Here is a 60,948-nt window from a genome sequence, read left to right on the forward strand (position 1 = left end):
CTCCAGTCCGACCACAATCCAACGGATTAGTGGAAGCCGTCAACAAAACTATAAAGCATGGCCTAAAGACAAAGTTAGACGAATAGAAGTCGGAGTGGGTGGACATGCTCCAAGAAGTTCTCTGGTCATACAGAACCACCGAGCACTCCGCAACTGGTGAAACGCCTTTCTCTCTCGCATATGGTTCCGACGCGGTTATCCCGACCGATGTTATGATACCAATAGTGAGAAGAAAAAACTACTCTACAAAGGTAAACAACGAAATTTTAAGAATTAATCTAGACTTGCTAGAAGAAAAAAGAGAAAAAGCCAGATTAAGAAATCTCGCTAACCAACAAAAAGTGGCTCGGTATTTCAACAGGAAAGTCCGACCAAGATCGTTCAAAATTGGCGATAAAGTCCTCAGAAGAGTTTTTCTCCACAACAAAATCCACCAAGAAGGAGCCTTCAACGCGAATTGGGAAGGACCCTACATTATCCGAGAAGACTTCGGAAACGTGGCATACCGATTACAACAGTTGAGCAGTGATATGGAGAAGAACCCTTGGAATGCCGAGCACCTTCGCCAATTCTTTGTTTAAACGTTTCTGTTTTAAAAATTCAAAAAGCGGCTTGGTCGCATGTATGTATTTACGTTCAAAAAGCGGCTTGGTCGCATGTGTTGTGTTTACATTCAAAAAGCGGCTTGGTCTCAAATACTTGTGATTTTCAGAAGTAATTATCCCTTGTTTACTCATATTATTCTTCTCGGTGCTTAGTAACATGGTTTTAACACATTCACTGCAAAATAAACTAGGCGGCAGGATAATTGGCAAACAGTTTCTTAAAATGTTTTATTCTTTAGAAAACTTAAAACCGGTGAAACTATTGTTTTAAAGACTTTCTACTTAGTTATTTTGCCAAGTTCAGAAATACTTTCTACTTAGCTATACTTTATTTTGCCAAATTCAGAAACACAGATAAATTAACTCCAACCACAAAAGAATTAACTACATAATAAAAGATCCGACCACGGATCAATTGTTCAAAACCCAAGAGGGAGGAAATCACATACTAAAAAAGGATCCGACCACGGATCAATTGTTCAAGACCCGAACGGGTTAACAAAAATTATAATAAAAAAGGAAATAAAACTCTACTCCTAGTCGCCTCCTCCATCCAAGTCGTCGCTAGCTCTTGACTCCGAATCCTCATCCAGATCCGTAGTATCCAGAGTAGGATTCTTCGGGCCGAGGATCTGAACAGCTTCGTTTATCCCAGCGGTATAAAGATCATCGCGCATGTTGCGATAGTCCTCGGAAGCTTTGTACTCTTCCACCGCTGCTAAACGAGCAGCCTCGAGATCTGCTTGGAATTTCCGCGTAAGCTCTGACCGGATCTTCGCCGCTTCATCCCTGGCCGCATCCCTCTCCTTGAGAAAACGATCTTTCCGCTGCCTCAAAGAGTTGAGCTCGGAGCCCAGTGAGCCAACGAGGCCGACCACACCGACAAAGCTCTGAGGTAATCACACCAACAAATAGTCAGCTCCAAAATATATGTGAAAGCACAAGGAAAGGAAATAGGTGCCGACTAGGTAAATAAAAAATAATAACGTACCAAAACCACAGAGTCGGTAACTTGAGTAAGCCTCTCTAGCGGCTCAGACCCTAGGACGGCCTGGACCTTCTCGGCAGGAAGGCGTTCGTGAAGGAAAGAGACAATCAGAGTCAGGTGGTCGGGAGCGGAGGAAGGCTCAATTAGGCTCTTCCCCGGAGAAGAGATAGGGCGATCGGAAACCTTTGAAGTAGACGGAGCTGCCCGTTTACCTGCAAAAGAGGCCTTGGAGGCCTTAGTACGCTTCGGGTTTGGGGGGACCTGGTCGGGAGCGGCTCTTTTCTTCGCCATCTGTGCGATCTCTGTTAAGAAAACAGAAAGTAAGAATAATAAGAGACTAGAGCGTATATGATTTGGTGAGAAATAAATAAAGTGCTCACTCGAATATGGGTAGTAATAATATTGGTCAAGTAAATACGGGTGCGACAACACGAATGTCGACCGATCGGCCTCCGAAATGTCGAGGATCTCGGAGTGAAGTGGCCTCTCGTCCTCGGGATAATGCGGAAGGGAACCTGGAACCAAACATAGAAAATGTAAGGAAACTAGATAAGAACTCTGATACCACTTATCAAACGAGAATTTTAAACCAGAATCACACCCAGTTCCGAGAACGAAGCTTGTATGGGGCATCTCTCGTAGAAAACGTCTCCCTCAATCCAAAAGAAATAATCCTTCCAATTTTTCTGGCTGGAAGGAAGACGAGTGACAACTCTAGACTGATCGTCATGGGCCCGAGCATAATAATAACCGTGCTGCCCCGGCGCCGACTTGAGCGAATAGTACTGAGAGAAATCCTCTAAAGTGACGGGACGATTATAAACTTTCGCCCATAGCACAGCCATCCCAACAACAATCTTATATACATTAGGGACGAGCTAAGTAGGAGAACACCCCAGGTCGGAGACGAACTGAGATATGAGAGGATGCATCGGCAATCCTCCGATCACATTCAAGATAGCCTTGTTAAAGGCAATCTTCCCGGCAGGGAGCTGATCAGCCCTCTCATCTTCTGAAGGGGCCGAGATGATGATCCCCTCTGCGATCTCAAACTCCTCCCTCAAGTCTTGTATATATTTCTCGGTAACCTGAGAAGTCCAAACTTTGGCCGAAAATTGGCCTTCTTTGCGTTCAAACACCAGGGCCTCATCTTCCTCCTCCGGAAGATCTACCCCAAAAGTTCTCCCGCTCGGACCTGGAGCGCTTTGAGAATACTCTTGCGAAATAGAAGGGATCATCGTCTCACGGGACTCCGACTCGCTTCCCCTCGAAGAAGCAGACGAGGACGATATCTCCAAAACCATGGTCTCCCTACACGACAGAGAAGACGAGTCAAAAACCCTTTCGTCGTTATCAACCCCCTCGGACTCGAGAATGGGATACACGCATGATTCCTCGTAGGCAACTACGGGACGGTCCCATCCGATCTCTGGGATATGATACCAAACGCGACCTTTGAGGAAGGGAAATGTGGTCCCATCCAATAAAATAACATTATCAGGGTCAGGCTCTGATCGCCGAACAACACGGGGGTCGTAACTCAGATCAGGACGTGCAAGTCCTCCCATGTCCCTAAGGAAGTTGAGAAACTATGATCTCCGAAGTCCGAAGGGTCCGAAGGGTCCGAATACGAGAAATAATATGAAGAAAAAGGCATACCGCAGAGTAACAACCATAGGCATGAAAATATCAGATTAATAGCGAAGAAATCTTACCCAATAGGTCGAGAATCAGAAGACTTGATTAGCCAACTTGAGTGTTTAAACACGATCCGAATAGACGAACCAAACCGAGTACGCACCGAGAGCGAAATTTGAGAAGAAATGCGAAATGAAGCGAAAAGTTCGGGAAATGCCTTATATAAAGACCACATGAACTGCTAGGATTAAGCTTGCCCAAGAAGCCAAGCAGATCTAACCGTCAAAGCGAAACGACGCGATGATTCAACATTACCTAAGACAAACGACGTCGTACGATATCCTGTGAAAAAGAAAGGAATGTAGAACTTTACTCGGGTCATTCCGAGACGAACAAGCAAAGATGAACACGGCCATCAATTAAGCCGAAATAGTTCCTTACCATTTTTGCTAAAAATACTAAGAAACTGGAGGGCTGCTGTTACGGGATAAATTAGTCAGGTACCGAGTAGGCTAGTCAAACTCCCGAGCAGTAAGAAGAATCCAGCACCGAGCTCAGGTAGAATAGACCCAAGGGCTGCCCATTGAAAAGGAACGAACCGTTCATAAGACAAGAACGAAACCTACCGATCAGAACTTCGGAGAGAAGAGAAGACCGTAGGTCAAAGACTAGTCAAACCAAAAGAAAACATGTTTCAAATCCCTAAAATGCACACCTCAACAGTTCCAAAACCATACGAATAATAGTAACCGTCCACCTCAATGAGAGGAAAGCAGCAATTACCCAAAAACTGTCTAGAACGTGGGAGTGATCACCCCACGTTCCCCAGAATAACCGTTAGAGCCCGCGACCACGGAGCTACCCCAGACAAGTATAAATAGGAGCTCGCGGAGATTCTCAAGAGACGGAATTCTTGGAAGACTTTACTTATTTTCTTTCAGTTAGAACCTTTCGAAAACACTGCTCTCTTGTATTAGATTCGTCAGTATAAAGAGAAAGTCTTGCCTAAATCGTTTCAGTACTCGGAGTCCTCGTACTCGGAGTCTGTGTATTTTCGTAAGATATTGTTGTACTAATTTTACAGGTCAACATCAAGTTATACACAAGTTGTTTAATTAAGACGACTATCTATTTTTAATTAGATTAATTAATTTGCACATCCCCTCATCCACGTGCCTTGTGAAAATCCATACTATTTGCTCGGTCAGATAAATGGTTATACAATGCCACTCTAGTCAACTAATATATGTATGATTACGAACACATCCACACATTTAAGAAAAAGAAAGAGGGTTCATATATATACACACATATATATATATATATATATATATATATATATATATATATAGCTAATCAGGGAAAATCAATCAAGGCATATCAGCCATCACAAAATCATAACAAAATGTCCCCAGATAATTCCCGTCCATTTACACACCAAATATTTAAAAATTTAAACCAAAATATTCGGCCATAACTACTCCCATTAATTCAAATTGAAAAAAAAAATCGGCCATAACTACTCCCACAAATTGAAGGAGCTTTTAAACTCCATTAATGCAGATATCTATACTCTCTCTTTATCTCTACAAAACCGATAAAAACAAAAATCAACGCTCTGCAACATCGGCCGACGCTCCACCCACTGCAACATCGGCTCCGACACTCGTCCACCCTCTGCAACATCGGTCGACGCTCGTCGATGGTGACGGAAAATGGGTTGTGTCTATCAGATTGGATTGGTGGAGGGATTACAGGATTTCTTGTGTTATGATGATCCTTAATTTTTTTTTCTCTCTTCTTCTTCTTCTTCTTTTTCAACGGAATTGCTGGTGGTTTTGAGTGTATGAGATTCGTTTCATTGATTGTGAATTTGCTGAAATTTTGGTTCTGGTGAATTCTTATCCAGTATTGTAAATACGACGTTGATTTACAGTTAATACCAATTGTTTCATCGAAAAATGCATTGTAAATACAAAGATGATTTTTTCTCTCTTCTTCTTCTTTTTCTTCTTCTTCTTCTACTTCTTCATCGGAATTGCTGGTGGTTTTGAGTGTATGAGATTTGTTTCAGTGATTGTGAATTTGCTGATATTTTGATTCTGGTGAATTCTTATCCAATATTGTAAATACGACATTGATTTACAGTTAATACCAATTGTTTCATCGTAAAATGCATTGTAAATCCAAAGATGATTTACAATATATTCGTGTAAATAAACTGAAAAAAAATTCTGGAAATATTTTGGACGTTCTAAAATTATGAAAACAAATAACAAATTATGGACGTTCTAAAATTCTAGAATTAAAAAATACGTCAAGAAAGAATAAATTTTGAATGTAAAATTGGATCAAGAAAGTTCTAGTCAAAATAAATAACAGATTTCCAATAAATGGAAAATATTCTCAAATTGTAATTTAATGTTATTTACCGAAATTAGAAAACAAATCAACAATAAAAATGCACTGGAAACTTTCAAAATCTGCTGGAAAATTCAAATTTCAAATTTGAAAACATCCCTATTCGGTTTCAATATTTGATTCAAAATTCAAAAAAAAAACTGCCTAATTAAAAATAGCGGCCGAATTAAATAAGGGCAAAGATGTAAAACTAATTCAATTAATAAGCTATCACGTAAGCAAGATGACTATTTACGGGAAATTAACGAAAGATTGGCTAAAAATCAAATTGCTAGTGTTTAAGATGGCTACGCAGCCAATTATTTGTTTTTAAAAATTAGAAGCGACATTACTTGTCACCTCTAGGGTCACTTTTAAAAATTTGGCGCTTAAAAAAATTGGCGGATTGTCGCTTCTAAACTTTTCCCGCCATATCGCTGAAAATATTTGGAACTGATATTAAAAGTAGATTGTTGCTTCTAATGTTGTTGTTTATTAATATTTTTTACTTAAATATATGTTCTGATTCTAATTAAAATTAGTAACTTTTAGTTAATTTAATTTTAAAAAACACGAAATCAAAAGTTGTATTCATAACAAAAATATATAGTAATAAGTCTAATCAAAAGTCTAGACAAAATAAACATAGTTTGAATAACATAATAAAGAGTCTAAATACAAATACTAATATTAACCGCGATCAACGTTGAGAGTTCTTCTGCATGATCATGACATCTCTTCATCCCAAATGGGCATCGCGACTCGATCTGTTGATGAAGATCCAGCCTCGAAGTCATGAGCCTGGGCTTGTAGCAGATCCGAACGCGGGATCAATGGCCCTACCCCTGTAGCCCAGTCTCGTCGCATGCTAAGAATTTGAGCCATCGCAACTTCCTCCATAGCGTCTTCGCTCAGGCCTGAATACAATAGTTACACAATTAATTACATTAATTGAAATGAATCACGTTTGTAAACAAAATTAAACTTATATGGAGATCTTCAACAACATGCATAGTCCAGTGTCCGTCAGAGGTTTGATGGAGTCTCTCCCAAGTAATGAGTGGTCCTAGCATTAAACCACTAGGCAGCTTCTGTGAATGTAGATAACAATTTATTTTATCTGTTCATTAAGTTGAATAAGTTATAGTTGAATAAAACTTAAGTTCATCCATTGATACTCAGCAAATAGAATCGTCCCTTGCTGACTTTGTGTGCTCTTCTTGGATTGGTTGACTTTGTTCTGGTCTTTCGAATTTATTTTTTGCAAAATAATATGGTTACAAGTCAGAAAAATGACCCAATAGAAGTTTGCACTTGTATCTATCGGATCCTATATGCTCAATTTGATACGTATTTGATAAAAGGCTTTACAAGTTCCTAAGCAAGGACAATCGGATACCATTAAGTCATAAATAACCCTTTCCAAACGTACTTACCTAGGAACTTGTAAAACTTTTTTTTATCAAACACACGTCAAATTGAGCATAGGATCCGAGAAATGCAAGAGCAAACCTCCATTTAGTCAATTTTTTTTACTTGTAACAATATTATTTTGCAGAAAATGTACGATAATTGTTACCTTGCTTCAGTGTCTATCCTATCCAACACAACAATCCACTCGAAGCCAGTCAACGCCTTCGGCTTGTTAGCCAAGCCAAAACTCCGTCTTCGCCACAGTCAAGCATGTATCGATGATTGTACTTAGTCTATCCGTCACAGAGATACTTCTTCACATCATGGATGAACGTCTTCTCGATGAGAGTATGATGGCAAGTCGCTGGACAAAGCTTCCTAGTCTCCATGTCCTCATACACGAAGTCGAACTCTGCGTAAATACTAGGCAGAATCGCCGCTTGTTGTGTGGCGTAACATCATTCCACGATGGTATCTCCGGAGGAATGTGTTCTCGTACCATGCCCCCCAAGCTGTTGGCAAACATACCAATCCTCTTGCCTTGCACCCTCTTCACGGGCGGATAAAATTGTTGTAGAAACGAATCAAAGACCATGACCACCTTTTTTCCCTTTCTCGCCCTCTGAGAATCGACACCCGTCGTAACACCCCGTACTGCAGACGGAATTGTCTCTGGCAGATCACCGTCTCCACCACCTAGGCTCGTGGACATACTGCAGTATTTAAAATAAAATTAGAAAGTGAGACTATTAAAAATTTAGTTAAAAATACATCAAAACAAATTAAAACATTACTCTATCGTCATCATCATTTATAAAGTCAACCTGTTCTATCTCAATATGATCATCAACAACATCTCCAAGAAAATGATCAACAGCTTCCTTGTGATCTTCATCGTTGTCTATGAAATCAGCTAGTTCGTTTTCACTGTCATCGTTAACAAGAGTTGCTTCATACTTTTCATGACGATGAGACAGACGATCGAAGTCAGTTTGCAGTACTGACAATGAAACTACAACCGAAGATGAGACATAGATATCAGATAAATCCCGCACAAATTGATGATTACAATCTTCGATGACATTCATTCCTTATCATCAAGATTCTAATGGTCGTTCAAGTAGAAGATTTTTTTGGCTTGAGTCGTTAGTATAAATGGCTCATCCGCGAACCATTTTTTTGCCACATAAGCACTCGTTGTTCCACGTACGGTATCCATGCGTACGCGTCTTCGTGCGTCGTGTTTGTCACCACACCAATGACATCTAAATAATACGACTCAACAATCATGTCGATAATTCAGCACGACAATATCATCCGTCCTTTTGTAGAAAGTGTAGCCATCTATAGGTACGCACAAGTCGCTGTTTTAAGTAGTACACATATGATCGCAACGAGAAGTTATGAACTTCACACCGACGTTCTTATATGGTCCGACTAACAAAGCGTATAGCTCTTCAGACACATCCAATCCCTCGGTTGTCAGATCGTCTATTTGCGATTAAGAAGAATATTGAATTATGAGTATCATGATGATCTAGTGTCGACGAAATCATTCGAGGGCCGGTCGACGAAATCATCATAATCATCGTGATTCATTATATCATGACTAGCGTCGTGTAATCCGCCAACATCTCGCTCCTTCTCAACTAATGCGTCTTCTTCAGCAACGATGGCACGTTGTGGCTCGCCGTGATGATACCATTGAGTGTAGTACAAAGAAAAAGCCTAGGATAAAAGATGCACCAGAACAACTCATATTTGTTAGGTATTTGTATTGTTGCAACTACCCAAGGATACTTGATTTCGCCATAGCTAAATGTTGAAAAATCAAAATATTAGAAAATTTTCAACATTAATAGTAATCTAATCTCTACTTGGATTTGACATAACGCTAAATGTTAAAAAAATCAAAATATTAGAAAATTTTCTCATGAATAAGAACTTTAGAAGATATATATGAGAACGAGACCGAGACCAGACATTACTTTTAAAGTTTAATGTCGAAAAATTGCGATGATTAAGGAAATGAGATATTTTAAACTACTTAATAAGAAATTTTGCCGCCCTATAATATCAACAAATAAAAACCTGCAATTTCATATAAAACATATATATACCAGCCAGAACTGTCTTATTGAACAGCTAAACCATTAATCGAGGCTCAGTGGCTCGATTACGACAATTTAACAATTCAAATAAATAAATTTAAACAAGATAATTTTACAATTATAATCACAATATTAACTTAATTAATTCTAAATTACCTAATTTATTACAATTTTATTATCGGTTTAAGTTATCAAAACTAATTATCTAAAAATTAATCAATTATCTAATTTATTTAACATACCAATTATCATATTAACAAATTAAACCTAAGATATTTAACTACTTAATTAACCAACAATTCAACTATTAAATAAAAATTTAATTAATTAACTAAATTAACCAATTTAATTAAATTAACTAGTAGTTAACCTAACATGTTAACATACTTATTAACAAATTTACTAATCTAATTCATAATTAACAAATTTATAAACATGTGATTTAATTACCTAAATAACTACCTAAAAAATTTATTAACCTAATTATTTAACTTAAATAACTAATTACTAAACTAACTAATCAACTAACGTAAGTAACATAAATAACCACTGATTACCTTCACCGACGAGGCTGCGAGGCACAAGGCACGGGGCTACGATCGACCGGGCTGAGGCGACGATGAGACGAGGCGGAGATCAACTACAAAGAGGACGCAGAGCTCAACGCGGCTGCGAGGGTGGACACGGACCTCGACGCTGACGCGGAGCTCGTCGAGGTTGTAGGGGCTCGGAGATGAAGGGTTGTCGATACTTGTCGAGGGGCTTCGACCGGGCTGTGACGAGGCTGCGACCGGGCTGCGACGGGGCTTCGACCGGGCATTGAACATATAGAAGAGAGAGAGAGAGTTAGAGAGGCTTACCGAGGCTGCAAGACGACGATGAGGCTCCGGTTGAGCGGGACTACGAGAAGATGGGGTTGTCGGGGTGTGGTGGATGGGTTATCGAGGCTGAGAGAGAGGGAAATTTAGAGTCACCAGAGGTTGTGGTCGAGCGGAGGTTGTGGTCAAGCGGCGTGGATGACGGCACGGCGTGGACGAGCGCGGCAGAGCAACTTCTCGGTGGTGGTGGAGGTGTGGTGGTGGTGGTGGAGGATCAGTGGTAGTGTGGTGGAGGCTCAGTGGTGGTGTGGTGGCGGCAGAGCTTCACCGGAGGCGTGGTGGTGGAGGTTCGGTGGTGGCGTGGTAGTGGTGGTGCTGGGCAGAGTGGTGAGAAAATCGGAGCAAGGGAGGGATGGAGCGGCGGCAAAGCTTTAAGAAAGGGAGAGTGAGTCAGAGGTGCGGTGGTGGTGGACGGAGCTTCCAAGGGGAGAAAATCGGATAGAGAGAAAGTAAAATTTGACGAACTTGGGTCTCATTTGCGGATGAAGAAGACGCGAATTTACATCAGTCTTACTTAGATTAGAAGCGACATTAGAATCGACTAGTCACTTCTAATTTTAAGGTCACCAAAAACGACGTTGTTAAAAATTGAAAATTTTGGCGAAGAAAACAAGTAGTCAAAATTTCGATGGCGTAGAAGCGATAAGTCACTTCTAAATTTGACAAAACAACATCGTTTTATTTTAAAAAAAATGAAAATTTGGCGGAAAAAATAAGGAGTCAAAAATTTCGGCAGTCTGGAAGCGACATGTCGCTTCTATTGTCACTTTTAATGACCGAATCTGGTTGTTGGCATGTACGATACGGGTGTCATCTAGGTATTTCGACGATCGATTCACCAGTTCCATCAGGCCTTCGACTTTTTTTTGCCATGGATGACATCGTTTATTCTATTCTAGCAGCACCAAGCCAGAGTCACAAAGGTGTCAAAATCAGCCCTGTCTAGGAGATCTTGCATGGACGATAGAAAATCAATGATATCTCCTCTGAAAAAAGCTTTACTTGTCTGCCACCAACCATTGGCTTTCCATACTGAGGCAATAGACTTGCATCTCTAATTCATGTGAAACAGCGTCTCTTCGTTTAAACCACACCGCTGGCAGATTGCAAAAACATCCATTCTACTCCTGATAAGGTTCTCTAGAGTTGGGATCTAGTTTCCGCAAATCTCCAATGGAATATCCAAATTTTCGGAGGGAGCTTCGACTTCCAAAGACCCTTCCACCAGGACTCAATCTATTGGGAATAAGAGGACTTTCCTATGCGAACATCTCACTAAGCACCTGGTAGCCACTTTTGATTGAGTAGTCGCCGTTCTTCATGTAATGCCAACAAAGGGAGTCTTTCGTCTCTCAGAGCTTGATCGGGGTGGAGAGTATGACTCGCACCTCATCGGGGTCAAGCCACTCACATAGAAGGGCTAGTTTGAACCACGGCTCGGATATTTAAGGTCCTTCACCTTGGTACCTTCTGGAATGCGATGACCGGAACGGAGAATTAAATTTTTGGGTTAAGGGATCCACCTTCCATTACGAGCGTCTATTGTCTCCCTCTGGGTGGCTTTAAAGAATAGAAGGCGATCATCGGCGAAGAAAAGATATGAAATCGAGGCTCCTGGGTTTCCAAATCTTAGGTCTTTGATCGATCTCCGGCGCTCCGCCCTCCGAAAAGACCCGAGAGGCCCTCCGAGCAAAAGAGGAAAAGGAAGATGGAAAGAGGATCCCCTTATCGGAGACCCCTCTCCGGGGTAATATTTCGCTTGACCTTTCCGATAAGAACAAAGGAGAAACGAACGGATCAAACACATCTCATGATCAACTCCATCCATTTCTGATCGTATCCGAGTTTCCACATAATGGCCTCGACCAAGTCTCACTCAACCATATCATAGGCCTTTGACATGTCGATCTTGAGTGCCCCACACTTCCCATTGACAAAACGACCCTGTCGCATAGTGGGAGGACCCTCATATTCGATCACCACATTATCGAAGATTTGGCGCCCTCCTATGAAGGCGCTTTGGTTCTCCAAAGTTTCCCTTCCCATGGTCCATTTATTAGCGAAGCACTTCGAGATCGCCTTGTACACCACGTTGCAAAGGCTTATAGGCCAAAACTCTTGGATCTTCGTTAGGTCATTACACTTGGGGATAAGAACAAGAATAGTATCATTAAAGGCTCCAAGATCCTCGCTTTTGTTAAGGACCCCCAAACCTACCCTCGTCACGGTCTATCCAACCACCTCCCAATATTTTTTAAAAAGCAAACTTGGAAAACCGTCCATCCCGGGGGCCTTCAAGGGTGAAAGCTCAAATCTACTGTTTAAGTTGTCTTGATAAATGTTATTAGGAGAAGAAAGAACAACTATAAAGACAACAAGAAAAAAGAACACACAAGAATAGTAACCCAGTTCGGCCAAACTGCCTACTCAGGGGGGATATGAATCCCGGTGAAAATAGTAACTTCACTAGACAATAGTATGAGTACAATGACGGAACACATATGGATGATAACCTTCCCCTTATTCCCAACCCCAAACTATTCTAGAGAGTTTCTAATCTAGGCTTCCCTTAGATTTGAGCTCCCATCACTTTTCACTCTCACATACTCTCAGTGTTTCAATGAATACCAACCACCAGCAAAACACGATGAGCTAGGTTTGTTCTCGTCGGAAAGACACCAATACTAGATGACAAAATACACAATTTTTTTTTCTTTGTCTTAGATTTTCGGCGTAGTAAAATGTGTAACCCTACACAGGAGAGAAACATTCTCTTATATAAGAAACAAGCAAAGAGAATGTCCTCTGATCCGGAATAGAGACAGCTGGCGCACATCCAATGCAACCAGTAAAAAAGGTGTCAGCGAGACCACGTCGCACCCTGACATTCAAAGATGAAAGCTGTTCATAATTCTTAAAGTTTTATTGCAATGGTTGACCAAATAATAAGATGAAGATACTCAAATTAAAGAGAATAGAAATTAACATCGGAAAATGAGTGGCACCGGAGCTTTGTGAACGAGAAAAGTTGCAAAATAAGAGAAAACCGACGAATAAGCTTTTTTGGAGCGGTGAAGGACAGAAGAAAAATGGTAGACTTAACTCTATAAAATCCTCAAACTTTGAGCAACATAATTATATGCCGCAATAATGTACACTGCTTCAGAAATTTGTCACACAAAGAACAAAAAAATTGGCGTGCAAGTAGAAGATAATGCCCCGGCGAATTTTGTTTGTACCCTATTCTAGATTTGTGCGATGTAAATGTGTGTCGTGAATAGGCTGTTCCCCATCAAAAAATTTGGTCATAAAACCCAAAATTCTCCATCTTGCAAGCAAGCACGCATGCAGGCATACATACACACTATAACTTATTTGGTGTTTTCTACTTTTGACTTAAAATATCATATCAATGATTTATTCTAATATATAATATGAAAATCCGTGGATGATAAAATATGAGATTTGGAATTTGTTAATCAACGCTAAAATTTTATCAACTGATATCATAAAGCATGTGTTTTTTTTTATTATTATTGAATATGTGTATGTATTTCTCTTCTATTTGATTGATTGAGCTCTGATTTGTTAGTCTGACTTAAAACCCCTAGTGAAAGATCTTTCCTTCGTTGTTTGTTATGCTCATGTTTATTTCGAAATTTTTTGCATCAACGCTATATTGGACCGATAAAAGAAAATTGTCCACGGTGTATGTTTGACTTTATTGATATCATTTTATTTGAATCGATCATCATTGATCCTGGATCTGAAAATAATCTTCATCAAGGAAAGTCGAACTGCAACTTAAATAAAAGTTATAGAATCAACCACTAGAAATAGTTAAGAACAAGTCGACTCAAAAGCTAAGTTTTGAACTCAAATTTTAGTTTGGAAAATGAAAATTTGAAAGAAAATAAAAATTTTGATAGCATATCGAAATACTCTGTATTTTTTGGTAGTCAATGAAATGTCGAGGGAATGAGAATGAAGAGAGTGACAATGAGAAACACATATGACAACTGCAAGTTGAAATTTACTTGGATTTTCATCTTCTACTCAGTTTTTAGAGAAAACAAAATCTTAGTTTTAATTATGCAATTTCTCTCAAAATTATTTCCATGTTGTTTTCTTCAAAACAATCAACAAAAACTCTAAGAAATATAAAATAGATTGTGTGTGTGTGTGTGTGTGTGTGTGTGTGTGTGTGTGTGTGTGTGTGTGTGTTTCATCGCATTGAATGTGGGGGTATATTTATCAAGTCTTCGACTATCCCCATAGAACACACAGTTTAATCACTTTCCCTCCCTCAAAACCTAATTTGGTTGGTATTATAGTGAGCTCTCTCACCTTGCGTGTAAGCATGTGATTCAATCCCTGTAATAGTAAAATTAATGTCTTCATTATTGAATTTAAAAAAAAATTAATTTGTACTTGAAAAGTTCAATGTAATCAATCATAAATAAAAATAGTAATAAAAATATTCATTTGCCCCCTTTGCCTATCATACTTATAGGGGAAACGACCAAAATGCTTTTCAGCGACACAGAGTATTAGAGTGTATGTCCTACGTGGCGCGGTTTTATCTTCTCATTGGTTATTAGCTGTGTATGCCCTGCGTGGCAATTTGATATTTCTCTATTGGTTAGCCTTGTGGTATAAAAGGTTGTCGATGTGTATTAGCCAAACAGTTTTCGAAATTGAAAAACTCTGTTTCACTTTTCTCTCCCGCCTTTCTTTTTAGTGTTCCTTTTGAGTTCTTTTGAGTTCTTTCATGGTATCAGAGCACACTAGGTTGCTGAAATGAGTGAGCAAAATTCTTCCGCACAAACTGAGGTTGAATCCTCTGCAATTGGATCCAAGATTGTTCCGATCGCCTTCAACAACGCCATTTCCGTGAAGCTCGATGTGACGAATTTCCTCGTGTGGCGAAAGCAAGTTTTAGCCGCGGTGAGAGGCTACAAACTCCATGGATTTCTTCTCGGCACGAAGGCACCTCCTCAGAAATTTCTCTCAGAGTCCGACGAGAAGATCGGCAATGTTAATCCTCTGTTTGACGACTGGGAACAACAGGATCAACTTCTTGTTTCCTGGCTCTTGTCATCAATGACTGAGAGTGTTCTACGACGAACGATGAAGTGCGATTCCAGTGCTGAAGTCTGGAGTACTCTAGAGATCTACTTTGCAGCTCAGGTTCGAGCGAAAGTATCTCAGTACAAGATGGAGCTTCAACGATTGAAGAAGAATTCGCTTCCTATGAACGAATTTTTGCTCAAGATCAGGAATCTAATCGATCTTTTGAGCCTCGTTGGTCATGATATAGGTGTTGGAGGTCATTTGGATGCTATTTGTGATGGATTGCCAGTCGAGTATGACACGTTTGTTCTTACTACAACAGCACGGACCGATGAGATCAACATTGAAGAGTTTGAGTCACTTCTCCTTGCTCAGGAAGCTCGAGTTGAAAGTCGCCTCAAGGATCTGGACTCCACAGCTGTGAAATCAGTATATGTGGCCTCAGCGAATCAGGAGAAGAAGAAGGCTGATGCTCAGGTCTTCTCGACTTTCAACAACACCAGTCACTCCAACTCAGGTTCTTTCACCTCGACTGAGAGAGGTCGTGGCCGTGGACGTGGTCGCTATGGTCGTGGATCTAGAAATCGACCTGTGTGTCAAGTGTGTGGACGTGTTGGTCACGCTGCTCTTGACTGCTACTATAGGTTTGATGATTCCTATCGTTCTCAAACTCCGTCGTCTAATCGAGGAGGTTTCTCTCAAGGTCGTGGCGGTTATCAGAACTTTCAAGGTCGTGGATCTCATCCTATGGCAATGATGGCTGCTCCATCCTCATACAATTCTGATCCTCATTGGTATCCTGATTCTGGAGCCACTACTCATGTCACTGCCGATGTTGGGAATCTAGCCTATCACAGCGACTACTTTGGTCCTGATCAAGTGCACGTTGGTAATGGTAAGGGTTTATCTATTGAGCATATTGGTCAAACTCTTGTTGTCTCTCCTTTCACCTCTCGAAAATTGTCTCTATCTGATTTGTTGCATGTTCCGGAAATTACTAAAAATCTTCTTAGTGTCCAAAAGTTTTGTGTTGACAATAATGTTTTCTTTGAATTTCATCCTTGGTTTTGTCTTGTTAAGGATCTGAAGTCTCGTACAATTCTTTTGGAAGGCAAGGTTAAGGATGATCTCTACGTCTTTGACTCCAATCAAATGTCTCTGTTGAAGTCTTCTTCAGATATGTCTTCTTTTCAGCGTTTGTCTCCGGTTAAGTCTGGTTTGTCTCCTGGTCATTCAGTAAATTCAGTCTCCATGCCTAGGGATTTAAATGGTTGGCATGCTCGTTTAGGTCATCCTTCGTCTAAGATTGTCAACACTGTCCTTTCTTTGTGTAATATTTCTGCTAAAAATAAGAGTAAAACTGATGTCTGTTCTTCTTGCTGCCTTGGCAAGATTCATAAATTTCCATTTCCTAGGTCTATTACTGTGTATACATCTCCTCTTGAACTCATTCATACTGATCTTTGGGGACCAGCTCATACTATTTCAAAGAATGGAAATCGTTACTATATTGCTTTCATTGATGTCTACTCTCGTTTTACTTGGATCTATATGCTTAAACAAAAGTCTGAGGCATTTCATACTTTTGTGAATTTTAAGAATCAAGTGGAATTGCAAACTGGTCTGAAAATCAAAGCTATTCAGTCTGATGGTGGTGGTGAGTTTCGTGTGTTTTCTAAGTTTCTTGAGACTCACGGTATCGTTCATAGGATATCTTGTCCTCACACTCAACAGCAAAATGGTCTAGTTGAGCGTAAACACAGACATATGTAGAGAATGGTATTACTCTTCTTGCTCATTCGGGTATGCCATTTGAGTTTTGGGATGAGGCTTTTCGTGCAACGGTTTATGTGCACAATCGTTTGCCCACTCCTGTGCTTAACAACAAAACTCCTCTTGAACTTTTTGCTAAAACTAAGCCTAATTTTGCTCTTCTACGTGTGTTTGGATGTGCCTGTTTTCCAAACACTCGTCCATACAATGCTCATAAGCTTGATTTCAAATCAGAAGAGTGCACGTTCCTTGGCTATAGTTTGAATCATCGTGGTTACAAATGTCTCTCCCACACTGGTCGTATTTTTATTTCTCGTGATGTTATTTTTGATGAATCTCGTTTTCCTTTCAAGTCTCTCTCACCGCTGTCTATTTCTTCTCCTATTGCTGAGCCTCCTTGTCCAGCTCAGATCCCTCTTGTGGTTTCTCGTTTTGAGTCGACCAATGTGCTTGATAACCCTGCTGTTTTGCACTCATCCTCTGAGGTTATAGATGTGTCTCAAGAGCAGGTTGATGCTCCTGTTGAGGTTTCAGCACCATTGGTGTTGCCTGCATCACCTGAGCCGTCCTCCCACGTGCCTCTCCCACGTGTACCTGAGTCTTCTAATGTTCATGGCATGTTGACAAGGAGCAAGCATGGCATTCACAAGCCTAGAGTTTTTATTGCTTCAATTCAAGAACCTTTTAATGTCAAAGAGGCTCTCTCAAGCTCAGGTTGGACTGCGGCTATGACAAAAGAGTTAGATGCTCTTCACCTTAACTCCACGTGGCGTCTTGTTCCCTATCCAGTTGATAAGAAAATCATTGGGTGTAAGTGGGTTTTTAAGGTCAAAGAGCACCCTGATGGATCTCTCAACAAGCTTAAAGCTCATCTTGTGGCTCAGGGGTGTGGTCAGGAGGCTGGTTGTGACTATAGTGAGACCTTTAGTCCTATGGTCAAACAGACCACTGTTCGTGTGCTGCTTACTCTGGCTGTCTCTCACAACTGGTCTCTTTGTCAATTGGATATTGATAATGCTTTTCTCAATGGCGATCTTCATGATGAGGTTTATATGCGTCAGCCACCGGGGTTTGTTGATCCTCAGTTTCCAGGCTATGTGTGTCGTCTTCAGAAGTCGCTCTATGGCCTCAAATAGGCTCCTCGTGCTTGGTACGAGAAGCTTTAGACAGCTCTTCTTCATCTTGGATTTTCTGTGTCCAAGGCTGATCACTCGTTGTTTCTAAGGCATTCTGGCGGTTCCTCTTTGTTTCTACTGGTTTATGTGGACGATATCATAATCACAGGCTCGAACTCGTCTGAGGTTGAACTCCTCATCTCCAATCTCAAGTCGTTGTTTGCTCTCAAAGACCTTGGCAAACTGAGCTACTTCCTTGGGATTCAAGTCACTGAGACTTCATCTGGCTTGGTGTTGTCTCAAACCAAGTATATCCCTGACTTGCTGTGTCGAGCTAAGCTTTAATATGCAAAGCCTATGTCTTCTCCGATGACTAGCGGTACGAGATTGTCTGCATTTGGTAGTGATCCAGTTGCTGACCCTACTTTGTATCGAAGTATTGTCGGTGCTTTGCAATATGCCACGATAACGAGACCGGAGATTTCCTTCGCTGTCAACAAAGTGTGCCAATTTATGCACAAGCCCCTAGAGTCTCATTGGAAGGCAGCTAAGCGAATTCTTCGCTATTTAGCGGGTACAGCTAACATGGGGTTGTGCATCCAAAAATCCTCTCATATGAATATCACTGGGTATGCTGACGCTGATTGGGGATCTGACCCTGATGATCGTCGTTCCACGATTGGGTTTTGCATGTTTGTCGGCTCGAATCTTGTTACGTGGTAGTCCAAGAAACAGCATACCATCTCGCGGAGTTCCACTGAGGCTGAGTTTCGGAGTATTGCTTCTGTAGTGGCTGAGATCACCTGGCTTTCTGCTCTTCTTCGCGAGCTCGGAGTTTGTCAATCCAGACCACCGGACGTGTGGTGTGATAATCAGTTCGCTGTTCTGCTCTCAGCCAATCCTGTCCTTCACGCTCGAACTAAGCATGTGGAAATGGATCTGTACTTTGTTCGTGAGAAGGTTACACAGGGTTTTCTTCGTGTTAAGCATGTTCCGGGTCATGATCAGATAGCTGATGTTCTGACCAAGGCTCTTTCAAGCGCAGCTTTTCCGCGGCTTCGTTCCAAACTGATGGTTCAACGTCTTCCAGCGTGCACATCAGTTTGAGGGGGGCTATTAGAGTGTATGTCCTACGTGGCGCGGTTTTATCTTCTCATTGGTTATTAGCTGTGTATGCCCTGCGTGGCAATTTGATATTTCTCTATTGGTTAGCCTTGTGGTATAAAAGGTTGTCGATGTGTGTTAGCCAAACAGTTTTCGAAATTGAAAAACTCTGTTTCACTTTTCTTTCCCGCCTTTCTTTTGAGTGTTCCTTTTGAGTTCTTTTGAGTTCTTTCACAGAGCACATATAAAATAACATAATGTGTATATATACAAATATATATATATAAGTATAATTTCAACGCGTTGCTATGGGTGTAATCTGCTATATATACACACGAAAAATATCAATCGTCATGTATCCAAAATAATATAAGTTATAATCGATTAAGCAGTGATAAATTAGTAATTTTAAGCAGTGACAAATTAATAATTTTAAACAGTGGTAAATTTGTAAATTTTTATATTTTCAGAGTTAATTTTTCTTTGTTAAATTAGAGTGGTAATTTTATAATATCTTCAAAGAGAAATTTCGTCACTTTAGACTTAATAATAAATTGTGTTTACATGTGAATAGTGTCACCGTCTTTTATATATATATAAATATAATGTATATATATATATATGTACGCACGTGCATGCCTAGCCAAGAAAACTATCATCTCTGCTGTGCTATATCATTTTTTAAGTTTTTTTTAGCATACATCCATTTCCGTACAGTTATTATAGTAAGAAAATACGGAACTCAATACACCCTAGTTTAAATTATAAATCTAATTCAAAATAATGTTTTTTACAATGTTTGAAATATAGAACTTAGGAGATGACTCGGAAAGATGATAAAGAAGAAAGTCAAAAAGAGTAGAATAAATAAGTTTAAAAATTTTAAAAATATATTTGAATATTTTTTTTTGAATAACACGGATTTTCCATTAATATTGGGTAAAAAAACTCATCAACACAGGAGAATAACACCTTAGTACATGGATTACCAAGACCTAAGTCGAGGTGAATCTAACACTAACTTCCGGTAAAAGTACGATATGTGCAAACTTCCGACAACGGGAAGAATTACAAGCACCAATAGAGCATACAAGAGGCTCGTTAAAAAACCCAAAGAATGGCGATGGAAAAATCCAACCAAACTTGGTCCGATAACCACGAATAGGGTGGCTCTTCAACCTGCATAGATAAAAACCTAACAGGAAATCCACTACGGGAAAGGGAACTACGGCTAATCCGAGTCCAACACAAAACAAAGCATAACAATAAAAGGATAGGTCCATTCAACACCAGAAAAACAAACTAAAAAACTAAAACCAAAACAAACTAAAAAAAGGCAGACACCCGCACCCAAGATCTGCAGCGAGCACGGCCGCGTCGCGAACGTCGACGAACTACAACTGTCACTCGGCATCAAGCTTCGATGGCTCGAACCCGTGGCACAGAGCACCTCCAGCGATTCCATCCGAGAGGGACCATAAAGATCGGGGTCGACGGGACCACGTCGGAGCTTCGGATCTACACACGAGAGGGAGGGACTCGCTGTGCACCTCCGAAACACGCTAGTCCACACCGTCGGGGCTGAACCGGTGCCGGGGACGTCACGGGGGTCGGAGGGGGGAGGGTCCGGGACGAGGCCTCTCTTGGGCATTTCGTTGAACACCTTGTAGGCGACGCTGAGATCGCCGTTCAAATCCAGGCCTCGCATCGCTATGTTGTGGGACTCCGTGTCCGGGTCGACGTCGTGCTTGTGCGCCGTTCTGAAGAGGTCTAGGCCGGCGCGGACGTGGCTCCGGCGAGAGAAGAGGATCTTGAGGACGGAGTTCAGGTGCTGGGTCGAGGGCTGGGCTCCCCCCAGGATCGACGCCGTGGCTGAGAGCACGCCGGCGAGCAGCATCCTGGGGGGCGGCGGCGGCGGCGGCTGCTAAAAGGAGAAGAAGAGGTTTAGAGAGAAACCTTAGTTTCTAGAGAGAGAAAGTTTAGAGAGTTGAGCATAATAGCCTAGCCACAAAAATATATTTGAATATAAACTTAATATTTCTGAAAATTAAATCAATATAACTTTAAGAGCTATACAAAAAAAAACAAAAAAAAAACAAAATTGAGTATTTTTGAACTATTTAGAAGCAAAAAACAAATTCATTCAACATATGCTCCCTCTCTCTCTCTCTCTCGTGTATATATAGTCACTTCTCCCAATATTACTCCCAAAAGAAATCTCTCTCTATTTGTCCCATATTTGGCTTCACCAAACTCTCAATACAAAAGGGTTCAAATAACATAAATCCAGGCATAGTTTTCATGGTTGTCTCATCAAGAAGTCAAGTTGTGGTTCTAGTTGTGATGCTTTTTAGTGTTTTGGCTACACAAGACCATCATGGAGCTTTAGGAGGTAGGCCATCAATTCATTTTGATCAGAAGGTACTTGAAGAAGATCCACAGAAAGTCCAAGCAGTTTGGAGTGAAAGCTCTATCAACAACACCAATATTAATGATAATGGAAATCAAGACTTTTTTGCAGCAACTAAGAGAGAAGTTCCTTCTTGTCCAGACCCATTACATAATAAATAGGTCATTTACAACCTAAATATATATTATACATAAAGTAAATTATTACACTTATTTGTAAAAGATGTATATATACAGATATATATACTTCCAATTATATCGTGTATCGATTACACTGGAGAAAGAAGTGGTGAGTTCTTATTTACTTCAATAGTGCTTCTTTTTTCTTTTTTCTTTTTTCTTTTTTCTTTTTTCTTTTTTCTTTTTTCTTTTTTCTTTTTTCTTTTTTCTTTTTTCTTTCCCACCATTATTATATATTATAATATTTGGAAGGGTATATGAATTCCAAAGAGTTGTAGTGTCTTGCTTTTTCGTGGTTGGCAAAGGCATAAAAATTGAAATGTATGTTCTAATAATCGCCCGAGTGCACTATGGATTTGACTTGTATCATGCAAAATTACAAAAAGTCATACCTGTCGTCTACAGTTTAATTGATTAATTATTACTACTTTTATTATTTTCTATCGTTGATTATTATTGGCCTCCTTTTTCTCTTAGAACAATATGTACTGTCCGCTCCTTTCTTTCTCGTTCCATGTACAGGTCTTGCGGTTGCGGTGGTATATATAAAAAATGGGGTAACGGTGATAATAATACTCGGGTCAAAATACTACTTATATACTCAATATTTTTATTTTTGACAAAAATACTACATGTTACGTTATAGTAGTTCCGTTACTACTCGGACCATTAAGTGAAGAATGAACGGCTAAGATTGAAGAAATAATATTTATGTATGGTTTTGTATATTGTTTTCGATTATTTTTAAATTAAATTAATAAATAAGTGGGAATAAATTAACATTATCAATATTTCTTTTGCTTCTACGTCATATCTTTCTAGTCGTGTTCTTCTTCTTCTTCTTCGGATCCATAGATCTCTTCAAAGCTCGGTTTAATCTTCTCTTTCTTCTTCGTCTTCTTTTCCATACTGCTCGGTTCCTTAGTGGTCTTCTTCTTCATCATCATCTCTTCCTTGTCTTCTTCTTTGAAATCATAGATCTCGCACTCATCGTCGGAGTTGTGAAACCTAAGATGAGCAGACGAAAAAGACGACAACTTTCTCATCCCGGCGCGGCGATAGAAGAGCCCATGGAAGAAAGAGAAAGCTTTTTTTCTCTCTTTGCGCTTTTCCTCGTACCGGAAAAAACTACGTTATCTCTCCTTTTTTCTTCGCCATCGTCGTCGTCCAAGCACAGCAAGTTCGGGCGCGACCCGCGTGACATTTCGACGCTGCATTCTTCCTCGCAGACCACGAAGAATCGAAGAAGAAGAAGAATCGATATTGATATTTAATAATCGAAGAAGAAGAAGAAGAAGAAGAAGAAGAAGAAGAAGAAGAAGAGAAGTTTTGGGGATTTAGGATTTCAGGAACGAAGGCTATTCAATATTGATATTTACCTTATATATTTAGTTTAAATGTTTACTTTAGTTATTTTTATTTAAAAGAACTATTTAATCGATTTTAATTCATCAGATAGGTAGATTCATGTCACGTGAATTTCCGTCTATCACTTAACGGTCCGAGTAGTAACGGAACCATTATAACGTAACATGTGGTATTTTGACAAAGAAAAAAAACGTTGAGTATATAAGTAGTATTTTGACCAAACATTGAGTATTATTGTGACCATTTCCCAATAAAAAAAATCAAAAAATTAGGAAAATAGCCAATTTAAACGTTTGATATTGCTAAATAGCCAACGTTTGGTAAATCTTAGGTAAATAGTCATAAATGATACATGACTTAATATATGTCACTGGCTATTTACTTAATATTTACGTTTATAAATATATGAAATTGACTATTTACCTAATATTTACCAAACGTTGACTATTTAATAGTATCTGTTGAAGTTTAGAGAGAGAAGATAAAGAGAGAGAGAATCGGAGAAGAGAGAGAGTGTTCCGAGACTTTGAATATTTCTTGTATTTAATATTAATTTGTATCACCTATTTATACATAAGGTGGGTACAAGAGAGAGTGTAATAAATACATGTGTAAAAACTACTTCTAGGAAAAAGAGAATAATAAATATACACAGAGAGCAAGACAACGGAAATAACATGAGAAATAAATGCGACGATTTCCCATGAGGAATGAGTTCCAAGGAGAGGACTTCCGAGGCAAGCTCGACGCGGAAGGGCGAGCTGACGAGCTCGACGCGGAAGGGCAAGCTGACGAGCTCGATTTCAACAGTATCAAACGTTTAAGTTTACTATTTTCCAGTATCCCACGTATCATTCTTTTCGAGGGCTTGGATCTCAGCATGACTTGCGTCTCGCCACTCGGAACTTTGAAGGGCTTCCTCGATGGAGTTCGGCACTTTTACTTCATCTAACTTCGCCACATAGGCTTGGTAGCTCGTAGATAAATTCCCATAGTACACGTAATCTGCCATCATGTATTGAGCACACGACCGAGGAGGTTTTCTCAATGCAATGGGTAAGTCTGGAGATTCAATGTTACCTTGTTCAATAGTGTCGTGGTTCAGGTTCGGAGAGACATCTTGGTCGCGAGCTTGTACCGGACTCTGGGTGATATTCAGTTCGCATGGAGAGGGTTCAGAGGCTTGCGAGCTGGGAATTTCTTGAACAGGTGAGCTAGGAATTTCTGGAACATGTGAGGTCGGATTTTGAGGCGAGCTGGGCGAGCTGGGAATTTCTGAGACAGGTGAGGTCGGATTTTGAGGCGAGCTGAATTCTGGGTTTATGATGAGCCAATTTGGGAAGTCATTTTTGTCATTCTCCCCCTGACGAGCTGAATTGGCGAAGTAAGGACTGAACTCATGAAAATATACATCCATTGAGACTATGAATTTTTGTGATCGGGGTTCATAGCATTTGTAGCCTTTCTGGGTGGCTGAATAGCCAAGAAAGATGCATTTGAGCTATTTTGGTTCAAGTTTACCTTGGCCATAAGAATGGGTGAAGACTGAACAGCCGAACACTTTCGCATGTAGGGTTGAGATGAGTCGATAGTGAGGGTATGTCTCTAGAAGGACTTGAGATGGGATTTTATAGTCAAGGACACGAGATGACATTCTGTTTATGAGGTAGGTGGCTGTGAGGATAGCTTCTCCCCAAAAATGAGATGGGACGTTTGAGGAGAACATGATGGCTCGGGCGACCTCGAGAATGTGTCGATTTTTCCGCTCGGCTACCCCATTTTGCTGCGGGGTATGAACGCACGAGCTGGAGTGAATTATGCCATGTGTTTTGAAGAAATCGCCGAGCTCAGAATTAAAGTAATCTCGAGCGTTGTCAGTGTGGATAATTTGAATGGATGTGTCGAACTGTGTTTGGATCATTTTGTGAAAGATTTTGAATAGATTGGATGTTTCAGATTTTTGTTTCATCATGTATATCCAACTGAGTCTAGTGTGGTCGTCAACAAAGAGAAGGAACCATCGAACTCCAGTGATATTGGGAACTTTTGAGGGCCCCCATATATCACTGTGAATTGTGGCAAAAGGGCGAGATGGTTTGTACGAGGTGGGGTGATACGAGCTTCGAGAATGTTTGGCGAACTCACACATGTCACACTGAATAGAATTGATATTTTTATTGATAAACAAAGAAGGAAACATTCGTTTGAGATACATGAAATTTGGATGCCCTAGTCTAAGGTGATTGAGCATGATCTCTTTGTACTGGGGTGAATGTTGGGCGAGCTGACACATGGCGGGCTGATCTGGCTTGATGACATAGAGTCCGGTGCTTAGCTCGGCATTACCAATCTGTCTCCCCGTGACCTGTTCCTGAAACACACATGAACTTCCATAAAAAATAGTTCGGCACTTAGAGTCTTGGTTGATCTTATGCACAGATAAGAGATTGCATTGTACTTGAGGCACAAAGAACACCGAGTATAGCCTCATGGACTTCGTCAAGACAACGGTGCCAATACCAGTGACTTGAGTTTTGGCTCCGTTGGCGATGGTGACTGATATGTTTTTACTGCAAGCGGAGTAAGTTGTGAATAGATTTCTATTACCAGTCATGTGATCAGTGGCACCGGAGTCGACAATCCATGTTGTGGGATTCTCTGAGCTTACATTGAGGGCTCTAGGAGAGTTACCTAGAGGGCCAATGCCCGAGTGTTCTCCACTGAGTTGGACTTGTTGAAGAAGCTTCTGGAGAATAGCGAGCTGGTCGTTGCTGAAGGGAGAGGAGTCTGAGGTCGAGGTCGAGGCAGCGGACGAGGTGGATACTAAGTTTCCGACTGAGTTAGGATCCTTAGTATCTTGGGTAGACTTCGAGCTCGGTGGTTTCCCATGCAGTTTCCAGCAGGTTTCTCGGAGGTGTCCAGGTCGTCTGCAATGATCGCAGTAGGGGCGAGGTTTGCGAGGTTTCTCTATTGAGACGCGGGCTGCAAGAACTTCGTCTCCATGTGTGGTGAGGGCGGACGAGTCTGAGGATGAGCCCGGAAGTGAGCTCGATTTGATAACTCCCAGCATGAGTTTCCTCCTGCTTTCCTCGTGTCTGACCGCGGAGAAGGCTTCACGGAGATATGGTAGTGGTTTTGTACTAAGTATCCGACCTCTGACCTCATCAAGGTCTTGGTTGAGGCCGGATAGTAGTTTAAACACACGTTTGGTCTCCACTATCCTGCGGTAGATTTTTGAGTCTTCGGAGCTGGTCCACTGGTGCTATTCGTAGAGGTCGATCTTCTGCCACAGATGTGTGAGCGAGCTGAAGAACTGAGTAACAGACATCTCTCCTTGACGTAGGTCGTGGAGAGTGTTCTCAGTTTCAAACAGCTCGGACATATCTTCTAAGTTGGAGAAGATTTCTCTAGCTGCTTGCCAGATTTCTGCTGCCGTTCGGTAAAGGAGGAAGGTTTCTCCGATTTCGGGGAGCATATAGTTTATGAGCCAGGACATCACCATGCTTTTCGGCCTTCCAACTCTTGAACGTCGGATCTTCGATCACAGGAGATGTGGCCACGCCTGTGAGGTAGTCATCTTTACCTCGTCCCGATATGAACATGAGCACAGATTGGGACCACTGTAGGAAGTTGTGGCCATTGAGTTTGTGGCTCGTGATATGTTGGGAGAAGGATTCAGATTGCGACTGAGTGGGCGTGGTCTGAGTGGTGTTCATGATGGTTGATTTTCCCTGCTCTGATACCATGTTGAAGTTTAGAGAGAGAAGATAAAGAAAGAGAGAATCGGAGAAGAGAGAGAGTGTTCCGAGACTTTGAATATTTCTTGTATTTAATATTAATTTGTATCACGTATTTATACATAAGGTGGGTACAAGAGAGAGTGTAATAAATACATGTGTAAAAACTACTTCTAGGAAAAAGAGAATAATAAATATACACAGAGAGCAAGACATCGGAAATAACATGAGAAATAAATGCGACGATTTCCCATGAGGAATGAGTTCCAAGGAGAGGACTTCCGAGGCAAGCTCGACGCGGAAGGGCGAGCTGACGAGCTCGACGCGGAAGGGCGAGCTGATGAGTTCGACGCGGAAGGGCGAGCTGACGAGCTCGATTTCAACAGTATCAAACGTTTAAGTTTACTATTTTCCTAATGAACCCACAAAAAAATTGATATTGTTATTATTTTAGTACGAAGATAATTTACTTTGTTTATATGTGATATATGTGTTGTTCGAAGAATGCGTGAGTTTATGATATTAAAGATAATTTAATATCATTTTATTGATTTTTTTGTGGCAAATATTTGGGGTTTATAATTTTTATTTCATGTCTACATTTCTACTATATTAATTTTCTTGTTATTTTTAATTGATTATTAGGCAATTTGTGTATTATTTTCCCCGCCTATTATTAGCAATATGACGAACATGTGTCAGCCATGTTGCTAATAATATGCGAAAAAATAACTATACAAATTTCATAAAATTATTAAAATAAAAAAAAAACAAAGAAACTAATACAATAAACATGTAGACAAGAAGTACAATAAATGAATAAGCTAAAACAACTAAACCGATATCACCAAGAAACTGAAAAAATGAAGGAAAATGGAGAGTACGTCGAGTCTTGTTCGACATTTTCCTTAAAGCGTTATTGTTCTCCCACCGAGTGCTGGAATAACATGAGCAACCATCTCCCATGATATAACGACGTACGAGTTGAATAAAGCACTACCGTGTTCAACTCCGGCGAACTCGAACGTATGCCAAAAAACTACCACCAACACCGAGAGGATTGAGAGGAAAGATGGAAAATTAAAACTAAAAAAAGAGCTATTTAGTGTGTGTTTTCTAATCAGCCTTTCAGCCCGTGGCTAAGCTTCTTTTTCTCTCTTTTGAATTAGAACAAAGTTCAGCTTTTTATAGGCAAAAGTATGAACTTTTATAACCATTTAGGCTAAATGCACATTAATACCATTATTACATACTAATGGAAATGGTTACAACTTTGTAAGAACGTTTCACACATTCAACCTGCATGTAACAACCATGGTTACAAAACCATTCAGCATTTATCCAAGCTTATAAGTGCTCCATAAAGTCCATATATAACTTCAACTTTCCAGGCCAATGAAGTCACAAAACCGTTCACAAACGGGCCAGTCACAAAATTAAAGCCTCTTTAATTTCATTCAAACACACTTTATTCCAACAATATGTTCTATTCTACGTATAATTTTTTGTTTATTATATAAAAAAATATTTAATTCTCATTTAATTTTGTGAATTTTTTTCCAAATCCACTATATTCGACAACAAACTCCATTATTGAACTGCAAACACAGATTTATAAATTTTGCGTTCTCTATTTACAAAAGTTGATTATTGATATGGATGAATATTATAATCTTTAAAAATTCTACGATACTTAATAAAGACTTATAAATGTTAAGAGTTACTATTATTATTGTCGATTAGTACTTAGATGGCGCCCTCATGATATCATAGCTGAATAAAATTAACAAGCATTCTATTCAATTTTGGTCTTCGGTCCAAGACGAGGGAAAATAGATACACTACTACAAAATCACATTTCTGGTGCGGAAGGGTATTAGGTGCGACATGTCGCACCTAAGCACATATTAGGTGCGACATGTCGCACCAGATACTCCTCCAGATGACTACAAATTTCGGTAATGTTTAGTGGTATCCGGTGCGACATTGTCGCACCGGATATGAAACCGTCGCACCTAATACTTTTCGGTGCGACAACTGTCACACCCAATACTTTTAGGTGCAACAATTGTCGCACCTAATGGTTTTAAAATTGAAAACTGCCAGGGAAATCCCACCGAAAATATTTGGCTACGTGATTTCATATCCGGTGCGACATTGGGTGTGACATGTCGCACCGAATATGAGTATTAGGTGCGACAGTGTCGCACCCAATAGTTTTAGGGTATTATAAATACCGAGCCTTCTTCTTCCTCGTCTGATTTTGTCCATTCTTCTTCTGCAACTATCTCCTATCGTCCTCTCTCTCTACAACTCGGCGCTCTTCGTCTGCAACTGTCTCCGACCAATTTAAAATAACCTACTCGGTGCGACATGTCGCACTCAATGTCGCACCGAATATAATGGCATGTCGCACCTGATATGAAATTACCCGCCAATTTCAAGAATTTTGGCAGCAAAATAGATTGGGTATTAGGTGCGACATGTCGCACCAGATACTCCTCCAGATGACTAAAAATTTCGCTAATGTTTAGTGGTATCCGGATATAAAACCATCGCACCTAATACTTTTTGGTGCGACAACTGTCGCACCCAATACTTTTAGGTGCGACAACTGTCGCACCTAATGGTTTTAAAATTGAAAAATGTCACAGAAATCCCCCCGAAAATATTTGGCTCACCGAATATAATAGCGGGAAGATTATTCGGTGCGACAAATCGCACCTGGTATGAAATTACCCGCCAATTTCAAGAATTTTGGCAGCAAAATAGATTGGGTATTAGGTGCGACATGTCGCACCTGATCATGTCGCACCTAATATGAACATCATTCGGTGCAACATATCGCACCTAATACCTTTAGCGACGGACTTTTAGGTGCGACATTGTCGCACCTAATAAACTATTAGGTGCAACTTTTGAGGCATTTGGTGCGACAATCGTCGCACCGGATGCCTTTATTTGTTCTGACCATAATCTTGAACCGACATGTTAGAATACAACACTCTCTCTCTCTCTCTCTCTCTCTCTCTCTCTCTCTCTAGCTCTATCTCTATTGTTGTTTGTCTGATCCGACCACCACCCACCTAGCTAGGAAAGTTTAGACTCACTCTTGCTCTGTATGTATCTCTCTCTCAGAAGACAACTGCCTAACCCAACTGCAATACAACACGTTCATTGTGACTCTCTCTCTCTCTATCTCTCTCTCTCTATTCTGTCTGTCTCATCCGACCGCCACCCACCTAGCTAGGAAAGTTTAGACTCAGCTCTATATGTATCTCTCTCTTAGAAGACAACTGCCTAACCCAACTGCAACTTTTCGACCACCGGCGTCATTCGAAAATCGTGGTCTCACCCGACCAGCGCTTCCTACCGTCTACCTCCTACCTCCACCAACACCTACCGAACTCACACTTTCATCTTAGTAGACCACTCCCCGACCACTCCGCCTTGACCTAACCATTCACGGATCATCTCGCTTGCTATTCGATGGGAAGATACTTAATTGTAACATGTCATTTCTAAGTCAGGATTTGGATGACGAAATAGAAGTGACCTGTCAAGTTTAATATGCTTCTAAGTCATTTCGAATCGGATTTTGTCGTTTTGAAGTCACTTCTAAATGATTTTTATAAGCAAAATTTGACCTTTAAAAATAACTTTAGTCGCTTTTAAAGACCTAATTTATCCTAACGCACTAAACACTACCAAGAAATATGGTAATATAGTGGTCACACAAACAAGCTTCCTCAACGGTTATATGGTGTGGTAATGTTTGGACGTTTTTAGCATTTTATTGATGTATTTGAAGTCTGATTGTTTATTTATAATTATTACGATTATTTATAACTATTAATTTACTTTTTGCTTTGTTATTAAAATCTCGTGATTATTTACTTAAAAATTATCATAGATTAGTTATATGATAAAACTTGAATTTTCATATGAATATATATATATATATATATATATATATATATATATATATATATATATATATATATCTGGAGAGCTTTAAAGTTAATCAGTTTTCATTTGGCTATTTCATATACTTTTTCAATATATAATATATGTTTTGTAGCGTTAAAAATAAAGTATCGGGTTTGGAGTAAAATATTGTTTGGTGCGCTAGAAGCTAGATTTTAAAGAGGAAGCAACTTTCATTTGGGGGTTTTGGGTTGGAGATCGCTCTAGAACGGAGAAAATAGCCGTGGAAAAAGTGGAGTGAACGTGGTGACTCTATCTTGCTAATCAATTACACTGGTCCTTAATATGACAACCAAGCTGCTCAAAATTAAAGCCCATAACTTCAAGTTTAGATATTCCATAAATAAATAAATAAAGTAGCAACAACTCAGGGTTCCAAAGGAAAAGAAGATGAGCGGTGAAGAAGGAGAGACAGTGGTGTGCGTGACCGGTGCGTCAGGCTACATTGCTTCATGGATCGTCAAGCTTTTGCTTCAACGTGGTTACTCTGTCAAAGCCTCGGTTCGTGACCCAAGTAATTGCTTTTCTCCCTAAAATTTTGATATCTCATTCTTAACAGTGATGAGTGCATGTGCTTTGTTCTTTGAAGATTTTGTTTCCTCCTGGATTCCTGTCAAATCAGGGAATGGTATAAAAAAAAAAAAAAAAAAACTTTGGATCGAAATCCTATTTGTGACACATGATGTGTCGTGTGTGTATTAATCAAGCAGGATAAATCCCAATTATTAGTTGTGTTTATTAGTTCAAGTCGAGCGCTTTTTTTTTTTTTTAATTATTATCTAGTCTAAGAAGAAATTACATTAGGTGATCCGAAGAAAACCCAACACTTGATGTCACTTGAAGGAGCCAAAGAAAGGCTTCATTTGTTAAAAGCAGACTTATTAAAAGAAGGTTCTTTTGACTCTCTTGTTGATGGCTGTCAAGGCGTCTTTCACACCGCCTCCCCGGTTTTGTCGACCTTCGACGACCCGAAGGTTATATCGATCCGTTTAACTAGTTTATTCCGTGGAAAGGAATGAAATGGTTTCGAGATCTTTAGCTTAGTAATAAGCTTGTGATAAATTTGAATTATTTGTTTTTTCGGGGCTATCGACATGTTTCAGGTGGAACTGATTGACCCGGCGCTGAAAGGAACGCTTAATGTTCTCAAGTCGTGTGCGAAGAATCGCTCTCTAAAGAGAGTGGTCTTAACATCTTCCATGGCTACGGTCTTGTTCAACAGAAGGCCTTTGTCCCCCGAAGTACTAGTCAACGAGACTTGGTTTTCCGATCTTGATTTCTGTGAGAAGACTAAGGTTTGTGTGATGAGACTAACGCAATGTCATGGTTATGCAAAGAAGGTTTTCATTTGACATAATTACTTTATTTTTCTTTCACTTGGGGATGACATTGGATTCATAAATTAATCGCAGAGTTGGTATCGTGTTTCGAAAATCTTAGCTGAAGAGGCCGCTATGAGATTCGCAAACGAAAATGGGGTCGACTTAGTCACGATGAATCCTGGTTTCGTCGTTGGTCCTCTTTTACAGCCGTCTCTTAATCTCACAGTAGAGATTATATTGAATCTAGTGAATGGTTAAAATTCCTTTAACTACACCACAGATTATTACTGTTAATAATAATATTATAATACAATAAGCTCGCTCACAGATCCTAAGTTTTAGTTTTGTGATTATGCAGGGTCTAAAAGCCCTCATATGAATATACCTTTCATGTGCGTTGACGTTAGGGACGTTGCAATGGCACATATTCGAGGATTCGAAATACCATCGGCCAATGGAAGATATTGTTTAGTTGGCTACGTTCATCGTTACAGTGACTTGGCACTATTTCTACGGAAACTCTTTCCCGATTTGAGAATTCCCGAAAAGTAAGTCTCGTTTATTTATTTCGCATAATAGACTCTTTTTTGGAGTTTAATGAACACCATTTTTTTATTATTTACAGATTCGAAGACGAGTTGGCTCAGGTGTATCAAGTTTCGAAGGACAGGGCAAAGAGCTTGGGAATTTATTACACTCCGTTGGAAGTGACTTTGAAGGAAACCATTGAGAGTTTGCAGGAAAAGGGGTTTCTTATGGTCTAAGTTACAACTTTGAGTGAGCTAAAGAATTGCAATATTATAGTAATAGTAAATAATATACTGAGACATCGCTATATATACGGTGTTTATATGAACCGGCTTTGTGTGGACACCCTTGTTGGTGTTTGAAATTATTTCCGGAATAGATACGGTGACTTGGTGCTTAAGAGAGTTTACAGCGGTTATGAATACAGATTTTGAACAGATTTCCATCACACTTTTTTATATCAGGATTTCCAACACACTTAAGAATACTGATTTTGAACATCTTTCATTAAGGTGCAAAGAACGAAAGGATAAGATGAAGGTCAACTGTGTGCGCATGCTTCTAGTATACAGAGTTGGGCACATTTTCAACTCTTTAAAATACCTTTATTGTCGGTGGATAAATGCTCTGTCAATCAAGGAAAAATACACTTTAAATTTGTTGCAACTAATCAATTCTTTAATTTCTTTTAAAATTATAACCAAAATTTTATTTTATTAAAAAAATAATCCAGTAAGCCAAAATTAATTAAATGAATTGTTCAATTAATTTAATTAACTATTTAATTAATTTAATTAATTTCGATCTAATAAGCTTTTTTTTAGTAAAATGAAATTTTGGCAATTTTTTAAAAAGATAGGCTGTTGAGTTACTTGTCTGACTTAATTGCCCCTTCTTTAACCCATATTTAAAAATAAATATAAAATAAACTAATTAACATTGACCTTTTTTCACATTTACCGACACTAAAGAACTGTACTAAAAAATTATTAATACTTTAAAATAATGTAAAACATTTCAGGATTTTAATGTCTATTAAAAATAAAAATAAAAAAAAACATAGAAGTCGCAGTATAGAAAATATATAATTAATTTTAAAAAAGTCTGCAGAGAAACGCTCTCTCTCCCTCTTTTCTCCTTCCCTCTTTTCAAATTTCAAATCTAGATCTAGATCTAGATCTCATTTTTTACTCTCCCCTGAGGCCAAATCCGACGGAAACTCCGGTCACCGTTTGGGTGCTTCCGGCCTTGGGGGAGGAGGTACGACGTGAGAGTGACCGGAGGAAGAGAAGAGATATCCGAGTTTGATGGAAGATGGGGTCTTTGTTTGGGGTCATCGCTGGCGACGGAGGCAACAGTGGAGGCGGCGCTGCCGGATTCCTCGGGCGACGGCGTTGCTACGGTTGGCGGCGACAGCGGTGCGGTGTGGCTCGTCGACGCTTGCGGCGCGGCCGAGTGCGTCAGCCTTGGCGGTGCGGAGTGGCCCGCTGGCGGTGGCTGCGTGGTTGTGTTCGTCGGCGATGGTGACGCGGAGTGGCTCGTTGGTGATGGCGGTGCGGCTGGGCTCGGCGACGATGGAGGTGCAGCTGGGCTCGGCGACGTTGGCAGTGCGGCTGGGTTCGTCGGCGACGGTGGTGCGACGGGACCCCTCTTGTTCATCTTTCGTCCATCATCTTGGTGTTCTTTATCAGATCTCGGTCGCTCATTTAACGTTCATTTTAGTTTATTTAATTTTCGGTGTTGTCATGAACCTCTATTTTTATTGTTGTGCTTTGCTTTTTTTGGTTTGTTTTGGAGTCGGGTTATCCGTCGTCCCCTATCCCGTAGTGGATGTCCTGTTAGATTTTGTTCTATGCAGGTTGAAGAGTCATTTTTTTTGTGGTCATCGGACCGAGGTTGATTGGATTTGTCCGTCGACCATCTTTGGTTTGAACGAGCCTCATGTGTGCTCTATTTGTGTTCGTCGTTCTTCCCATTGTCGGAAGCATGCACAAAACGTACGATTACCGGAACTTAGTGTCAGATTTACTTCGACTTAGATCTTGGTATTCCACGTACTAGGGTGTTATTCTCCTGTATTGATGGATTTTTTTACCCTTTTTTAATGAAAATTCGGTTTCCTCAAAAAAAAAATGCCTATTAAAAATTGAAGATCTACTTATGTACTTGCAAAATATTGGATGCCAGTCTAGCATAATAAACGTGCATATTATTGATTGTCAATAAAAAACAAATTATTCTTATTTAATTAAATTAAGCTACGTGGTAGACTACTGATCATAAATTTATACGGATACTAATATACTGTATTAAATATTGGCAAACAAATTATATGGTCACCATTTTTTGGAAAAATAATACCATAGTCCTTGTGTATGGTCAAAATTCACTTTCCACTTCGTATTTTAAAAGATAAAAAATATATAACCAGCTTCTCAAATTAATTCAACGTCTCGCTTTTCAAATTTCAACCATGGAGAGAAGCAATTATAGGAAAACATTGACTTAGGATTTTATAATTACCGACCAAAAATGGTGTCCTAAAAGAAGATTATCAAAATATCATGAAAAAAAGGCAAACCTATTTAACGTCTTTCACCATGTGAAAATTAATTCCACCGACTCCCATAGAAATTTGACCCGTAAGAGAATAGTGCCTATTTATTTCAATCTTAAGCCTAGTTTTCTAAACCCAAATCCCAAAACCCAATTGAAATATGGCTTCTTTTCAAAGAGTCTCATGATGGAGGCAAACTGTGGTGGGTCAGCTTGTTTGAACTGATGAGACACGCGTGCCCTGCAGAAGTGGATAAACGGGGGAAATGAAACCAATATTCAGAGGCTATAATTAGGTGTGAATTTGGAACAAATTTGACCTAAATACATTCAGTTGATAACCCCTTAATCAAATGCTTTTATCACACCTTCACTGAACTCACTCCACGCTAAAATAGTGAATACAAATTATCATATTGATAAAAGAGGAACAAATGTCAAGATTACACTTACAAAATCCACACATCCTCATAGAGAACAAAATTCAAAAAGGTTTCTATGTCTATGCAAGCAAGTAGTGCGTTGGTTTTCAGTAATGAATTCGAGATAAATGGACATCATAAGAGTCTAAAATTTCATATGGAAGTTGTAGTAGTAAAAGTTAAAACCTTAGGCCTTTGATTTCTTCCCTTTGGTTTCAGCAACTGGTTTGGCCTTGAAAGGCATGAAGGTCTTCCCGCCCATATATCCTCGCAGAACTTCCGGGATCTCAACACCGTCTTCCTTCTGGTAGTTCTCGAGAATGCAACACATAGTCCTTTCCGTTGCCGTTAAAGTCGAGTTCAGCAAATGGACATATTGCTTTGTCTGATCGTTGCTCTGTAATACACCGAGTAATGGAAAATGAGCAGGAAATAACTAGCTGGAGGGAGCTTATGTCGGAAAATAAAATATCAATTTCGGGTACAAGGAAAAATAAAAAGGAAAAATAGGTGGAACGAAAGTTGAAGACTGGAAATTTTACAACACTTGTATTAAACTAAAATCATGTTCTTGAAAAAGTAACAAAAATTGTGATTAAACATGTATTTTTCTATTTTTTTATTATACCAAACAACATAAAGCAATTTCCTTCCCATCATTCTCATTCTTTATCCCTAAAAAATTTCTCGCTTCCTGTTTTCTTCCCCTTATAACAATGTGAAAACCTACTACACGTGCGATTATAAACATATATGTGCACCGGAAATATGTTATGGTTTTCTAAGTTTGACTTAAAAGAGCCTATACCTTTTTTTGCCCATATCGAATTTCTAATCTTCTGGACTGGTAGTCCGTGCAGTTCGAACAGGATACAAGCTCTCTGTATGTCTGAGACGCAGGAAACCATGCTTCTAAATCGTACTTCTTTGCAGCAGCATCGTTCAGAGCACCAGAAACGATCGATACAACTTGATATGGGAGGTTAAGCTGCAGTAAGAAAGTATTAGCTCCAATATTAATCTGATAAACCAACTTTTAGGAGAAACTGGAATAAATTAAAATAGGAAAAAAGAAAGCTTCACCTAAAACAAAGCAAGATACAAACTAAATGGCACTAGGCCAGTCCCTGATTAGTTCGGACAGACAAAAGAACTATAATCAGAAATTAAAGTTGACATCCAAAATCCTATATTCCTGATTAACTCAGCGGGTTCAAGATGATACTTGAATGTAAGTTTGGGCATATGTAAGTTTGGGCAGTACTACACGTGGGTGATATGCTAACGAATATAAGAAGCAAAGTCATAAGCAAAAATATGAGGTACCATCTTGTAGAAGTCCTCAGAGTTCTTGATCATTTCCTCATGCATATCCCACGAGTCATTTCCGTTAGGGCTTGTAATACAAAACTGTTCAATTTTTTCAAACTGATGAACGCGGAATATGCCCAAAGTATCACGGCCATGCGAACCAGCTTCTTTACGGAAGCAAGATGAATATCCAGCATATCTGGAGAAGAAGTGATATTTATAAGCGCTAAGGAAATGTGGCTATATTATCTTAATTAAACCTCGAGATATAAATCGCAACCTTATAGGCAGCTGGGAAGGTTGAATCCAATCATCAATATGGTATGAGCAAAGTGGTTGTTCAGCTGTAGCAATCAGATATTTGTCCTCTGTTCCTTCGCCAGTTACCTACAAATACAACAAGATCAGAGTAATTCTTACAATCTAAAATACCATGTTTCTATTTGAGGAAGAATGTTCAAGAAACCATGTTTCTCTTTAAAAGTGCAATACAACAACACTATGAAGGATCTGACCATTCTGCAGTTAAAATAAGCACATAAATGTTTAGCCATGTGATCATAGATTAAAAGCTGAAATTCATAACAGAAAGGCAAGACATGAAAATATCAAAATCCAGTGAATTTCAACAAGTTGTAAATGATTGTTAATATCAACCTTGTAGAGTTCTTCGTCAAATTGAGCTAATTGAGCACACTTTGCCATGATATCCTTTCTCATGAAAAATGGGGTCTGCAATGCAGTGTATTCTCTTTTTTCCAAGAAGTCTAGACCAAAGTTAATCAAAGCTTGGTTAAGACGCACACCGTCTCCTTTCAGATAATAACCTCTTCCTCCAGCAACATTGGAACCTTCAATAAATATTCCAAGAATAATAGGTATCGTGAAAACAAATAATTTTGAAGCATGAACTTAATCAAACCTAAACAAATGTAATATAGGACTCTGTAAAGACAAAATGCAGCAACCAAATAGAACTTTGTAATGATAAAATACAGCAACCAAATAGAATTTCTACGGTATAAATAAACCACTCGTTTAAAATTATTGCAATTTTCTGATGGTACGTGAATGCTAACCACTGAACAACCGCTCTAGCTCAAGTAGTGGAAGAATGTGCTCATCTCTATCTGTGAATCTAGATTTCCCTTGTAAATCCGGCTTTAGTGAAATGTATACCTTTTACTGTATCAGCAATTCCAAGAAGCTCAACAAGATCTACGTGGTTCTTGAGTTTAGGCTCCATCCTTTTTTCACCCCACGTTCTGACCACAGCATTATTTTTCTACACAGAATTTTAGAAAACCATTCATCAGAGAAGGAAAATGGTCGACACTCAAAGGCCAGTGAGGCAGCCAAAGTTTACTTCATCGTCGCTAACGGGAACTGAATCATGAACAAGGTTTCCAATGCTTTCCAACTTAGAGTTCAACCGCTCTAGAGCCTCCTTGACTTCGACGTCCTTTTCGGCACCTAATCTCTTGTTGTCCTCTGTGTTCTTAATCATCTCTGTAGCATCCTCGCCGGCCTAAAAATACTCGGTCAACTCAGCTCAATTGAATTCAAATCAAAATACAAAGAGAACATACTGAATGCAAATAATGTCTGCTGCATTAACTATCATATATCCTTTTCATTTGACTCAAGCTAAAAGCATCCAAGTTTGTATAAAGCCTTTTACTTTCTTCTTTATTGGGATCGATAAATTTCAGTAAGATCAGACACTATAGTCACGGTCACTTGTAATGCTTCTCGCCCTGATTTCCTTTTACTCTAACGAAACTGGAATTGCAGAGACAAGCTCTTAATATGCACTAAGTCTCATTTATGTCAAGCAGAAGAAGAGAAAACTTAAACTTGTAGGGAAAGAAAAACAATATTCTTCAATTCAAAGGATGAAATGCTCACAATTCTGAGCTTCGCGACTTGCTTGTTGATCTTGTTGAGATCCTTCCGGATGTTCTCAACCTCAAATTGACCTGCGATCAACATTCCCAAACAAAATCTAACGAAACCTTGAAAGAATCTGTACACACGAGCGAAAGAGAGAGCATTATTACGTTGACGCCATTCTTTGTCGAGCTTGATGATCTCGTCAACGACCTCGACACTGGCAAAACGATGGCGTTGTGACTCGCGAATGAGCTCGGGATTGTGACCCTTTTCTTCTCTGAATAGATTGATGTCCAACATCTTCTTCTTCTTCCGTCGACGCGACTTTCTCTGCTTACGCGAAATGCGAGAAAAATGGAGCTAAATAATGGTGAGGGGATTTGGCAAAAACCCTAGCTTTCAGAATGAAATGTACTTTGTTTGGTAACTTCACCGGCACTAATCCTGTCCAGGACAGGAATAATCCTATTCCGAAACCCTAAGGACGGGTTTGGAACAGGGTTTTAAATTCCGGGGTTCGCGTCCGGTTCCCGTCCGAAAACTGGGTTCGGGAGGGGTACCGGCACGATTCCGTACAAAACCAGTAGATTTTCTGAGAACCGGTCAAAACCGGACGGTAAGTGACTCGGCTCCCGGTTCAGAAGTACCAGCGTAGTTCAGTGTATTTTTAAACAAAAATCAAGGTATAAAAACAAAACTCGAGCTCATTTTCAGCATTCATGTCGAAATCTAGGGTACATTTTTCGTCAGCTTGCTGAAGGATTTTCACATCTTCTTGCCACTGCCCGCCTGTTTTTTCAGTTTTCCGGCACGCTATAATTGAATATTGAAACTCTCACGAGTTCGGATAAATTATTGAATCTCGACAAATTTTAGAAATAGGTTATATTTTGTTGTTGTTTTTTAAAGAGTTTTCTAAGTAACTAAGCCACCTATAATATTAGGTTTGGGATCTAGCCTATGTTTTGAGATTTTTAGGGAAATAACCAAACGTATTACGTGGCAAAATATTTTTTTACTTTTTTGTCCTTCAATAATTAAAGTAGTTTTTTTTTTTTTCCTTTTTTTGTACATGTTAAATTCCTATTTTGTAGAAGGTGGTTACCAAATATTTGAATCTACATTCTCTCTCTCTTCCACGTTCTTTTCTCTCTATCTCCACAAAATAGATCTGGTTTTTTTAACCACGTTATCTTTCTTTCCTCTTCCACGTTCTCCTCTCCCGCCGAGCCTTCGACCGAGCCCTCCGAGCCATCCCGTGACCCAGCCGACCGAGTCTGGGGACCCTATGTCGCCCTGGTCTCCCTCCCCGGAGTCCCTTCCGACACGTCTCTGCGAGTCTTCCGGCGATAGCTCATGTTCGACCCGACCCACGTCGAGAACTTTCATCGAGTTTCTGCTCTCGGCGGGGCTGTTCCATGAGGCGGCGGAGCGGCTCGTCGGAGTCCTCAACGACGACGGGTTCTCGTCCGTGAAAGGGAAGACGAGGCACCGGCTCTAGCTCGAGCTCTGCGATTTGCTGACGAAGCGCGCCGAAGAGATCTCGGGGCTTGACGGAGGCACCGGCTCTGGCGAAGCTCTGCGATTCGGGATCAGGAAGTTCACCGACGAGGTACAGATGATTTATTTACAGTTATTTCCATTTATTTCCATTCAAATTACTTAAATGTGGAGAATGAGATAATTTCCAGTAATTTACGTTTATTATCTGTGTTGACAGGTTTCCAATAGTAACGTCAGTCTTGGTGAGCCGTTCTAGATTAGCGCGCCGCGTGATTAATGACATCTTTGATAAAATATTTTGTTGAGATTTGTTAGAGGTTAAAGGCTACGTGTAACAATTTTGAAATTGTCTGTTATTTTATATTGTTATTGCCTATTATTTAATATAATTATATTCATTATTTCCATTTGATCAAGTAAAATGGCAAATTAGTCTATTAATTATTGACACCTAAGCACGTTGGCTATTTCCCCTAAAAGTTATGAAACATAGGCTAAAAACAAAATCTATAGTTTCAAATTGGCTATTTTGCTACAGTGCCCTTTTTTAAATTTGATTTGAGTTTTTGATGTCCAAGCTTGATTTCTTAGTTTTTAATAAGATTATTGCTCAAATGTAAATTTTGTATCCGGATTTTATACTTTTTTGTTAGATTCAAATTTAGAGCTTCGAATTTGAAAGTGTTTTTTTTTCCGATGAAATTTGTTGTGTATTGTTAGTGTTTATGTTTGATTACTTGGTTTTTTACATGATTATTCATTAGATTTGATGTTGTTGACAATTTTTTTTTTTTTATAAAATTCGGAATTGATATAATTTTAATTAAATGGTATGTTGATAATATTTTATTCTAGTGTTTTTATATAGATTAAATCCAAAATTGATAAAATTTAAATTATGAACTATAACTTTATGTGTTGTATGAAATTATGAATATGTGTATATGTGTTTATGTGGTATATGAGTTGTGTGTTTGTGTTTATGACTTTATGTGTTATTTGTAAATTTGAAGAATGGCGATACCTGACCCAGCAAGGAAGTATTGTACGCCCGTTTTGGAAAAGTCGAGTGTTGACACTTGTATTTTCTATCGTCATACGATGGGAGGAGGCGGTATCACCGTAGTGAAAAATCACCCGACACATATGGACGCTCAGAAGAATGAGAAGATGTGTGATAAAGTCCATCTAGAGGTGATGGAGGAGATAAGAGCCTTAATCCATGGTAATGTGCAGAAGAAAAATCAGAAACATACCTTGGACAAAATTATTTGCAAGACCTTCAATAAACCCATTTGCAATAACGATGATGAAGAGGATCCTGAATACGAAGCCTAACTACGAGCAGCGATGAAGAGGTCACGACAAGAAGCGGCATGGACTGAATGGGAAGCACGGTTTCAATCAGGTCTCGGGGGGAGGCTCGGGTGCAAAACCTCCACCTGCGGCTCCCTCGTTATATAAGTATCCCAGTGCGAGACAACCAAGAGTTAACGAGATGGTGAACCTGAGGAAAAAGGCGTGGCTCGAAAGAGCTATAACCAAATTCATTATTCATCAGCACGTACCTGTGAGTAAGGTTAACTCTCATGAATTCAAAAATATGATTGTGACTGCTCAAGATCTAGGTAATCCTCATCACTTATTGTATTGCATATTTCCATTTGTATTTTTTTAATGTGATGTTCATCTATACTACAGGTCCAAAGGTTTCTCTGCCATCATCGTATGAAGTTCACAAGTACCTCGACATGGAGGTTGTAAATGCGGAGAACTTCGTTGAAGAACAAAAGAAGCGGTGGAAGACGTATGGATGCACCATATTAACTGATGTTTGGACGAGGCCGACCAGGTTCAGCATCATCAACATCATGGTGTATTGTGTTGGTGCAATGGTGTTCTTAAAGTCCATTGATGCGTCGAAGAATCTGAAGAGAGCAAATTACATCTATATTCAATATTGAAGGATGTGATGAAAGAAGTCGGAAAACACATTATCGTTCAAATTATGACCGACAACGGATCAAATTACAAGAGTGCTGGTATGAAATTGATACGGCTTCGCATTGTTTGGATATGATGTTTGAAGATATTGGGAAGAGAGACATGGTTAAGGGGACAATCAAAGCAACAAGGGAAGCAACGAAGTTTATCTACAACCACAGCTTGGTGTTGTCCAAATTATAGGAGGCGGCCCGAGGTGAAATTGTCCGTCCTGAGGCAACAAAGTTTGCAACAAACTATCTCGCTCTAGAAGTCTCCGAGAGAAAAAGGCTCCATTAAGGACGTTGTTCAGTAGTTAATGTTGGGGAAGACTTAAAATTGAGCACCACACCTGTCAATAAATCCATCACCGATACTTTTTTTAACCCGAGGTTTCGCCAATCTGTCGATGAGTTATGTGCAATTTTTTAGTCTATATACACCACTTTTTGATTGGTGGACGCTGAAGTTACGTGTTCCATGAGATGAAGAAGAAGTTGTCCGCGCTCAATGGCAAAAAATGGGTTGTAGACATCGTGGAGGTAAACTTATTATCGCAAATAATTTATTCATTGACATTTTACTTTTTATTAAAACGTACTTGTTTTGCAACTTTCTTTCTCAATTTAAAGTTGCAATATGATTCGGACATTGTAACGGATAATACGCATATGGTGTCTGTCACAAAGTGTTTAATACCTTGTATCTGGAGTTAGATGGGGCTTTACTTGGAAGAGATATATAATTTTGTAAGTATGTTATTTATTGAGATTTATTATTACGTATTTATAGTCATATTTAAGTTATCTATTACAGTTGATCGTATAACCAGACGGCTCGACATCTTGGAGTTGATCCAGAGCGCGTGATGTCCGAGGAAGTCATTCCTCAACGCGGATCTGGTGACAGTGCTGATTCAAATGGCGGGCGTAGAGGTTGAGGTTCCGGAGGAGGTGGTGGCGGTGATGATCGAGGTTCCTATGGTGGTGGTGGTGATGATCAAGGTTCCTATAGTGGTGGTGGTGATGGGGGTGGAGGTTTGTGTAATGGTGATGGTGGTCGTAGACGTGGAGGTTCCTATGGGCCTTGATACATACCAACGGATGAGGACTATAATCGTTTTCACCCTACATTTTTTTACTCGGGTTTGGGTGGTGGGATATGTATCCCTATAACTGTGCGAAAAAAAAATGTGCTACACGAGCCAATTAATTTTACGATTATATTAGTACAATCTAGATTTTCAAATTGAATAATAAGAGTAGCTAGCATTTCAACCAAGCGATAATAGTAGAGAAGAGATTTTCTGAAAACTTACGTCTTTAACATTCTACTACAGATTCTTTGCTCGAGTTCTTAATGATCCAATTATGAGCTCCAAGTACTCGATCTTCAAGCTTTGTGGATTAGGATCTTCTTTCTTATTTCTGAAACACTAGCAATGACGGTAGAATCTTCGTCTTTTGGATCTCTAAGGATGATACCGTAGTATTCCAAGCCATAATCTCCGAATGAACAAAAAGAAAGTGTGGGCACACTCGTTATCTCACGATGATCTCTGAATTAGGGGTTCGGGTCGTGATCTTGTTTTTGAGATTCGAATCACGAGTTCCAAGGGAGAGGGAGACAGAGCAATTCCAATTCCACACAGAGAGATAGAGGGGCGGAAATTGCTTTTTTTTCGAGTGGGTTTTGATCCTCTCCCATGTTCTTATTTACAGTTGTAGAAAATATATTTAAAGAAATAATATTGTTTCCTTAATTCTTTTATTCATTCTTTTTATATATGGTCAATTATGATCCATTGGATCTTGGCCCTAATTCCTATTTTCTCTCTAAACCATCATATCAATATATTGGTAATAAATTTTCTTTATTTCTTTCCATAATATAAGGAAACCATTTATGAGAGTTTATAAGGAGAATATCTTATGTCCTTATTTAATGGTGATAGAATATCTCATCCATTATCATTCTCTCTTTTCGTTATTTAGTTACATGATTATCTGTCCACAAATTTAGCAACTAATTAAAGAGCGAACATTGGGTAATTACTACCCAAAATAGGCGCCCATCTTAGCTGGTATTGGGCCTAGGAATTTCAAATTTATTAGTGTCCAAGATGCCCAACTTAGAATTCAATTTAATCAATTAATTATTTGATCCAACAATAATTAATTAATTCCACCATAAATAATTAACTCGGCAAAAACAATTTTTCGAATGAATGCTGCTAGACAATTTACAGTTGTGAGATTGTAATTAATAAATCTTATTATTATTTGAGAGTTCTTATTCATCTTTATCAGAGCTGACTCGAGGACTATGGACCTAGTAATACAAGCTCACACAAATCCGAATAAATAGACAAAAAAAAGTAATTTATCATATTTAAACAATTCATCAATCTCGGCGCCACTCCACAACATGAGTCGAGACTGCACTCTTTTTATTACTAGAATTATATTTTACTCATCGTAGGAGTGTCCATTGATATAGTCAGTTCATGAGTTTAATTATCCAAGTTCAACCTGTATCGAGAAGGGTCAAATATTTTGTTATACATTTTTTATACATATAAGCCCTAAACGACGTTGTTTCCCTAACGAAAGATTCTTCCGTATGTACTAACTACGAAAGTGCATACGATCAATCGGTTATGGAATCAACCATTAGGTGAGTGAGCATTGACCTTCTTTCACGAAAGCTGGATTCCATATGTGTGAATCACTTTCCGCTCAGATCATATCCCAAATTTTCAAGACATAATTATTTAGGCATCTGCAAGTAGCCATTAATGAATGAGTCAAAGAGCTCGGTAATACAACCTATAAGTCTGTGATTACTTTAGGATTTAGACTAAGTCTCATTGTGGCTATCATAGCGATATGGATAGTGTGTCGTAACGGTCCCTTAAATGACACATCAACAACCAAAGTCTGTCCATGCCGTACATAGATCACCTATGTAGAATGATACCCCCAAGTGATCAACCTTCACTTGTGTTTCACATATGTCATTTTAGATCCAGTTATCCAGACATGGATCAATCACAAACCAAGTTTTTGTTCACCGCCCGAACTTAGATGCCCAACATGTAATTACATTTGATACGGAGACTAAGGATTAGATGAATGTTGATAAATCAATAATAGATATAAAGCTTTCAATTCACATAGATAAAATGTCGTAACTTAATTTTATTGATGATTTCAGCGTCTCGAATATTACAAATAAATCTTCTCGTTGACAATAATCCCTAACAATGGGCGCGGTCACGACAGATGTATGAATGATGCCATGCCATTTATTTTTAGCAATGACGTTGATTACTTGTCCAACAACTTCAGATCGGTAGTACTTACTCCTCAAGATACGGAGTAGTCGTACCCGTATTATGAAGGATCTTCATCTTACTACAACAACGAGTATTGTGCACCACCACCTCCTATCATTACCTCAGTCCGACCGCAACAAAGTTATCTTGCATAATCTTTCTCTACTTGTATGACTCAGTGGGAATACGACTATCATTTAGAAATGGACCAAAGTGCATATTCTCATTACTTGAGTTGATATGATTATTGTACGACCATTAGCCGGGGGATACTGCCGGAGTAGTCATTGTATTAGTTGTTGTTTTTGTTGAAATGTGTTATTTGGTGGATTGTGTTGATCTTTTTCATTTTGGTGTGTTTTTATATTGTATTATTTTTATTAGGTTTGTGTTGAACTATTTCATATGGTTTATGTAATGAAGATATTGTAGACTATTTTCATTTTTATCTTATGTTATGTATGCATTTTAATAAAAATTTGTTCACTGTATACCCTCTCGGTAAGTCTAGTATTTCACGGTAAACTACATCGATAACGGTAAGTTAACCGAAAATGGTTTACACTTACCCTCACTAGCTACCTTAGTAAACCAAGGGTATCTCCCGGTAACCCATCAAAATTTGAGTCCCGATACGGCATCGGTAAGAGTATTCCAATCCTGTTTTTGGAATATAATAAGTGTATCCTTCAGCAGAGATAATGGGTTGATAATAAAAGGAAAATTTAATAAATATGTAACCTCACATTTGAAAATCAAAGTTTCGTTAGACATTCCAATATAAAAAAAAGTTTCATGTTGGACATATTAGGAAATTAAGCTTTCAGGTATGTAAGAAATCTAAAATATCTTTAGTTTTTTTTTTTTTTTTTTTTTGTGAAAATTTGTTTTGTGTTCGTCAATTTTTCAAAAAATTGAAAATTTTCACTTTATTTCGAAGATTTTGTTATTAATTCCATTAAATGATATACTCTTAGATAATTTAATATATATATATATATATATATATATTTTAATATTTTGTTTATATATGTCAAACAGGAGTTATTAAGAAGAAAAAATATGCCTACGACATCGGAAAAAATTGAAAATTTTCACTTTATTTCGAAGATTTTGTTATTAATTCCATTAAATGATATACTCTTAGATAATTTAATATATATATATATATATATATATATATTAATATTTTGTTTATATATGTCAAACAGGAGTTATTAAGAAGAAAAAACATGCCTACGACATCGGAAACTCAGGTCCGTACAACACACTTGCTTTCTATTATAACATAGAAACTTACTTTCTCATTTGTGTATTTCTAACACTAATAATGATTATTTGTTTTGTTTTAGGTGGTGTCACTTCGATGAATCCTTTTTTGTAGCCAAAATGAAACTATGAAATTTGTTTTTAGCCTATGTTTCACAATTTTTAGGGAAATAGCCAACAGACTTATGTGGCAATAATTAAGGTCTGATTTACCCTTATTTATTAACAAATTCGTCACTTTCTCTCTCATATTTTTTTCCTACATTTTTTTTACATAAAAACTTCAAAAAACCATATCTATCTCATATGAACTCGAAATTGAGTGATTCCAAATCCTACGGATTCGTGACGCCGAGATCTTCAAAAATAGATCCATTGTGTTTGATGAAAAATCATGTTTAATACCATAGATGTAGAAAAATCACATTACTACCTTAAATATGGAAATAACTGAAAATTTTTGAAATTATCAAAAAAATAAATGGAAATGTAACTATGATGCATTAAACATAATTTTTCATCAAACACAATGGGTCTATTTTTGAAGATCTCGACGCCACGAATTTGTAGGATCTGAAATCACTCAATTTCGAGTTCGTGTGAGAAATATACGAATTTTTGAAGTTTTGATGCAAAAAAAATTATTTGAAAAAAATAGGAGAGAGAAAGTGACGAATTTGTTAATAAATAAGGGCAAATCAGACTTTAATTATTGCCACATAAGCCATTTGGCTATATCCCTAAAAATTGTCAAACATAGGCTAGATCCAAAATCACATGTTTAAAGTGGCCTAGTTACTTACAAATCCGAAGGTCTGTTGTCAACGCGTACCATTGTTCAACGCGTACCATTGTTCACGTCTTGAAACTGACACTGTTCACGTCGTTGCTTTACCTGGTGGTGCTTGTTTCTTCACTGGTGGCTAGCTACGTCACTAGCTGATTTGGACGAGAACGGTCCATGTTCTTCGATTGGGTCCTTTTCCTTGTCGGCGCGCTTGGCTTTGCCCAGCTGGTCTGGATGCTCATTGGCGGCCGACTCTTCATTGGTTTCAGTATCATAGTCGCACATCAGGTAAATATGTGTAGAGGATTATTTTTATCTTTTTTTTAAAGGATTATTTAATGTGTTTTCGCTAATAAAATAATATTCAATGTGTTTATAAGGAAAATAAATTAAAACATCACGAAATCAATGTGAGTAAAAAAAACATTTATATCATTAATATAAAATTAAATTTAGAATTAATGACATTTTTGGCCCCTCGTCTTGGACCTCTTTAACACATTGGTCCCTGATTAAAAAAACTTGCAGTCTTGACCCATTATGATAGTCATTTTTTCACTTTCAGTCCTTCTGTTAACATTGTTGTTAAAATTGACTGAAAATTCTCACGTGCAAAACAAAAAAAAGGAAATTATCAGAATACCATTAACTATTATACTTCCTAATTATTGTTAATAGATAAATAAATAAATAAATAAATAATTGGAAAACTTTATTGACCAACTTTATTTGAATTATAATGATATACACAATAAACCGAACACCGAAATCGAACACCGAGCATGATTATTGTCGACCAAATCAAACAGAAACTCGAATAAATCACGTCCACAATTCCGAATCATCATCGAATATCAAATCACAACAAGTTTAACCATTGACCAACGATTCTGAACAAGATAGAAGCCACGAGACTAACAGTGAAGAAATTCATAAATCTTAGTTTCAATACACACGGCCAAACAAAACATTCAGAGACAAAATTCATCAAAAATCCGAAATCCATCACAGGTCCGAGCACAAACCATTCCACAAACACCTCAATACCATCAATCAATGCTCAGAGCTGAAAAGCCCCAAGTTCACAATCTCAAACCCTAATTTTCGGAATCCTTAACTGAGAGAGAAATTATGTACCAAGCTTGAGGAATCAAGTACCCAGATGAACTACTTCCTCTATTCACCGTCCGAGTTGCTCACCGGAGCTCCTGAGACACGCGGCGGTTTGCTTCTTCTCGGTCAGAGCGCGCGTAAGAGACGGGTCTCGGGGGTTCATGGACAGCGATCCCGGATCTTGGTGGCTGTCCTTGGTGGATCGCGGCGATCTCTCTCTCTTTCCCGGTGTCTTTTCCTCGGCGGCGGTCCTTGGTGGCTCGCGGCGATCTCTCTCGGCCTCGGCGGACGCGCGACACAGTCGAGCTCGGTTGATGGCGCGCGTGACTGAAGAAGAAGAAGAAGAAAGAAAGATGAGGAAGGAGAGGTAGTGGTGATGATCGGTCGGATCTTGAGCGAAAGAAGAAGGAGAGGAAGATAAGAGAAAGAAAACGTATATAGAGAGAGAGAGAAGAAGAAGATGATTTGTTTTATTTTTAGAATTCTTATTTTTATTTATTTTTATTTTATTAATTTTAATTGTAATATGATTTGTTTTTTAATTTATTATTAAATTACGATTTTGTCCTCATTTAAAAGGCACGTGATACGCACATGATCCATTTTTCATCTGTTTTGACGGTTTTTTTAACAGAAGGACTAAAAGTGAAAAAATGACTATCATAATGGGCCAAGACTGCAAGTTTTTTTAATCAGGGACCAAGGTGTTAAAGAGGTCAAAGACGAGGGGCCAAAAATGTCATTAATTCTTAAATTTATTTGTCAAAACTACTTTTTGTACATAAAAACATAATTTTTAAAAATAAAAATATTTATTTTATTTAAAAGGGAAAATATCAGGAGTATCCATTGTGTTTAATCGAAATGCGAGATTTCTCCCATCTATTTCTAGAAATATCAGATATATCCCTTCAGTTTAATATAAATGACATATACCTCCCCTAAAAAAATGTTATATTACAAATCTCATCCTTTTCGTTTATTTTTTACAAAAAAATAATTTGAACTCCCCATAATACCCTTAATAGAATAAATATGTATTTACTATTTTATTAAAAAAAAATCAAAATCTCTCTTTATAAAAAAAATCCTTAACTTTTTATAAAGAAATTTTTTAATTTAATTTTTTTTATAGAATAGAAAATAAAAAATTATTTCATTAAGGGTATTTTAGGGAGTTCAAATTATTTTTTTGTAAAAAATAAACAAAAAGGGTGATATTTGTAATATAACATTTTTAGGAGATGTATATATCATTTATATTAAACTGAAGGGATATGTCTGATATTTCTAGAAATAGAGGGGATAAATCTTGCATTTCGATTAAACACGAGGGATACTCATGATATTTTCCCTATTTAAAAAGGATTGGACCTGAACTGGACCTAATTAGGGTCCGGGCCGGGGCCGGGACCGGGTTGGACTTTTATGAGGATCCGAGTCGGACCGGAGTTGAGGGCCTATACCTCAGGCCCAACCCAGGCCTTTCATGAAGCTCGGTTTGGCCCGTCTCTTTTCTAAAAAAGATCGGGCCGGTCCAAAATCTCTAAAAAAGAGGGTTGAACGGGTTAGCCCACGAGCGGTCCGACCCAATTGACGGCTTTAGTCTAAGGTTAACCCCATGGCAAGTATTAAGACTCCAACTCCAAACAAAGGGCAGCTATTGGAGGGTATTTAGAGATATTTCTAATGTCCTATTAAGCCCCAATATAATATTAAAATTTATAAATAAATATCAACATACTAGCTTTAAATAAATAAGTCATAATTTTTTTTTTCAAATACAATATTTCATTTCTTTACAACAGAATTAGAGTGTTCATTTTAAACCCTCAAAAGTGTCCAATACTGATTAGCTAAACAAGCCTAATTCGGCAGATTACGAGTTGTTAAATATTTGGTATTTCTAACATTTACTTCTCTCACGATGACGACAAATAATAGACAAATTTATCCATAAACCACCATTACTCAATAAGTGATCTAATAATTCGGATAAAGAACTTCAATGGAAATTTAACCAACAATATTTTTCTTTCCTTCAACTTCTTATTGAGAGAGAGAGAGGCATACTTTTTCTCTACCGAAGAAGAGAATTCTTCATGTTCTTTTCTTCTTCCCATAGGCCAGCTAGAAGGAACTAGGGAAACAATCCCTCTCATTTTGTACCCAATTAAGCCTCTCGATTTGTATCTACCATATCCCCTTTATTCCCCAACAATTGGTCTGATCAGAAAAAAAATCATTTCTTTCTTTTCCCGTGTTCTGGTCTGGTTAGGGTTTCTTGATCGGGCAAGCGAGCGATTTGGATGGATTCGGAGGACGAGTTCGACATGCACGACGCCCACGACGACGACGATGACGACGAACACTTTTACAGCGGCGGCGATGACGACGCTGTCGCGGCTCTCGACAGCGACGAAGCCGAAATCGCTGATTACGAGTTCATCGACAACGATTCCGACGATTCCGATGTCATTTCGCATTGGTACCAGGTCGGTGGTCGACTGTATCCATAATTCTAGGAAAGCACAAGTCTTTCTTTGATGAAAATGTTGATTTTGAGCTCGAATTTCCCCTTTTCCGTTATTTTAGATACGTAATGGTGGTTTTGATGCTTGGATTGACCTTATCAGTATTTACTTCTATAGCTATGATGTATCGCATATGACGTGGATTTGTTGGAATATCTTCCTCTTGTCTCCTAACTTTGGTTATTTCTTCTTTGATTTTTGTTCATCATTGTAACACTGTTTGCAAAGAGTGGTTATTTTTGCAGAGATGATTAGGACTTAGTTTCGGATTTTTTCTGGTGTTTGGTTTGCTTATGTAACAACGTAATCATTACATGGGATGTAGTGCTCAAGAAAATGGAGATTTATAGATAAAAAAAAATACGATCCTAAAAAATGCCTGCTTTCACAACCAATTCCCTCGAAGAATCAGTTAATCTTACCGTGGTATGTATTTCTGATGGAGATGCAATGCTTTGCTAGTTTGTGAAGCAGAGTTTTTGATGTAACATTGTTTTTGAGTGTTTAATCTTCGGGTGAATTTTTTGAAAAGGACTAAAGTGTTGAAGATCTACGGTGTTACATCTCTCTACAAATGTGTGCTTTAAGACTTGGGTGATCCATGTTTTACGCCATATGTATCTGTTGATTTTCAGTTTTCTTTCACTTTAGCTTTGTGTTTCCATCTATGAAGAAAAAAATGTATAGAAGCCAGAGTCCACCTAGTCTACAGTTAGTTGTTAATGCATTTGACTCCATTTTAGTGGGCACACTTTTAAATAAATTATGGTGAAATGCATGCAAATGCCAGTGTCAAAAGTTTTGTTGTTATTACTGACAAAGTTCATGGAATCTTTACAGCAAAACTATACCATTTTGACTGAAGCGGACATTCGGCAACGCCAAGACGATGATACAGCAAGGATATCTACTGTGCTTTCTATTCCAAAGCCTCAAGCAAGCATACTGCTTCGTTACTATAATTGGTGAAATAGTGTGGCTGTTTGGATGCATTAAATTACCTAATCAAGTTTTTAAAATTTTGTTGTTGAATTGACATTAAGTTCGCAAATTTGAAAGAGTTATTGTTATGATGCACGTTATTATCTGCGTTGTTCTTATCACGATTCTTCTTTCATATAACAGGAGTGTCAGTAAAGTACATGATGAGTGGTTTGCAGATGAAGAAAGGGTTCGCAGGGCAGTGGGCTTTCTGGAAGACTCAGTAATTAAACATCCAAATGCGAAAGAAGTAAGTATATGTTAGGCATTTGCTTTATGGAAGACTCAGTAATTAGACATCCAAATGCGAAAGAAGTATTTGTTAGACATTTTCCTTAGGATGTAGGTTTTGGTATTTGTACTGAATTTCAAGCTTTACGCCGCTGGATTTTCGAGAACTCATGTTACTAAGTACCAATAGTATTTTCAGCGTGGTGTTTCGAGCTTTGAATTTTCTGTCCTATGATTATGAGGTTTTAATTGGATGTTCTTATCTTTTGACAGTTGACCTGTGGAATATGTTTTGATATCTTTCCTTGTAATAAGATCCGTACTGCTGCCTGTGGTCATCCTTTCTGTGATTTATGTTGGAAAGGTTAGCTCCGATACTTCATTACTATTATCTCGAATGAATCAATTCGTTTTGACAGTGCAGGTATTAGGCTCAACATCCATGTCTTATTCAAGATTCTTCTCCTTATTTTATAGATACTGAAGCTAATAATGCTAAATAATAAAACACAACAATGAGGACAGAGCGTCCGTAACCTCGTAAGGCTAGGCCAGTCCTTAACAACATCACATAAATTAAAATTCTGAAAATTTTCAAGTCTAGCAAACAACCAAAGAGCCACATTATGGTTAGGATCTCTTTTCTGTCAAGTCTTTGTCCTCTGCCTTGTCCTTGGAGCACTAAGGTTTCCCTTTTTCCTGTCTATGAGAAAGTGTGGAAAGTTAAAAAAATAAAGTGTGGAAAGCCAAGGTGCCACTGAAGGTTGCATTCTTTTGCTCTCTGCTTTTGTTGAAAAGGGTCAGTACTCGATGCTACTCAGAAGAGAAGTAGGGGAATCTCCATATCTCCCAACCAGTGTTGCTTGTGTAAATATCATTCTGTAAGCATAAGTCATTTGTTTTTATGCAGCTAGTTTGCTCAAATAGATCTACACATCTAGGAGTGGTTTAGGTTTCTGATGAAGGCCTCTGCAGTCATTTACTTGGTCGTTCTAACAGAGTTTTGGAGTATTTCGTCTCCGAGAAATAAGCTGATCTTTTAGGATAGAGAAGGTTCAGTTGAGAACTGTTTAGACAACATTAGCTATGTCGTTGTATAGTGGTGGTGTTCTGAACTAAAAAAAAAAACTGGTTTATTGTATTGGTAAGTAGAAGCCCGGCCAAAGCTGAATAGATAGATTACAAAGTGCGTGAGCTGAGAAAATCTCATATAGGAACAAGGCCGTATGCAGACTTTTACGCCAACCTAGTAACTACGTGAAATAGCAACAGCTACGTTGGTTACAGCAGTTCTCCACTTCCTGTTCTTGCCAGTTGCCATATATATGAATTTAAGAAGAATACCGCATTGTGAGAAAATTAAATATATACCCGTAGAATAGGACACTCTAAATTGACATTGTATTGCTTGCTTTCTCATAAATAAAAAATGACGCAGTCTGTATAAATTATTTAACATAAAAATAAAATAAAAAACGCAAAAGACGTGCAACATGTTTTCCAGCCATATTTCATTATATCTTCTATGCATATGTATGTGTGTATATATATACATATATCTGATCCAAAAATGTGTCTTTTTTTTATTGTAATTCCTTTCAAGTCTAATGTTTATATCATTCTCTTGTTTTAAGGTTACATCAGCACGTCTATCAATGATGGTCCGGGCTCTTTAATGTTGCGATGTCCTGATCCGTCATGTACTGCGGCTGTTTGTCAAAATATGATTAGAGAATTGGCTTCCGATGAAGACAATGAGAAGTACTCGCGTTATTTCATTAGATCTTATGTTGAAGATAACAGGAAAGTAAGTTAACATATGATATTCACAAAGCTATTTCTACATCTTGCCTCTTTTAGTTACGAATTTTCATGTTATGCCCAGTGGTGGTTTCCTACGTGAAGTGTCTACATATTTATTATTTAAATTTGCAGACCAAATGGTGTCCTGCTCCAGGCTGTGACTATGCTGTAGATTTTGTTCTCGGCAGTGGAAGCTATGATGTTATTTGTCGGTGCTCACACAGCTTTTGCTGGAATGTAAGTATGCGGTAGATGTTTAATCTCCTTTTCGCATATCTTGGGTATGCCTTGTGTACTTGTTAGTGTTATACTCTTTCTTTCCTTACTCTGCTTTTGCTGTTAGTTAAGCACAATGTAGAGATTTAATCTCCTTTTCACAATCAAGGGTATGTCATGTGTATTCATGGCTGTCATGCTCTCTCTCTTTACTATATTGTTATTGGGTTAATCTGGTATTAAAATTTCAAATCCGCAGTGCACCGAGGAGGCTCACCGTCCAGTTGATTGCGGTACTGTTGGAAAATGGGTTTTGAAGAACAGTGCTGAGTCTGAAAATATGAATTGGTACGAGAGAACATTTGCTTTTGCTATGTCAATTTTTATATTACCAACGAATTTAAAAGAATTTTAAATTTGCTAAAATTGAAGGCTATTTCATTGTTGTCTGAACATGTTTGGTTTAACTAATCATATGGAAAATCAATTTTATGTTTTTTTTATTTTTTTTTATTTTTTTTTTTTATGGATGCATTGTTCTCTTCTATATTTCACTTGTTCTTTTTTTCGATGAAGTTTGTATCTTTTTTAAAAAAAAATGAAAAAGTACTATATTTGAAATTACAACTCGGATATATATTATGCTTGAAAGTAATTACCTCGCATAAATGTGTTTTACGATGGCTTTATGCCAAGCTTCTTAAGATTCATTTAACACCATACAGCTTACCATAAAATGAAATCACTTGTAGATTGTATAGAGCAACAATCTGTTAGTTGTATGGAGGTCAGTCAATATTCCTATGCGGACCTTAGAGACTGGTCTAGCGTAATATAATCCAGTTGTAAGTAAAAAGAAAACAAATCCCTCTTAACCTCAGGTGGCCTCAACACCAGGTTTTAGGAGCAGTAGAGTGAATGTTTTTGTTCAACACCCAGGGTTTGAACATGTGACCTCTAATTCAGAAAATCATTACAATTTTTTTCCTGCTAAAATTTATGAACTTCACTTTAAGCTGTTCAATTAATTAATTTATCTTTTCTCCCGAATAGCTCATTTTTATGGGTCCATTGAAGGTTCTTTCTAATTAGAAAAAAAAGTAACAGTGGTTGCATTGTACAACTCCCTACTGGTTTGATTACATGATATGTTGTAGCTTTACAAGATATTTCGTTAGACTTCTCTCTTCTGACCACCTGTCTTTGTTGTCTAGGATATTGGCCAATTCAAAACCGTGTCCAAAGTGCAAACGGCCAATAGAGAAAAACCAAGGATGTATGCATATTACTTGCACTCCACCTTGCAAATTTGAGTTTTGTTGGTAAGCTGTTCTCCAAGAGTAAGAGTTATGGGATTTAAACATGCATAGATTGAACATTTCACGTACATTCTTACTTTTTTGTAATTTTACTTTATAATTGATCATTAGGGCAGAACACGCTCTTCTGGAATACTAGTGTTCTTTCTAAAATATCTAGTGGGGTCTGGTGGTATTTCAAGGGCATCCCTACCATATTAACTGTTCTATGCTTATCGTTATTTATCCCCATATCTTCACTTTTTATGATGAGAGATCCGATAAGTTAATAGTATATGACATTCTTTCGGTTGTGCTATCTGAATCCTACTACAACTGGCTCTGGGTTGATTCTCTGCAGGCTTTGCCTTGGTGCTTGGTCAGACCACGGTGAGAGGACTGGTGGATTTTATGCGTGCAACCGTTATGAAACAGCAAAGCAAGAAGGAGTGGTATATACACATTCTGTTTTGTTTCTTAGAGCAGCGTGTAAGTCAACCTAGTTTCACAACAGAACTCTTTAAATAATTTAATTTCAGTATGACGAGGCAGAGAAAAGAAGAGAGATGGCAAAGAATTCTCTTGAGAGGTACACTCATTATTATGAAAGATGGGCGACCAACCAATCGGTGCGTTATATGACTTGTCGATGCGACTCAAAACAATATTTTTAGTTTTTATTTTTATTTTTAAATTAAATTATTTTCATTTCCAATTGCAGTCTAGACAAAAAGCACTAGCCGATTTACAGCAAATGCAGAGTGTTCATGTAAGCAGCCATTTTTTCAGTTATAGTGGAATTACTATAATCAATGTGGCTAACTGACTTTCGGTGTACTTAAATGGATTACGATAATAATTGTGTCGATCTTTGACCGCCCACTGTTTTCTTGCTTTATAGGCATATTCACAATTTATATGTTTATGGAGATTATATGTTTATGATCTGAAGCTATTACACTTCTCAAAGGAAAGATTCTGCATGGTTTAGTTAGGAGCCAAGGTTTTCAAAAGAAAATTAATTGAAAGAATGCTCGTCCTCTGTCAGAATAGTTTCTGAAATTAACAGACCAACTTCCGTGCAATGTTTTGAAAACAAGTTTCTTTCAGTATGAGCCAAGTCCGTATTGTTTATTCTTTCTGTAGTACCGTTTATCTTTCAATTACTTTCTTTCCTTTTAGCTTAGTTTTGTTCGAGGGAGTTAAAGTTCTAAATCACCTACTTCGATCAGTCTATTATCACCCGGAGGCAATTTATTTTGGTTTGTTAGTTAACTAGAGTATTGATGAATCTCTAAACTTTACAGCTTGAGAAGCTAAGTGAAATACAGAGCCAACCTGAGTCACAAATGAAGTTCATAACAGAAGCATGGCTTCAGGTATACAATACGCTCTTCGAACTTCTGGAACTTTTTTTAGTATTCCCTGATCTTACAGTACATATCTCTCTTCTCAGATAGTCGAGTGTAGGCGAGTTCTTAAATGGACATACGCATACGGATATTACTTAGCAGAGCATGAACATGCTAAGAGACAGTTCTTTGAATACTTGCAAGGTATCTCGTGTTCGGAGCTTTAAATGGCTCAGCCATTTAATCATATTTACCTCGTTTTTCCCGTTAGTAATGGCTTCTTCTTGTAGGTGAGGCCGAATCTGGATTGGAAAGGCTTCATCAATGCGCTGAAAAGGAGCTAAATGTATACCTCAATGCAGAGGGCCCATCTAAAGAGTTCAATGAGTTTCGCACAAAACTTGCTGGATTGACCAGGTTGGTTAATGGAAATTGCACTAGAACATTCTGTCTTTATCATTTTACTGCATTACAAGGTCTAGTGAATCCATATACTGAACAAGGCCTCAAATATTCTCGCATTTTGAATTATTTATAAATTTTATAACTTAGTTAATCCATGTCCGTGCTCCATGTGCTAAGATAAGATGAAAATCTTCTTTTGATAATGAAATTAATAGAATCTTTTTAAAAGAAATTAATAATAACGTTTGAAGTGCATATTCTTCTTATGTAATTTAATCACTGTAAAGATGAGATATTTTATTGTATTAATTAAACCAGTAATTAATCTTCAAGTAACTGACTATGGTGTTGTTTTGTACTCTATTGAAATATACAGCGTGACTCGCAACTACTTTGAGAATCTGGTGCGGGCATTGGAGAACGGACTATCGGATGTGGATTCGCACGGAGATTGTAGCAGAACTACCACGGGCTCCAAAAGCTTAGGAGGAGGGACAACCAACAAGGTTAAAGGTGGGAGAGGGAAGGCCACGTCATCAAGATCGAGCGGTTCCGGTAGAAATAACGATGACTCCAACCACTGGTCTTGCCAGCATTGCACCTTCGGAAACGTCAACACCGCTGCCTTCTGCCAGATTTGCCGCCAACGCCGGTAACTTCCATTCCTCTGCTGTTTTACCCGACTACTTCCACACACAAACAAAGAGAGAACACGCCTGGTATACGGATATATACAACTGAATTAAAAAAGAAAAAGAAAAGAAAAGAAAACGGTAGCTTGGGTATCTGTCAGGTGGTGGTGTATTTTTCTGACAAAATATTGCAAATATTTGTATCCGTGTTGTTGCATAGTGTAATGTTAATATAAGTGAAAAACAGATAATTCATGGGAATCTTGGCACTTGGGAGAAACAGCCGTACAGATTTCTTATTATGTATCTTAGTCACGAAATATGATTATCTCCTTATTTGTTTGTCATCAGTCTGCCTATACTTTTGAATTCGATATATCGGAGTTCTCGGGTCTATGAGTTCTAACCGTATCTCAGTAATGACCAAGTTGTAAATCTACTATACATTTTTTTTTCTTCTCTAAATCCATGATTGCTTGATCATTTTACGTTCATAACTTTTTAGTTAGAATCGATACTGATTGAATTGCAATGGATTTCGATGTGCTTTTGTTTCTAATCTTACATGAACTCGTGTCATTAAAATAGAAATATGTAGGTAGCTGACTTGTATATAGAAGCCGTTGTTTTTAAATATTTAGGGTGGTAACAATCCAACGTGACGATCAACACCGCCAATCTTTGGCTACAAAATGATTTTCGACGATGACGCACCCTGGCTTCAAAGGCAATCTCTCATGCTGACGAACTCCGAATTCTCACTGATCTCCTCGACAAGGTCACGACAGGGATAATCCCCGTGAGTGAGCCTCCACGGAGATTCTAAGCTCCGCCACATAGGAGAAGGCTTAGCGGAGAAGGACTTCACTGCCTCGCGTAACTCCGAGGTCTCGTGTTCGCGGAGGCTGGTGAGTTGAGACCGAACGTAAGTAGCTTATCGCCGCCGCGGCGGAGGAGATCGCCCAGCTCTGCTGTGCTCAGTCAGCTCTACTCTGCTTGACTAGCTTTGATCTCCGACTCCTAGCCCGAAGTAGCTAATATCAATTGATTTCTAAATTTTATAAAGGGTTATTTTGCTAACTAACCAAATCAACCTATTGATATTAAGAGAATAACCAAAGTTTCATTTAATTAAAGGAATAGCCCAACTAATCTAAACTACCTAAATTACCCTTTATTCACACAACTCTCTCTCTCTCTCTCTCTCTCTCTCTCTCTCTCTCTCTCTCTCTGTTCACGCGTCGATCGGAATCCTAGCCAGGCGGTTCTCTGGCGGGAAGAACACCGGAATTTCGCCGTGGAGTCGTTCCTCTCCAAGGAGATCTTCGAAGGTTTCTGTTTCCCCAGTTTCCACAGCGCGAGGGTTTCGAGATCGTCATCGGAGGCGGAGACAGAGGAGGAGAAGCGGCGGCAGAGGGAGATTCTTCGCGAGATTCGTGGAGGTTAAATCGGCGAGGACGGCGAAAGAGCATCTGACGGCGAAACCTAGGTCAGGATTCTCGATCGTCACCCGAAGATGAAGCTCTCTCTCACCGAAAGCCTTGACGTCCGTACGCTCGTCCTCGCAGGAGATTTCTCCGGCGACGGCCTCGAGTCGTCCGAGCTCTTCCAATCGTTCTCGAAGATGGCGCAGAGGGTTTGGCTCCTCCACTGCCTTGCTTTCACGATCGAACCTGAGGTCTCAGAAGTCGACGGCGAAGCAAAGCCCTAAACCTAACCCTAACCTCGGGTTCGCTGGAGGTGGAGAAGAAGAAACAATTCGCGATAAGTTAATTGAATTAACCTACTGGAGTGAGTTAGGTCAATTAAATTAACTTATTGGTTGAAAAAAATAGATTAGGTTCTGAATTTTTTTGTGAGTAAATTTAGGCTCAGATTGACTCGAAAATCGGCGGGGGGAGAGGAATCGGCGGCGGAGAAGAAATCGGCGGTGATGGAGGGGATTGAGGAGAGGCACTTTGTAAATTCGCGAATCGGTTAATTTAATTAACCTACTGGAGTGAGTTAGGTTAATTAATTAACTGATTCGTGAATGATTTGAAATTCACAAAAAATTTACAAAAATTATAACTTAAGTCAATTGATATTCAAAGCATTCAATTAATTAACCTAATTCCGAATTCAATCATTTAGTAAATTAACTTTACTCACAAAAAAATCAGAACCTAAACTAATATTCAACCAATAAGTTAATTAATTAACCTAACTCACTCCAGTTGGTTAATTAAATTAACCTATTCGCGAATTTACCAAGGGCGTTATGGTCTAAGCCGAAAATATGAGCTATTTGCTTAATAAAATGAAACTTGGGTTATTTCCCCAATAAGAATGACAAACTTGGCTAGTTACAACAAATTTCACTTTTATAAATTACTTGATTAATAAGGGTATATTATGTATAAAATAACTGTTACATTTGCCACGTTAGCTTGAAGACTTATTATTAAGAAAAATATTGGAAACTTTGTCTAAAATGAGATTCTATAATGTACTTGTCTTTTAATTACTAACTGCGTAACATTTAGTTAATAAATTATTTAATATTTTAAAACTATAATGAATAAAAATGAAAAATTAATAAACTTCATTATATAGAGAATACAACCTTTTTTTGGGTAATAAATTATGAGGCAAATTAGATCAGTAGCCCAAAAGCCTAGCCTCATTTTTCTTTTATTAAGTAAATAGTCCAC

The 60,948-nt window shown here is 38.5% G+C and overlaps 4 protein-coding genes across 8 annotated transcripts; 3 read left to right on the top strand and 1 right to left on the bottom strand.

Annotated features, from left to right (window-relative positions):
- The first annotated feature begins 14,833 nt into the window (after positions 1-14,833).
- On the top strand, positions 14,834-18,339 carry LOC149380773 (uncharacterized). Its single transcript, XM_089601203.1, has 4 exons — positions 14,834-16,090; positions 16,187-16,342; positions 17,233-17,976; positions 18,082-18,339. The coding sequence occupies exons 1-4, from the start codon at positions 14,834-14,836 to the stop codon at positions 18,337-18,339; spliced, it is 2,415 nt and encodes an 804-aa protein (XP_089457329.1).
- Positions 18,340-30,880: 12,541 nt separating this feature from the next.
- On the top strand, positions 30,881-32,957 carry LOC149380774 (phenylacetaldehyde reductase-like). Of its 3 annotated transcripts, none has more exons than XM_089630090.1 (6): positions 30,881-31,293; positions 31,584-31,753; positions 31,883-32,074; positions 32,192-32,354; positions 32,460-32,649; positions 32,727-32,957. In XM_089630090.1, exons 1-6 carry the CDS (start codon positions 31,170-31,172, stop codon positions 32,863-32,865), a joined length of 978 nt encoding a protein of 325 aa, XP_089486216.1. In that variant the 5' UTR covers positions 30,881-31,169; the 3' UTR covers positions 32,866-32,957. The 3 variants fall into 3 exon arrangements, with proteins under 3 accessions (XP_089486216.1, XP_089486217.1, XP_089486218.1); XM_089630091.1 differs by having other exon boundaries at positions 32,192-32,282; XM_089630092.1 differs by lacking the exon at positions 31,584-31,753 and having other exon boundaries at positions 30,881-31,280.
- A 2,075-nt stretch (positions 32,958-35,032) lies between these two features.
- On the bottom strand, positions 35,033-39,268 carry LOC149380775 (seryl-tRNA synthetase / serine-tRNA ligase). Of its 2 annotated transcripts, XM_089600791.1 has the most exons (10): positions 38,979-39,268; positions 38,827-38,897; positions 38,285-38,446; positions 38,098-38,203; positions 37,576-37,769; positions 37,199-37,305; positions 36,934-37,117; positions 36,416-36,595; positions 35,794-36,004; positions 35,033-35,426 (listed from the first exon to the last, which is right to left on the bottom strand). In XM_089600791.1, exons 1-9 carry the CDS (start codon positions 39,109-39,111, stop codon positions 35,795-35,797), a joined length of 1,347 nt encoding a protein of 448 aa, XP_089456917.1. In that variant the 5' UTR covers positions 39,112-39,268; the 3' UTR covers positions 35,033-35,426; position 35,794. The 2 variants fall into 2 exon arrangements, with proteins under 2 accessions (XP_089456917.1, XP_089456916.1); XM_089600790.1 differs by lacking the exon at positions 35,033-35,426 and having other exon boundaries at positions 35,581-36,004.
- Positions 39,269-50,798: 11,530 nt separating this feature from the next.
- LOC149380776 (putative E3 ubiquitin-protein ligase ARI7) lies at positions 50,799-58,722 on the top strand. 2 transcript variants are annotated; one of them, XM_089630314.1, is made up of 16 exons: positions 50,799-50,992; positions 51,082-51,298; positions 52,178-52,302; positions 52,463-52,568; positions 52,823-52,913; positions 54,184-54,356; positions 54,485-54,589; positions 54,828-54,916; positions 55,783-55,890; positions 56,228-56,318; positions 56,406-56,495; positions 56,588-56,635; positions 57,174-57,245; positions 57,323-57,422; positions 57,509-57,635; positions 58,000-58,722. In XM_089630314.1, the coding sequence occupies exons 2-16, from the start codon at positions 51,113-51,115 to the stop codon at positions 58,277-58,279; spliced, it is 1,791 nt and encodes a 596-aa protein (XP_089486440.1). In that variant the 5' UTR covers positions 50,799-50,992; positions 51,082-51,112; the 3' UTR covers positions 58,280-58,722. The 2 variants fall into 2 exon arrangements, with proteins under 2 accessions (XP_089486440.1, XP_089486439.1); XM_089630313.1 differs by having other exon boundaries at positions 50,799-51,298.
- Positions 58,723-60,948: the final 2,226 nt, after the last annotated feature.

Source organism: Urtica dioica, chromosome 11, assembly GCF_054948205.1.
Source record: "Urtica dioica subsp. dioica isolate 48M chromosome 11, U.dioica_male_clone48M_v1_H2, whole genome shotgun sequence".
Taxonomy (NCBI): domain Eukaryota; kingdom Viridiplantae; phylum Streptophyta; class Magnoliopsida; order Rosales; family Urticaceae; genus Urtica; species Urtica dioica.

Coding starts and splice junctions, on each gene's coding strand:
- LOC149380773 (XM_089601203.1), top strand. CDS start 14,834: ATGAGTGAGCAAAATTCTTCCGCACAAACTGAGGTTGAATCCTCTGCA. Junction 16,091..16,186: donor CTCTATCTGATTTGTTGCAT/GTTCCGGAAATT, acceptor TGTCTTGTTAAG/GATCTGAAGTCTCGTACAAT. Junction 16,343..17,232: donor GTTTGTCTCCTGGTCATTCA/GTAAATTCAGTC, acceptor TTTCCTTTCAAG/TCTCTCTCACCGCTGTCTAT.
- LOC149380775 (XM_089600791.1), bottom strand. CDS start 39,111: ATGTTGGACATCAATCTATTCAGAGAAGAAAAGGGTCACAATCCCGAG. Junction 38,898..38,978: donor CGACAAAGAATGGCGTCAAC/GTAATAATGCTC, acceptor TGTTGATCGCAG/GTCAATTTGAGGTTGAGAAC. Junction 37,118..37,198: donor CCTTCCCAGCTGCCTATAAG/GTTGCGATTTAT, acceptor CTTCTTCTCCAG/ATATGCTGGATATTCATCTT.
- LOC149380774 (XM_089630090.1), top strand. CDS start 31,170: ATGAGCGGTGAAGAAGGAGAGACAGTGGTGTGCGTGACCGGTGCGTCA. Junction 32,355..32,459: donor TATATTGAATCTAGTGAATG/GTTAAAATTCCT, acceptor GTGATTATGCAG/GGTCTAAAAGCCCTCATATG. Junction 32,650..32,726: donor GATTTGAGAATTCCCGAAAA/GTAAGTCTCGTT, acceptor TATTATTTACAG/ATTCGAAGACGAGTTGGCTC.
- LOC149380776 (XM_089630313.1), top strand. CDS start 51,113: ATGGATTCGGAGGACGAGTTCGACATGCACGACGCCCACGACGACGAC. Junction 56,496..56,587: donor GATGGGCGACCAACCAATCG/GTGCGTTATATG, acceptor TTCCAATTGCAG/TCTAGACAAAAAGCACTAGC. Junction 56,636..57,173: donor AGCAAATGCAGAGTGTTCAT/GTAAGCAGCCAT, acceptor TAAACTTTACAG/CTTGAGAAGCTAAGTGAAAT.